General features: G+C 32.3%; 2 protein-coding genes across 4 annotated transcripts in view; both read left to right on the forward strand.

The window, feature by feature from the left end:
- Positions 1-10,372: 10,372 nt before the first annotated feature.
- Positions 10,373-53,789, forward strand: MS3_00008474 (uncharacterized protein; the record flags this gene model as incomplete). 2 transcript variants are annotated; one of them, XM_035729990.2, is made up of 10 exons in its annotated part: positions 10,373-10,467; positions 25,105-25,126; positions 26,135-26,240; positions 33,719-34,853; positions 38,919-40,536; positions 43,708-45,012; positions 46,490-46,767; positions 47,287-48,136; positions 50,067-50,935; positions 52,781-53,789. In XM_035729990.2, 10 exons carry the CDS (start codon positions 10,373-10,375, stop codon positions 52,887-52,889), a joined length of 6,387 nt encoding a protein of 2,128 aa, XP_035589320.1. In that variant the 3' UTR covers positions 52,890-53,789. The 2 variants fall into 2 exon arrangements, with proteins under 2 accessions (XP_035589320.1, XP_051065428.1); XM_051216813.1 differs by lacking the exons at positions 10,373-10,467; positions 25,105-25,126; positions 26,135-26,240 and having other exon boundaries at positions 31,126-34,853; positions 47,287-50,935.
- Positions 53,790-57,994: 4,205 nt separating this feature from the next.
- The window catches only part of SLC7A5_6 (Large neutral amino acids transporter small subunit 1), a 39,411-nt gene continuing 25,316 nt past the window's right edge, over positions 57,995-72,089 (forward strand). The window contains exons 1-6 of one of the 2 annotated variants that reach the window (XM_051216814.1): positions 57,995-58,221; positions 61,696-62,014; positions 63,389-63,524; positions 66,345-66,715; positions 66,810-66,935; positions 69,649-72,089. The exon at positions 69,649-72,089 is cut by the window's right edge and continues 1,848 nt beyond it. In XM_051216814.1, the coding sequence (XP_051065429.1) occupies positions 58,211-58,221; positions 61,696-62,014; positions 63,389-63,524; positions 66,345-66,358 (480 nt within the window). In that variant the 5' untranslated portion in view covers positions 57,995-58,210 and the 3' untranslated portion in view covers positions 66,359-66,715; positions 66,810-66,935; positions 69,649-72,089. The remainder of the gene's footprint in view (positions 58,222-61,695; positions 62,015-63,388; positions 63,525-66,344; positions 66,716-66,809; positions 66,936-69,648) is intronic. The other variant, XM_051216815.1, reaches the window with a different exon arrangement.

Consider the following 72,089-nt stretch of genomic DNA (forward strand, 5'->3'; position numbering starts at 1 on the left):
TGATAACTTGAGTTATTCAGTATCCTCTGTCTTTCTATATGACGTAATTAATTAAACAGTAATCAAGAGAAAGAGAGAGGGAGATGGAGAAAGAAAGAAACAAAGAAAGAAAGAAAGAAAGAGGGAGAACGCATACAAGTAATATTAAGAAGTATAATCTAGAAATTTCAATATCAACTAAACATATGGAATGTTTATCGTAATCATGAATTGAATTATGCAATTTCACGTGTAAATGTGAATCCTATATGTCAATGGGTAAATTTAACGGTAATAGTATAAAATGATAAGCTATTGAATAGTGACTTCACATGTATAAGATAGCACGTGAAGTGTAAATAGAATAAATTACTTATTATTTTTTAAACAAACAAGAGAACAAACAAACAAACGAACGAAGGAACCAAAAAAGAAACATTGACAAGTTTCGTCTTATGTATGATTGATTGATAAAAGCAGAAAAAAACAATCTAAGAAAAGGAAAAGAAAAAAACTCTAATCTTATCTAGTTTGAGTTAGTCATTATTAGTTATGATAATGAAGACAGTAAGTTTCATGAATTAGTCAAGATGTTGTAAAAATATGATACTTTAGATTTCAATTCTACGAATGTTGTCCCAGAGAATTTTATGTCATACATTATTTGCCGATTTTGGGACTGGTTGGAAAAAGTGGAGAGGTGGTCAATGTATAACATGATTGTTGTGGTATGAAAAAAAAACTGTGCAGGTCTGGCTTCCGTTGGTCTATCACAACTTTCTAGTTGAAGTCCTGGAGATGGTGCAACACAGTGGCTAGAGATGTTATCAGATATGGCTCAGAATAGAAGTCAATGGGGATCCTGATGGAACTATATTTTAATTCCTAAAAAAGTAGATGTAACTTATCTAACTGAAAGAATTCGTTTTGGTTGTACTTTTACTAATTCATCTGCTTCTCACATTATTATTACTATTTCACCATCATACGCTAATTTCTGTTCGTTATTGTTATCCCTTTTTTTATACACACTTTACGTACTATATCTCTTCATATTCTCATTCGAATATATATCTGGTGCCCCTTTTTACCAATATTCATGTGGTCAAATAAATAAAAATAAATAATATCAACTTAGATGAAGAAAGGAGATTTTTAGAGTAGTTTTTGTTTTTAAAAAAATATTGGAATCGTTCAAGTTTTACTCAGAAACGAGAATCTATGATACGGTTACAGTTAGAAAATGTATGGTAGTTTTCATTGATAACTAAACTAGATCATCATTCTGTTTAAATATGTGTACTTAGGTCTTAAGAAAAAAGTAACGCGATTAGTATATGACTGACTTGATTCAGTTGCCAATCAACTAATTTGAAGGACTGATGTTGTTAAAGAATCTATCAATTGTTTATAATAAACGAAATCGATTTTTTCTTATCGAAATAAGACATTGTTTTATGTAACTTCAATAGTTGAGATCATGAGTCAATTGAAGGTAGACCACCATAGAAAACCTGAAATCAGTGGTTTTCCATGATGGTCTAGCTTCATTTAACTAGTGATCTCAACTATTGAAATTACTATAATATCCACAAAACCCCTACTGATACTGTTTTGTGTAAAAATTGAAATTAATCGATAGAAATTCTAATTCAAAAATACCTTCTTCAATATTATGCAATCACATCTTATCCAGTACAATATTAATACAATTTCAGGATGTTTTATCCACTTCAAGAATATTCATAATCATTACTCGTTCTAATTTTAGTCAACAGTTCGAACTAATAACAATGCTTAAATTATTTCAAATTTGACTGAATGAAGTTATCCACAAAGTTCTATTTTTTCTATCTCCTTCATCGTTGTCAAAGCCTGCCTGTTGATCAATCTATAATGGGATATGGTCATCTTGTAAGAACTGCCTTGATGTTGTCATTCAATTATAAATTCCTCGTAAAATTAGGCTGTAGCTAGCAGTAGAGTATAAACGCATGCATTTTTCATCACATTTAGCGCTCCTGTATTGCTGAGTTAGTATTAAGATAATGAACACTTTGTTTAAATTTCAGTGTGAATATGAACAGTGAATAAAAGTTATATGTAGGTTGGCAGATTCAAAATAGGATGAATTGCATGTCGAATATTTTTCATCCCACACTTGTTATTGCTAACTGCTATCATAGTTATTTTCATTATCATAAGTAAATGTACTATACGTGTATACAGTAAGTCGATATCTCATAGCTCTTCTCGTTCTTCTGTTTTTTCTCTTTACATGTTATCCTTCACTGTTGCCACCTCACAAACATACAAAGTACTTTCGCTCTAGATGTAAACTGTTACAACCTCTAATAATCCAGCATTTCATATTATATACAATATGTCACGTCACTTCAACTGGTAGTCCTACTGAAAATTGATTGACAAAGTTCAGTCAACATTAATCGACCTGATAATAAGCAATTTCATCACTACTCACTGAAAAGTTTCATTTCTCATAATGATATTTATTAAATGGGAAAACTTCCACGATACCTTAATATTTTATTAGAATGGGCGTTGTGGAGATTGTAGTGATTTTAATAGTTGAATTCTTGAGCTAGACCACCACTGAAAACCTGAAAATACTGTACAGCCGTTTCGTCTTAGTATGGGGCTCTTCAGTAGTGTGCATCCACGATCTCTCACCAGAGAGTCGAATGCAGGACAATTGGTCTCACTCGCGAACGCTTAAACGTTAGACCACTGAGCCGGCATCCAACGGTGTTAATATCTAACTTCAATCAACCCACGATATTAGGACGAAACGGCCGTCCTGTGCTTCCAGGTTTTCAATGGTAGTCTAGCTTATATCGATTCATGAATTCAATTAGTAAAAACCTTAATATTTGTTCTTTTTCTGCATAAAGGTTCTAAAGAAATGGTGGAATTTCATAATTTACATTATGAATCGAATTTACTTCAATTATCCACTGAGAATCAAAAAGCACTAGACAACTATTTCATCATAGTATGATACTTCTCATGAATGTCCAACTATCCATTTTGGATGTTCAGAACATGACTTTGGGTTCGATCCCCAGTGAAGTTATACATATATATCTAAGTATTTAAATAAAGTTGAAGTTATATACACCATGATAACAATAATCACCGTGACTAAATTAGTAAACAATAATTAAAATTTTGCTTCGAATTATTATTTTTTTTCAATTAAAATTAATCTTTATATTTGAAAATTCACATTAACATTGTAATGTAAACATTGATGAATGTATACATGAAATTTAATGTTTTGTGTTGATAAGAATTAAATAAACAAAATCGAATGAACTATGTATATATAGATAGATAGTTTCTATCTTAATTAGTTCATGAAATAAATGTACTCTTTGTTCCTTCCTTCTTGTTGGCACCGTTGTTGTTATGCTGATGGTATTCATGTTGATGATAACTTTAATGGAGCAGTGATTTTGACAGTCGTTAATATAGTGATTGTTCAATGTTATAATTAGTGTTGTCTTCTTTTTATCACCACCTCTTCCAGGACTTTATAGTTGTCACTGATTAATGTTTATTATAATTTGTGTGCTTATATGATTGACTCTCTATCACCGACACACACACACTCTGTATGTATGTCGGTTTGTGTGTTTACACTATCATTTAAACTTCACCTGTTTTTCTATTTTCACTATACACCTAAGCCAAGCTTGTTTACAAGATCGACAGTGAATGAAATATTTCATCTCGGTGGTATGAATAATAATAATAATAATAGTAATAATAATGACAATCACTGTATATAAAGCACCTGCCTACATTATAACATTCAAGAATCTTACATATATGTATTTATGTATATATTATACATGTATATAAACATACAGTTTTGCTGTTACCACTAGTACTAATACTACTATCAATACTATTATGACTATTACGATTATTACTATAAACTATTTGTATACAATTTAATTTTGTTATAATTGTACAATGATAAAAGAGTTATATCCGGTTCATTAGCGGATGTCTATACGTTCACATGCATGCATTCACACACACACACACAAGTACACGAACAAGAAAACAAATACATTCGACACAGAGACATTGGTAAAATTGATGAAATATACAGATATATATCTATATACATGAAGAAATTCTACTAATAATGAATGATATATTTGTTTACAATAATTAGCAATATCTTCATTAAAACTAGAATTTGCAAAAACTGATACAAATTAGTTAAATGTTTGATAGAGAGAATTATGGTAATATTTAAATATTGAATGATGATAAGATGTTAAGGTATACTACTACTACTACTACTACTACTACTACTACTACTACTACTACTACTACTACTACTTCACTTGGTATTGCTTTGCTTGTATCTTCCCATTGAGGTTTAAGACTGCAATTGATCAGTTTGTTATTGGCATATATGCATACTGTGTGTATGCCTCGATATTGCCATAATTCACAAGCTTTTATAAGCAAAGATGGATGGCGGCTAGCAGTTTCTTTTTTTGTTGTTGAGTGTTTTGAAAATTTTGAAATCTTAGTATGTATAGAACAAGAGTCTGTTTTACTTGGTCTTACACTTTGTCTTTGTCAATATCAGATGATTAACTTTAATGTAAAAAAAGGAAAAGATTGAAATGTACTGTAGAAAAATTGAAGAACTATTGTTCTTATCAATGTTTACTGAAATTCCAGGTAGCATCAGTTATTCTAGCTAGTTAACGAAGAAGGACAACTCACTTGGTCATTACTATAAAATAAGCCAGACTATGTATTAACTGGAAAGTGTAATTTTGTTGTAAGATGAAAGATCACACTATACCCGTTCAACATTAGTAGACTTGCCATCATCCACATAGCCTTCCTACATTAGTGATTCACAAAACGACTCATATATTTCAGGAGCTTACATTAGTAATAATTGGCAATGGTTCTGTTTCAGTTTTATCGCTAGAAAAGTTATATTGTTTGAAAATCAGTGGATTTTTTACACAACATTTTTATGGACAAACAAGAACACAAAACAAAGTTATTATTATTTGTGGGTAGTATTGATCACAAACTAATTTTATTTGAAAACCAAAGTTAGCTATTTCAACCTAGTATGGGACTCCTCTGGAGTGAACACGCATGATATCTCTACGGATTAAATCCATACTGTTCAAGTATCTCGGTGTACGTTTACCTATTAAAACCAATAAGTAGTTGTGCAATGGTACAGTCTTAAGTTCAGTCAGTTTGCTATAGAGTGAAATGACTATTCGAAGACAACAGTGACGAAAATTTCATTCATGACATGCCTAAATTCCACCAAACACAATTTATCATGAGAAATCGGGAGCATGTTGTAATAATTCATTAACAACGTTACCTTTATAGTTTTAATTAGACGGGGGGCGTACCGATTTGTCCGATTTGTAGGTTGAATTCATTGCAGAACAATTCCATCTAGGATATTATTATTATTATAAAATTTAATTAATGATTCTTCTCCATATCATAGTCATTATACGTGGAAAAATTGTTAATTATCCGTAAATGGGATTTACCTATTTAGACATTCAAACAAGAGATTAATTCAGTGAATGGTTCTGATTTATTGTTAGGATATTTTTTGAAATGAAAGAAAACAATTAAAGTCGATATGTGCCATAACTTGGTAAAAATTTAGTGAGGTTTCTAAATTTGTGACACGATTTTGTAAAGCAAAAACACACCATGATTGATAAGAATTCTGAGATAATTAAAGTGGTTACTTCGCTTAGCTGCCTCATTTTCTGTTGTCAGTCTAGATGATGATATATATCAGTCCTGAAGAAATATTCTGGATTTAAAGAGAAAGAAATACCATTGAAATATGTTGATAATGTTACTCAAGGTGTTTGTAGAACTATAATCTCATCATTTTATTTCCCTAATGGGACTATATCATTTGCCTACTTCTCATCAGTGAGTGAGTTTATAGAAAGTAGATTAGTCTCAGAATACTAATATTCAGATAATGTGATTTGTAGGAAGACATCTATAGAGAAAATAAGTACGGGTAGGTATAGTTAACCGCCCTTAATGGTACTGTTTGTAGATAAGAACACCGATGACTCTTCATCATAAGCAGCAATCATAAATATATTTCACATGGTTTGTGTACTTCTTCGATATGCCTTTCGATGAAAAGCCCTGGCAAAAAACCTTTTGGTCGACAGAGTCCACTGGTGCCTTCAAATCAACAAATATAACTATAGTCAGACATCTGTATGTATGTCTATATTCTAGAACCTGATGAAGAGAGAACATTTGATTAATATGTCCACGTTTAGGTCTAACTTAAAACTGGCTCTGATATTTCCCATGTACCAGATAAGGGTCGGTTGAGTAAAGACACTATATTGGTCAAATTAATTCCCCTGTGGTTATCACAAGAGGATATCTGCCCTTTTTCTTAATTGGAGCGATCAACAATCGAGACTAGTCGCACGGGATTAAGCGTGTTTGCCTAAATCTAGCTGGTATCCCAGACAAATTGACTATTAAGATTAATCTACCAACTTTAAAGGTTTTCAGAGTTAACGCATCAAATCATATTGTCCTCCCTCCCATCAAGTTACACACAGCCTTCTAAACATTAATAAGAGTTGAAAGGAATATTTAGGTTTTCTGCTGCTTGTTTAGAAATAACGGGCAACTGATGATGAGTTAAATTGTTTCCTAAAAGATTCTGTCCAACAATCTAATCTTCTGAATTAAAAATGGATCACAGTTCAGTCTTTTGTTGCTCTAACAGCTAACATTTTGTTTAAAGTTCTTGATATTTGCTTAGTGCTACTTATCAGCACTTCATCTTACATATTTTTAAATTTGTTTTCCACACGTGCTTACGATATTTAAGCAAATGCTTTGACTCTATGCTTGAATAGTTATTGCTCTCCTTGATCCTTCGAACGTTCCAGAATGAGCTCCTGTGGATCAATCAGTTCACTGGAGATTCCTAAATCCACTAATTTTGCACAACATTTTGGTTTACGTTGCTAACAGACGTTATTGATACAGTTGTAGTTATTTGAAAATCAACTCAAGCTTCGTCGTGGTAAGATTTTAGTTTATGATCTGTTAAGCATCTAACTGTAACGAACCTCTTCGACAAATCCAGAAGGTGCGAAACTTTTCCAATAATTTTCGAGGGTGGTGTAGTCTATTTAGTTCATTCGTTATATTGGTCATTAAACTAGACAGTATCTCTTTTTACATCTAGAGCATAACAAAAAGAGATAACTATTGATAACTTTAATCTGAATTAGGATGTCTAGGAACCTTTCTTTCTTAAGGAGGTTAGAAAGCTCATTGTAAAACCTACCTTTTAATCGACCCTAGCTGCCCTCAATGGTAGACGTATGCGGAAAAATAAGAGGCGACGGTTTTCTTGTTCGCCTTACTGAGTCCTTCACCATATCGTTTACTTGAAATGATCATAGGCGATCGTCTACAGGAATCCTTTCAAGTGCTTGCTCTACGTTTAGAAATAACCAATTACCTACGCCAGCAAGTCAGAGATCTTTGTTTCCTGACTTAGGATAGGGTTCAAATAATAAAACCTCCGACGTGAATTCATCAATTCTGTTTAAATAAATCTGAAATGACATTTCATGAAATCATATTGTTAACACAGGTGACACACGTGGAAATAGTTGATATAAGAGGACAGGGATTGAGAATAAAAACAGAAGATATATTTAGAAATAAAGCAAAAATATGGAATATACGAATGATGAGTCCGAGTTCTGTCAGAGGTATGTTTAAATTTGTGACATTTTGGTTGTTTACAAATTGGAAAGATATTACTTAGTACGGTTCATGAAAGGAAAATTCTTTTAGTAGTATTTTCAGTGTCTTGAGAGTGTTACCACAACTGCTTCAGACCGGTCAAATACTGCTTTTTATGAACAGCTTTTGACATGTTGACTGTACATTTTAGGCCTCATAGCAAGGGACAATAAGTGCAGTGTGGTCTTTTTATAGTTGACTATTTTTAATTTACACATTTGTTTAGAAAGAAACATAAATGCGGATACTGGTTGCCTGAGGAAAACAACGTACTGTTGTTACGTCTCAGTACAGTTTGTGGCGCCCACAAATGCCATGGTACGGCCGAGGGTGGGGATAATCGACTCTCCCTCTCGAAATGTTCTCACATGGCCACGTGTATACAGCCACTACTAGGGAAGCCCTACTCACTGCCTTCTCGCACCAAGGGTGTTGTTTACGAAAATCGAATGTCTGGCGCTTTAACCGGTTTGGTGGATATGGAAGATCCACCTAGGGTAGTTGGAAAAACATGAATCCAAATCAGTGGTGCACATGGGCTCCAGTATCCTAAGGGAACAAGTGGAGTATGAACCAGTTTTTGGTCACCGGCTACCATGTGACTGTCTTGTAGGTCAAATGCTCCGAGTGTGGTCCCTAAGAATTGTCAGTTCTACACATTTTTCTGAAGATTATCATCGTTCTTGTAACAAATACTTCGTCCATTTTAATTTATTTTTGTAATCATTGTGTCGAATCTTCCCGTTAATGTTCAAGACTGCAATTGATGTGTGAATCCTGCACGAACTGACTCAATATTGTCAGTAATTACTAAACCGAACAAAACGCGCATCCTGGGTCTCGCTGATAGCTACCGTTCATCTCTGTTTATAATGCTTGTGAGTTACTAGAAATATCGAGACTGTTCAATTGCAGTCCTAAACGTCAATAGGAAAATTCAAACGGTCAATGCAAAAATGAATTAATATTCTCCCAACCGCATGAACTAGTGGCTAATTGGATAACATAGACATTTGAAGCATATGGTACTGGGTACGAATACTGGAGTGAACATGAGCTCTGAAATGATGGTACATCCAGCTGACAGGTCTAAATCTGGGATTGTATGCCCGTCCTGAATTCCATAGCTAGTCACCATTCATCTCTGCCTAACATACTTCACCTATATATGTCGATACGTTCATCGTTTTTGCTTAACGATAATACTTTTAGTAATCCAATTGACAAATTCACAGTTTTTTCTGATTACTTTTCATTATCATTATCATCATCATCACCACCATTTAACAGGATTAAACTTCACTATAGAATCATACTGAATGTAAAATATCATAATTTTATCGATTTTCTTTCTATACTACTATGATTATGAAATTAACCATATTCTATCCATACATTCTAATATTGTGTCACATTAATAAGATAACAACATAAGATTTTCATTTCATTAGAAATGTAAAATTTTCTCACTTTCTCCCTTCTTTTTTAAATACAATTCAATGATTGGTTAAAAAAAAGAAGTATGAAATAACATTTCCTCTCATTAATCTATTAACAATAAAAACCCCTTCGTAAGTAAAAATTAATGATAAAGCTTCTTTTTGATTTGGTAACTAATATTAATGGTAATAAATTGAAATGAAATATTAAGTGTGTATGTATGTGTTGTATATGAGATGATATGATCCTAGGGTATTCAAATTAGTTCCATTATGTATATTTCCTTGATTTGAAATATATATACACACACACACGCACATACATGCATGCTATACACAGAAGCACACATGAATAGTAAATAGATGAATACACATATATAATTCAGACTCGTTATCTAAGAGACAAACAGACGATCATAAATTGGATAAAATATATATTGCCTGTACAATCCAGTTCATATATATTTATAAAAAGTTGTTATTTGTTGTTAGCACATTTTAAGCACAATTATCTTAAAAATCAGAAAAACCAATCCAACTTGAGAATTTTAAAACTATATTATATTCAATCCTACTAACCGCCCCCATAAGCAAATTCAAATATACATATATGGATAGATAGATAGATAGATAGATAGATACACAAACCAAAATAATAACTAACGCACAAAAGTAACATAGATGTTTATAGGCAACAAATAATCATAATAATCATTCCATTTATTTCTTAAGATCAAATGGTGTATGTATGTTAGTATGTTGTGTGTGTGTGTGTAATTGTTTGTGTATTTATCTATCAATAAAACTGCTTTAGATAGAAATTTTCGTTTCATTAAAAGCTAACCAACCAGACATTGTATTCATTTATTCATTGTAATATATGTATATATATAAACATTTCTGATCAAAAGAGTTCTGGTTTCAATCATACCACATTTGAATTAACATTCAATAAAATCTCTTCTACATCTTGTTTATTAATGTATTAATTCTGTGTGTGTGGATCTCAACAGAACAAACATTATTATCATAATCATTATTACGTATAATAATCTTGTTGATACTATAAGTAATTGACTTATTACACTATTACACTTGTTTTAATGACTGATAAAAGACGTGATTGTATCATGGAGACAATAACTTGTGGACATGATTACACAACAACTTCAATACATCATCATGGAACAAATATCAAGTGAGTTAGTGTATTTTATGTATTTTTTAAAAAGTAATTGTCATTTTTTTCTTTTAAAACATATAACTGTTAAGTTCGGTTGAATAGTGTAGTTCTTATGATGAAAAGGCTGTTGAAGCTATAGTAAGAGAATTTGAGTGACTGAAATTGTGATTGTACATAGTTGAAGAATGTCAAACTACCCAAGAATAATGGTTTTTGGTTTATTATACTACTCCAGTTGGTGACAGTCTATAATGCAAAAAAACAGCTCATAAATCATTCATATAGTTAAATTGAACATAGTAGGTACATCGAAAAAGCCAATTTCATGTTATTTGGGACTCGTGAAATGGATATAATTGTATCCTAGTATATAGTTGTTCACAATACATGATGTCCAACATTGTCATTACTTGTTGAACTGAATTATCTAGGTTGGTGTAAACTAGACGATCTGGATTAGACTATTTATCGTAATCAATTGCTAGAGATGTTAGATGAGTTGGGTCACAATCGATTACAACAGCCCAAATACAATCATACCTTTGTCTTTCCTTAGACTTTAATTTTTAAAATCATTTTAGACGTTTTATTCCATGAATTCCTCTTTCAACTTATTATCATGTTTGATACTATGCCTGTTATTACTTTTATCACTCTGGTATTTGTCTCCATAATTTCATAATGCCATTATGATGTCATGTGAAAATAATAACCATGGTACAAATATATAATAGATACTACATTCTCCCACAACTCATTAACTATAGAACGTTTTTACATTATTTCTTGTACAATACAGTTTTATGTAAATGATTCCAAACTATGGACTTTGATAATAATAATAATAATAATAATATTAACTGTGTTCACATTTCCTCACGGAATTAGTACTTTTACAAAAACAAAATTTTCATATATATACGATTGTACAGCTTGATAATAAATTCGTTGAAAAGAGATCCCTTCGCTGAAATTCGTGTTTTAATAATTAGAATCACTACCTAGTATAATTGATAATATAAATCTAATTGCTAACCACTATCCATCATTGCTTACAAATACCTTGTGAATTAAGGTAATATCGAGGCATACGCACAGTATGCACATACGCCATTAACAGACTGATCAATTGCAGTCTTAAACCTCAATGGGAAGATACAAGCCAAACAATACCAAGTGAATACTAATTGATCATGGTTGTAAACCTTAGCTACTATTTCAAATATTGAACCTATGAATACTGAATAAATATGTTATATATTCTTTGAAGAAAAAAACAAAGTTCATTAAGCTAATTTGATTTCAATTAAGGTTCTATAGTTTAAAATCATTTTATATAATTGATTTGAATAATATATTATTTTTCAATTGGGATCAATCAGAATACCTCAGTTATTCATAAGTTGAACCTTATAATTATGAGAAACTGTAAAAATATAAACATCATTATTATTTTATCATTATTACTATTAGTGGCTTTATTCAATATTCTATTTTTGGTACAATATAGCAAATCGACCTTTGCGATAAATATTGAGTGGTCGCCAGTTAAATGTTAGCTGTTCAGGAATAGACATCTGATTAATGTGTATGCCTTTTCGATGTCAACTGTCAGCAACCACGATGTCTCTGATTGGGCTCTTTTGTAACTTGTACAGCGAAAGGTCGTAAACTTTTCACACCTGAATAGGTTATGCGATTAATAGGCATAATGATCTGTTAAAACAAACAAGAAAACAGATAACATGATGTAATATCTAAATGGCAGAAACAGGTAGCTCAGATATTCAAGCAGGCCGCCTTGTATAGTACACTGTTAGATTTGTCAACTGTCTGAGATAGCTAATACCATACTGGAAACGTCCGTCTAATAATAACGTGTATATAATTTGTAGTACAAACTCTAAATACCTAGAAGTATACGATGCCTCATATAATCAAGAAATCTACAAGTATTTTTTAAAAAAATTTATAACTAGTGCATTACAAAGAGATAGCAAAAATTGACTGATGAAACTGAACTCGTTCGACTTATATCCAACAATCATTTAAATGGGAGTACATCGCACCCTCCCCCTAAAAAATCCTATTAGCACCTGAACTAAAATTCTATATCAATGACAATTAGTCTCAGCTTTGTTCACTTTTCCGTAGTTCTGAGGTAGAACGAAATAAAAGTTAGAACATAAGGCCTATTAGTTGAATGTAAAACTTTTTAGCAATTTAATAGTTACTGCCTTATTAAATTTCAATAATATTTTTTAATGTCCCCTATTGGCAATATTGTATCCTTCGATAAATGATTAGAGTTTAGTTGAATATAAGTTTGAGTTAAACTAATATTGAACATATTCATAGTAAACCATTATGAATATAATTTTGATTTTGATTATTACCCTGAAGAAGTCCAGACAAGTTAGCTGGACGAAACGTTGGAATGAGTTAAATTTCAATCGTTGAGAATATTTCAAATATAATTTTCACATACAATGAATATATTCAGTAGCCTAAATAAATCAAAAGAGAAAGAAATGACTGAAATAAACTTTAAAGGGAAAATGTTGAACATATTGATCATGATTATTCTCCAAGAAACAAAAAAACTACACACACACACACACTCTCTCTCTCACACACGCTCACTGATAATTAAATATTTACTCATTTCTTTTACCAAAACTACTCATACTAATATACATTAGATTTAACAGATCAGCATGTTATAACAAGTTTAATTGTTTACTTCAGAATTTATATGGAAAAAAGTTTTTTTTCACCAAGATTTTTTATTCTAATGACTATACATTGATTCATTGATTAAAAGATTGAATAGATGGTACTGGGAATTATACCAACAACAACCAAACCACTGTGATACATGAAGAAATTATAAAATTCCTGTTTATGTATTCATTCAATTAGTCAATAGAATGATGATTTCTCTTGTTCTCACTTGTGCATAAGACAGAGTGATCTTTTATATTTAACTGACTCATGATCTTAACTATTGAAATTACTACAATCTCCACAAAAACCCATCTGATATTAATCAAAAATATGCTCACTAGTGACTGGCTTCACGAGGTATATCCTGGAGTTCTAGTGAGAAGTAGTGACCAGTGGAGTTCAACCAGGTCTGTTGTGAGATAGTAACTCACTGAAGACAATGGTGAATGTGTCGCTCAATTTCGTGGATTAGTTGAAGTTAGACATTAACACCGTTGGATAACGGCCATCTCAGTGGTCTAGTGGTTAAGTGCCCGGGCGCGAAACCAGTAGGTCCTGGGTTCGAATCTCGCAGGGGGCGAGGTCGTGGATGCGCACTGCTGAGGAGTCCCACAATAGGATGAAACGGCCGTCCAGTGCTTCCAGGTTTTCCGTGGTGATCTAGCTTCAACTGACTCATGATCTTAACCATTGAAATTACAAAATTAAGTATTGTTTTTTTTATATCCCTTATTCATTACTAAAAATACATGGAATATGTTATTGGCATTTTTATTAGCAAAAATAACTTGCCTCATAATGAAAAAATATTAAGTCAGTTTTATTCTATCGGTACAATCAGTGATTTATTATTTAAACAAATATTGGCACAAGGAGGCATCAAATAGATATGCGCCACATAGATCATCCGATTTGTGTGAGGGCTGGGATACTGTTCGAGTGTTTAAACCGAAGCAGGTGAATTTCTTAGGAGGCCATACCACGAGCCTTCGGTCTAAAGGTCCATCTACAATGTAGTGGAGCGACGTCAGGAGATGTAGTCACATGGTAGCAGGTGACCAATGATAGGTTCATACGCCATTTGTTCCTTCAGGATCATGGATCTCATGTGCACCATTGGCTTGAAATCAGGGCTTTCCAACTCCCTTAGGTGGACTCTCCATGTCCATCAAGTTAGTTAAAGTGCCGGACATTCAGTTTTCGTCCTCTCAATTTCGTAAACAACATCACTGGTGCGCGAGGGCATTGAGTAGGACTTCCCTGTTAGTGGTTTTATGCACGTGACTATGTGAGAGCATTTGGTGGGGGAGAGCGGACTTTATCCACTCTCGGCTGTATATGGGGGCTATCAGTGACTTAATAAAAGCGGTATTCACATGGACGTGATCATAGTTATTATACAACCATCGAAACCTAAACTATACTGAATGGTTTATTTACTTCAAGTCGCTGTTTGTTATACCAATGAATATAAATGAAAGACTGAAAAATAGTAGAAACGAATGTTTCTTATCATTAATGGTTACTTTTTTGTGAAATAGTTTACATACGATTTGTAACTTGATTAGTCCATGAGTAGATCAAAAAATATTTATGGATTTTTTCGGTTTTTCAAACGTTGTTCAATTGAATGGTTAGTATGTGATGAGCGTTACTTAGGAATGAATCTATTCATTATATAGAAATTGAAATTAGTACATGTTTATCTATTGCTACAGGTAATCAGTCTAACCGTTCAATGAGTTGATTTTTGCCAGGAGATTTGCTTTCAAGTTCAAAATACGTAGATATATTCCTATTTAATGGGGATGCTTACTCAGTGCTGAGTATTTCGATCGTTTTGCGCGACAATTCTAGAGTGTTTGAATTGTGCATCTTCCTGTTAATGTATATCCCACCACTCTTAGTACCTTTGTTTGCAAAGAAATCATGACATGAATTCAGAAAGCTCAGTTAGCTTTTCCACCTAACGTCACTTGCAGCGTGACATATCCGTCTTTAAAAAAAAGGCGTTTATATGATTCAACAGTTCTCCCTGCATTACTTTATCGTTGTCTTTGAGAGAAGAAAGGCATGTGATGGTAATAGATCTTTGATTAAAAGTGTCTTCGGAGCATCTATTGAAGATAAAGCAGTGGATCAAAGATGGGGTCTCAGTTTTATAAATTATTAAATGTTAGTCTCTGTTGTGTACACAGATTCAGGCTACCCGGTTACGATCAAGGAAATATTTGGGATTTAACGGTTGCGGACTTTAAGTGACATAACTCATAAATAGTTACATATGGCCCTGATTCATTCTCTCTAAAATCTCCCTTCGAATTAGATTTCATTATTCCCTCATACATATTTTACAAACTGTCTTAAAGGATATTACTAATGTTTATTCTTATTGCTATCGCTACTAACTCATTTCAATCTTTTTTGTTATTCACCATGTCAACTTCATCTTGTATTATTTTGGTATGACAACATACACCCATATCAGCCTCTACCTCGATGATTTTTGACTGATATATGTAACACGACACTAAATCGTTAAACCTGGTAATCATTTAATGATCAATCAGAGAAAAAATAACTAATCTATCATTCTACAAACAGTGAAATTCAGCTAGTAGATAAATGATAGTCAACAAATACTATGAAATTGTCTTGTTTCAACATTCATTTATATAATCACATCCATACAGATGTAACCAGTAGACTCCACTAGATTTCACGTTGAGAGTATGATTTAAAGAAAAGTAAATAAATAATGCTTTTAGTAAGAACTCTCTAGATATCGATCCCATAAAAAGATATATCTAGATTTGTATATATAGATATTAACTAACCAAAACTCTCTGTTAGCTAATCTCATTAATATTCGACTTTTGTTTTTATCTTAGTTAATTTATTCAGTAGGTCAGATATATTATCGATACATTTTTTACTTCTGCAAAAGTTTTTTTAAGCGACTTATTTCTTTTAGCATAAGTATCATACATTTTATACATCTGATGAATTGACTGTAAATATGATAAATTTGTCGATAAACAAGGGTTTCAATATTGACAAATTAGTATAATTTATCAATTAACATATTAGCATTGGTACAAAATTACGGATTAATATTCTCTGAGATGTAGGTGCATCCAGCTGACGAGTTCCATATAAGACGAAACGCGCGTTCTGGATTCCATTCTTTGCCACTAACCATATTTGCTTATAATGCTTGTGAATTAAAGTAATATCGAGGCAATATGCACAGTATGTAATCATCCTAATAAGAGACTGATCAACTACAGTCCTAAATAACAATGGAAAGATTCAACTAAACAATACCAAGTGAATTTAATATCCATATTGGTTGCTAGAAATTCCTAAATTCTTAGTTGATTATGATGATAATGAGAAATCAAATGTAACTCATTTTGTTAGATGTAGTTGAATTTGTGTCACACTGGTTTATTTGTAAGAACCAAAGTTACTGTCCCAGTGGCTTCGAACCAACGATGTACTTGTAAAAAGTTAATTGCTTTTAATCAGTAAGCTATTACTATATCAATACGCAACATCTCAGTATATGTTTCTGCAGAAATATATATATCATTGGAATCTATTCTTCATTTATTCAATACATTTCCAATTGATGGTAATATTCGTCACAAATTTATCTTAGGGTAGCGTTTGAGGTCAAGGTCTACTAGATATCCGTTTCGTCCGAAGTAAAGGACTCTTCAGCAACGCTCGCTAGTTAGTCGTGACTGATCTAATTTAGATCTGTTATAAATGAAACAGTAGTTAGCAATTATATTAAAACATCTTAGATCTGTATCGTAAATGAACTGAGTTTAAAAATATTCACTGTTGGTTGTCAAAGCAGTAGACTAATGGTTAACCTCATACTGTGAGATTTAACAAGCCTGAAACTAGTCATTGGTCAAGTAATGAATGAACATCACTAAGGTGTCTCATAATTGAACGAAAAAGTTGCCGAATGCCTCTTTTCAATACCATGTGTGATCAAAATTTTTGTTAAATAAAAGTGATCTCTATAAATAACCCTTACAATCATCCTTTTCAGTGTGTTTCTAACACAATAATCGTTGTGTTTTTTTATGTAAAGAAAGATCTGTTGAGTCATATTATTTCACACAATACTTATCATATTAATAACGTACTAGCGGAAGTGTTGACATTAGACTACTAATCCATAATTTTGAATGGATGTATTACTTGAATGCTTGAACAAGGGTGTAAACGAATGTTTCATAATCTAATAGGAGGAAATGATTGATGGTAGTAATTACCTATAAACAATATGAAGATATCTATCTACTTGACATTAATGATTATTTCACACTAAAGGTAAGGTTTTCACATAAAATAACAAATTATGACAAGTAAACTGTTGTATGAACATATTAGATTTGTGTCTCCTAACCGTAAACTACTAATCTTTAGTGAAATATCAATGTTAAATGAAAAGTAAAGAAAAAAATTGGAAACTCATGTTATGAATCATTTTTGTATTGGTTGTTTGAATATTCCCAGTGATGTTTAGGACTACAATTGATCAATCACTTATTGACATATGTGCATCCTGTGCGGGTTGCCTCGATATTAGCCTAAACCACAAGCATTCTAAACAGAGATGGGTGGTGGATAGCAGTGGAATTCAGGACGCGATTTTCGCCATATTTCGAATTCGTTAGCTGGATATACTTGCATCCCAGAGTTGATGTACCTTCTGCGACTCGAACATATTACCCTTCGTTCTGAATGTTATCGTATTATCTACTTAGCTACTGAATTCCATAGTGGACATCGACTTTGGGATGAAGGTACATCCAGCTGACGAGTCCCAAATAGGACGAAACGTACGTCCTGGATTTCACTGCTAGACACCATCCATCTCTGCTTATAACTTATGAATAATAAGAAATAATAATTTGAATCATCCCACTCTTGATATTCAAGATTTTGTAATCAATCATTGTTGTCATACATGCACCCTATGTAGATTGACGAGATATTACAAATTTTAACATATTTGTAATGCTATTATCAGTGGGACTTCAACAAGAATGTTTCCTATTGAATCATCTCATTACTTCAGTTTAAGGAGTGTGCAACTTTTCAACAGTGTACATTCCTGACCTTACCAGAGATCAGACCAAAAACGTTGAGATATCCCATTCTTTAAATCACTGAGCAAGGTATCCAGTATTCGTGTTTATTCGTTAAACATTAGAATTTGATTGGTTGATTATTAGATTTTACTATAATAATGTAGGATTAGTTCAACAACTAAATAATTGGTTAAGCCATGAATCAACTATCCAGTACAAAAATTTTTAACGAATACCAGATACATTTTATAATATTGTACTTCACCTATGTATTACATTACTGAACTTATTTACAGACAAACGTTGAAACTAGTAAAACTGGAAAATTGACACATCTCATTATTGTTGAATGTCCATATATACGTAAGTTAAAATAACAAACAAAAAATGGCTTCATCATAAAACTTGTCACATTTGACTTCGATAATATATACATTTATGATCTTGTGATTAAAGACACAGAGAGAGAAAGAGAAACGAAACAGTTACTGTTTTTATGTTTCTTAATTGTGCTTTGTTGTGTTGCATATTTTCAAGTTGAATTGACCTTATTATTTACTAATAATAATACACCTATTCAGTAAATAATTATGTAGAAAGTAGTATAGCTTATACTAATTCATGATGAAGACTAACTTCAAAATCCTTAATACATCCTAGGATGTATTTTTGGTGAATTAAGGTTCGAAATGTTATCACTGAGCCATTCAAATTGAATGTTCTAGTTCTCTCAAGATTGGAGATAAACCTTGATGACGAATCATACTTACCATGAAAACTAGATTGAGCTAGGTGATTTCCTATCGATTACTTCCAAACAACCAAACATGTAAACTTAATCCAGATATACTATTCAATCATTTAAACCAATAATCAGATTGTAACTCTTTCGATTATCACTGAACCACTGGATTAGTGGATGTACTCACTGTATTGATAAAGATAGGCAATTTATTAACAGATTACCATAATTATCATTTTTATCTTAAAACAGAAAATGATTCATTTACTAAGGAAGATTTATCACACACACACTTTCATTCATGAAAACATGATATAAAAAATATTCACATGTATTACATCATCATATAAATAATCAACTCTGAAATATCGATAAAATAACTTTCTGGTTGTTTTGCTTTTTTATGTTGTCTCCAGAAACGAGTTCAGATCCATGCATATATATATATACCCTCGAACTCACACAAACACGCTTTTCTGTTTCCATTGTACATTTTCATGATTACACACGTGTTCTTATTGTTTTATCTTTTTTCCATTGCACATAAACACCCCTTACCCCCGAAAAAAAAACACGATCTTGATCTCTTCCTTCTGATTTTTCCCCACCTTTTCTTTTATGATCATTTGTTCATTTTGTTATGTGATCTTTTTAAATAGTTCTTCTCATATTCAATTTAGACATCATTAGGGTAGATAAATTTTTCTTCTAAAAAAAGGCTCTTTTAATGATTTTTAGGTATAATGTGCACTTCTGTACATGCGTATATTTGTATGTATGTATTTGGGTGTATTTTGGTTTAAACAAGATTCTATTGTGTGCGAATTGATATCTTCAATTAGTAAAACAGTACATTTTTATATGTGTATGAGTAATACATTGATCAGTTCTTAATTGGATAGTATCTATTTAAATATATTATGATTGTAACTTTGATCTGAGATGTAAGCTTTCAACAGGACCGTTAATTTTTTTTTCTAACAGTGGGGTGGGGTTGCCGACCCTTATGTCCAACTCTCCTACTTTACCGACAGTAACTCTAGAACAGCTACAAGTAGAGTTATTAGCGACGTAGACATTAAAAATCAATGTGGCTGGGCCATGTGTTGCGTATGCCTGAACACCGATCACCACGACGCTCAGTACTGACTAGTGTTGAGGATGGTTAGTAGAAAGTTAGGGGCGGCCAAACCAAAACGTGACATCAGTGCTTGAATTCACTAATTTCTAGTCTGAGCCATGTTGGTAGATGTAGACTACTTGGTTGGGGTCCACGTGACTGTCGTAACCAATGGTTGGAGACTGTGTGACATGGCTCAGAATCGATAACAGTGGGGTCGGTATACACATTCGCTGTCTTCCCTTAAACCATGAGATTAAAATTACTCTATACCTTTCTAATTCTTTCTTCCTATACTATGCAATCTTTCTTTTACATATTACCACCATTGAACTAACTACTTCTATGAATCCGGTGTTCATCTTGTTGTGCTAATGAGGTATAGCAACTTGGACCGATACATATATGTGCTTAGTCGTACATATTGATATTAGTTATATTCCAACCTAGGAAGTTTACATCTATGCACACATCTTTGTTCAACAAACAATTATATCATGAATTAATGACATAATAAAACAATGAATTTATCAAATCTAATTTGAGTGATATTATTGTTAAAAGGATTATAATATTAAATATCTTATATCTAGATTAAGCATATGCATTTTATTGAAATACTGAATCTGCTGAATTATTTCAGATATTCACACTCACTTAGTTGTTTACTATTCACACTACTACTACTAGTAGTAGTAGTAGTAGTGGTAGTAGTAGTAGTACTATTACCACCACCACGACCATCACTACTACTACTATTATTACTATATATTGTTCCTCTCTTTCTGAACTGATTATCAAGTGAAATTTTTCGAAAAAACATCAAAAAAATTCATATACATGAAATTAGAATATATCAAACAATCTTAATCCAGTTAATTCAGTTTACCACAGCAAAACATGTTACTTTGCCCTTCAGTAGAATAGAATTTAAAACACTTTTTTTCTGTGATTGATCAAAAATATCTCTCATTATCAGTTATTATACCAGAAAAAAAATATTTTTTTGGTTAAGTCCCAAATGTTTGTTGCTTAACAATTATTGACATAACACCATTGAAACATTGAACTGTGCAATTAGTTTACATTTTTTTTTAAAAAATCATGCTTTTTTCATCGACCCCCCATTAAATCAGCTATTTTTTTTAAAACAAAAAGTATATATTTTGGAAACATTTCTCATAGTGTTACACAATTGTTTCATTGAATTTTGTATGAAACAATTCTTCTGTAGCGTTTCTATAATTACAGTCCTTATTTCATAGAGAAAAATATAAAACGCGTTCATTAAAATTGAATATAACTGATATGTTTTCTTTGTAAAAATGTTTAAAATAGTTGATTTTACAGTTATTTCTAAAAAAAATTTTTTTTAAAAATATCTTAACAGTAAGGCATAACTTCATGTGCATTACCAAAATGTATGTGTCTGTTCGTGTGTGTGTGTGTGTGTGAGAGAGAGGGAGTGTGTGCAGGAGAGAGAGAGAGAGAGGGAGAGAGAGAGAAAGAGATAAAGGGGAAGGAGACAATTTTATAAAAATAAATTTTATGCAGTTCATAGTCCATAAGATATTATTAGTAATATTATTGTTACTATGATTCAAAATCTTTTACTCGCAGTTTCTGTGTCTTTCTCTCTATCTTTACAGGTATAACTGTGTGTGTATGTTTAAGTCGATGAACACATTTTGTTCGCTTTTGTGATACATAATAAGAGAGATATCATTAGAAAACAATTCATATATCGATTTACAATGAATATAAAGTTATAATACACTTATTACAACAGTTCTCTTTAATTAGAATCAGGGATATGTAGTTTCTCACTGGAACAGTTTTTGAATACTTCTAAAATTCAAACATAATATAAACACAATAATAAATTATTTTACATACACACACACACATACACCCTTTGATTTGAATGATTTTATCGAAATCAATAATGTAATTCAAGTGTTTTCTCTTAACTAAAAGTCAACAATGTAGTTGCGAATATTTGTGTTCAAAGTCGTCATATCAACTAGCAAATAATAGAAATACGAATCGCTTATTTCTAGTTAAATAGTTTACAAAATATAACCTAACACTGACCCTAATAATCCAAGATGAGAATTTCTATATAAAGATGACTTCCTAGTTGATATAAGTTAATCTATGACATAACCTGTGTTAGATATCTAATATTCCCAATATGATTCTAGTTATTTATTCGTATTGTTGTTTTTGTAAATAGAAACTATATTTCTTTATTGTAATTGAAATACCAATATAAGACAATTCATATCTTCTTTTCATATCGGTTCATTGGAACTTTATCTATCAGTTGGTTACAATTTTATACAGTTTCTCCTCGTTAGTTGTTATATCATATTTAATCTTTCTGTTGTGTGATATACATTTTAATGACTAAAATAAAACTATTTCAAAAGCATTGTAAACATTATTGTCGCCATCGGTTTCGTTTCCATCACAAATTTAATGTTCAGGAAAAAAAATGGGTAGCACAATTTTTGAAATTGTCATCTTGTTGTGGACATTCATGGGTATATAAGTAAATTTTTACTAGTATTATTGACATTTGTATACCCTCAATCACTCACTCACTCACTTACTCTCAAACACATATATATATATATATATACATGTAAATATTTAGTGTTTGTGTGCGTGTGTGTGTACACAAATGATGATAATGCATATAACATTGAAATTTGTTAATATAAACTAAGTTAGTTCAATTATTAACGAGAAAATCTTTTTTTTGTTGTTGTTTAAAAATGAACATAAATAAATTTATGTTCATTTTCTCATCATACTTCTATGAATGTCATCTAATTTCACTGAAATACATGTATACAGTTACAAAAATATACAGTACAATGTAGTACAATACAGTACAGTACAGTATAGTGCAGTACAGTACATTTTATAATAAATTAAAATTTCTGATTACATAAGTAATAATTATGAAGTATATTATTGTAAATTACATTTTCAATGTACACACACCTTTCGAGGACAAAGAAAAGATTATGAATTATCTGAGTATACTAAACTTGTTTACATATATATGAATATATCTACATAGAGAGAATAAGAGAGAGAGAGAGAGAAAGAGGGGGGAGAGTAAATAAAAGTCAAATGAAATCATATTTAAATATCCTGTATTGTTGATAACTATAATTATTAACTGTTTATTGAAAATTGACAGTTTTAATGGATATAAAACTAAGTAACAGTATTGTACATGAACTAACGTTATAAAACTGAGTATTTTTTGTTTTACAAAATTTATATTTAACTGAGTAATTCTGGTAAATTTTAATAATTTATCCATGAATTGTATAAATATATGAATAGGTTCATGTTTATTAGTTACTGTGCGTGTGCGTGTATGCGCCTCTTTTTTTTTTGTGTGTGTGTGTTTGTGAAGACGAAACACATGAACTTGTGTACTGTATATACATAGATAATTTAGTTCCTTTTATAATAGTAAAGTTGTCAATTAGATAGATATATATATATATATCAATCAAATAGTTTTTCATTAGGTCAAGATGAAGCAATTCTGAATGACAGTAACAATAAATAAATAAATAAAACAAATTTTATATTTAAAATAATGAAAAGTGGATTACATTTAACAATTTAACATTCCATAGAATTGGTTTATATAAGGAAATGATAAAATGCTCAATTTCCCAATATTCTTGTGCTTCTTAATACATCACTTTAGCATAAACAAATAGCTTTGAATAAATATGACCGAACCAAGTCAGTGGTATTTTATATTTATTTATTTATTTATTTTAACGCATAAATATTGGTACAAAGAGGCACCGAATACAAATGCACCACAAAAGTGACTTGATTTTTGTGTGGGCTGTCATATTGCCCAGGTGCCTAGACTGAAGTAGCTGGTTCTCTTAGGGTCCTACACCCGGAGCCTTCGACCTAAAGATCTGATCCAAAAGACAGTGGAGATGTAGGCACATGGTGGCCGATGATCAACAATTGGTTCATACACAATTTGTTTGCTCAGGATCCTGAACCCCATGTTCACCATTGGTTGGAAACCTGGTTTTTCAACTACACTAGTTGGATCCTCCATATGCACCAACCCGGTTAAATTGTCGGACATTCAGTTTTCATCCTTGATCTCGTTAACAATACCCCTGCCACAAGAACGCAGTGAGTAGAACTTTCCTGTTTGTGGTTGTATACGGGTGGCCATGTTCTGTTGTTATGGAATTTGATTTTGTTAGTGTTTATATTTGTGTTTGAGCACAATAACACTTAAAAATCCTGGTTAATATTCGGTCTCTGTGACAGGAGACGTGTGCTGAATCTTGAATTTCAAAATTATTTTGTCTCGTCTTTTTGAATTGTATTCTATATTTTATAGTTTGCATCATGAATCGAACTCCAGTTAAACACCCATTAAAAACCAGGAGGAACTGAATATCTTTCCCATCCTAGTGTAGAACTCCTCAGTAGTGTTCACTCATGAACCGAAGGACTTCAGGTTTCCTAGCGGGCTCTTAGTCCTTAGATCTTTAATTTTAATTGTTTGATTTATTGTATCAATATTATTGTTGTTACAGTTGTTATTTGGGTGCCTTGGATTTTCATCTTTTGAAAAGCGTGATAAACTTTAATTGTTGCAAAATTATTCGACATTCTACAATGTTTATTACTAACTGGCTTGACAGACATTTTAACTACAATAGTGTTATCACTCCATATTTGCTTATATCTCTTTGAAAGAGTAAAAAGGAAGGGGGTAGTTGAAAAAGTACTTTAATAGGCTAACTAAGTCCACTAGTTCACATGTGACAGAGCGGCACTATAATATTTATCTTGTCATATTTCTCTAAGTAGAGGTTTTTAAAAATGTTTATTACCAAAAGTATTACGGTTACTTTGTTTTTCTTTTCTTTCAGTTTGGAAAATAATCCTATGCAAGTAAGTTACATGATAAACATTTACTTTGTGTCGATATATTAGTATGTGATGGCTTTGTGGAGAATATTACTTGACTGTAGTTGTGATCAATCATGATCCAAGAGAGAGTCAGACTCAAGGACCCAAAGTCGCATTAGTTACTAACCTCAAGATTTTCAACCGATCTAGTCAGAAGCCATGACTAATGGAATTGAAATATGTAGGATATGAAACAATGATTGGCCACAGGGAATGAGAGATAGTTGTGAAAGAGCGAATTTATTCATGTATTAGGCATTATTCTACTCTCTACATATTGTGATTTAGTTAGTTGAACGGTATCGTGCTATCTCTTACATCTATAGAGTTAATTCAAGGGTTCTGTAAACTAAATAACTTTCTTTGGAAGTTATTCATTTTTGTTATTCAAAACGAAATTTATTTACAGAGTATGCATTCATAATGTTCAGTAAGGTAATGAAAACCTTATGAGTGAAGTTATTCAGCTTAGAATATTGAACAACGCCACTAAAAACATTCATTGGAAATATAAATTCTCATTTAAATTATTATTTTTGTATTCGTTCAATTTAACCATTATATTCGTCAAGGAACGGCCTCACTTGTGAGTACACATCATTGACGAGTCATATACTAGAATGAAATAAATATTCAATGGCTTATGTTTTTCAGTGATATATAAATTGGGACCAGTCTTTAAGTCTATGATAATTAGATGTATTTGAATTATTGTACAAAATAGGACTTCCCGAAATAACGTAAATCAAACCATAAAGAACTAGGTGAGGCGTATTGTATTTAGAATTGCAGATCAGGCAGTCCTCAAATATAAAAAAATCATTATTTCATACAACCACCACATAATCTCAACTATATAGCCTGTTTTTTTTAATCAATTTCGTTCAGATCAACAGTTATTAACTTCATAGATCGATGCCACTTTGTAAATACAAACCAAGATTATGTATCAATTATTTCCCAATTTTCTTCTCTCTTCCTAATAAACAGACTTTCGAAAATACTACTTCACCTTATTTTATTAATTCAAAGCCAATAGATCGATTGATGGTCAACACATCCGGTATATATGTGAATAAGAGTCATTATAATGAAAGTAAGTCCTCCTTTGAATGATTCTTCTTTGAAATGATTTCGAAGTATATTCATAGTTTGACTAAGATCAGTTGAGTTGTGTACAGTTTAATTGACGTATTTTTAATGTTCGATAAATGTACTGTATCTAACATTTTCAGTCATTGTTCATCTCGAAATGATCTCACATGGCCACACGCATACAACCACTAACAAGGAAGTCCTACCCAATACCCTCGCGTACCACGGGTGTTGTTTACGAAATTGAGAGGACGAAAACCAGCGCTTTAACCGGTTTGGTGGACACGGAGAGTCCTGACATTGCTCCACTGCCATGTGGATAGACCTTTAGGTTGAAGGCTCCCTGGCGTGGCCTCTTAAGAAGGTCAACTGCTTCGATCTCGACACTCGGACAGTATCACTGCTCCCACACAAATGAAGTGACTTGTGTGGTGCATATGTATTCGATGTTACTTCGTACCAATATTTATGTGTTAAAATAAATAATAAAGACATTTTTCTATTCATTCAATGATGAACTGTTGTATATTCGAGTGTAATTTCAAGAGAATAACGTTATTTGCAATTGTCTGTTATGAACAGGTTGTTACTTGAAATATTCCATGAAAACTGAACTCTAATACACAATATTCATTTGTGTAAAGAAAACACAAAAAAATCACCGAAATTGTTAAGTACGACAATGTAATTTGAAAACATTTTAGATAACCTTGATCAGTTTACAAATCAATAAGATTCAAACGCTGTCATTGTTAAACTTCGGTCTATTTATGATTGTAATGTCATTACAATCACAATCGAAAGTGATCTATGGAGATTGTCGACGTACTCGTGTCGATCGTAACTGGTGTGACCCACTAGCTTATGTTTAAGTCAAACATCACATGTTAATACCTAACCTGGCTTATCCCATCTTGATCACAAGATTATTCAATTTCGTTTATCTCCTCGTTACTATATGGTTTACTGAGTATTCATCAATTTGTTAAGTACAGCTTTCTTAAATGCAGCTAAGTTATTTAGACGTCTTTTTTCAAATTAAAAAAAGCAACATTGTTATTAAATCTCTATCGTCTAGATGTGTAACTTGTGTATTAGAATGATTCACTGAACTGAACTGATCATTACCATTTTTATTATATCGATAAAACTGAATACCACACAAAATAATAGGATAACAATGAGGGAAAACAGACAATGATAGACAGAGTATAATCAGACAGAAAAAAATTACGTAGTAGGAGACACTGTTCAGTTAGCAATACAACCAACAGAAATTTCTTTTTGTTAAGAGAGCTCCATTGATTTGAGTGAAGTCACAGTTTATTTATTTATTTGAACACATAAATATTGGTACAAAGGGGCATTAAAAACATATTCGCCACACAAGTCATTTGATTTGTGTGTGGGCTGTGATACTACCCGGGTGCCCAGATAGAAGCATGTGGTTCTTTTAGGAGGCCACACCCGGAGCTTTCGACTTCAAGGTTTGATCCAAAAGGCAGTGGAACAATGTTAAGAGATGCAGCCACATGGTAGCAGGTGACCAATAATTGGTTCATACGCCATTTGTTCCTTTAAGATCCTGGAGCCCATGTGCACCACTGATTTTGAATCACGGGTCTTTAACCCCTCTAGGTGGACTCTCCGTGTCCACCAAGCCAGTTAAAGTGTCTGACATTCAGTTCTCGTTCTCTCAACTACGTAAACAACACCCCTGGTGCGCGAGGTCATTGAGTAGGAGTTCCATAACAGTTGTTGTATGCTGGTGGCAATATGAGAGCATTTGGAGAGGGAGAGTTGACTCTCCACACCCTCGGCGGTACTAGGGATTTTGTCGCATGCTACGGAGTTTCATTATCTTTAAAATCCTAATTAATGAATGGTTATTGACTGGTAGACATTAGTCTTTTAATGTATTCTTTCAGATCAGAATAAAATGTCACATTATTTCAACTTAACAAACATTGTCTATAAATATTGTCAAATAATTGAATTTTTCCATACAACTGATTTTATAATGAAATAATCATGTTATTTACAATAACAACAAAAATAACTCGCCCCCCCCAAAACAATCTAGTCTTCTTTGATTTGATTTCTCCCACTCATGTCTTAATTTTGTTATCTCTTATAATATATGTTTATTTATTCCGTTCCTTTCTTTCTTTCTTTCTTTCTTTTTATCTTTCTTTCTTTTTATCTTTCTTTCATGTTATTGGAACACAAAAACACATTTGATTTAGGCGCCTCTATTGATAATAGTACATAAAATACAATTGTCTGACCATTACTCATTAATCCTTTATGTTGTACAGTTATAATATATTTGTATTCATACCTATATATATCGTGAATTATAATGCTTATCACAATATATGGATGAAAATGAATTCAATCTAATATCATTTTCCTGCTTTTTCGGTCAGAACAGAGTAGAACAATACAAACATACACACACATATATATATATATATCTATATATACAGATATATAATGAATGAACCAGACAAATCTTTCACAAAATATATATTTATCCAGTATTGCAGAAACGGAAGCAAACTTTTACATTTCAGATCACTTAAGTTTTTTTTTTTTTTTTTCATGAACCCTTTTAAGCATATAAGCAAAAATATATTAGTACACATAAAGAATCTATTAGAGACAATGAAAACAATGAATCATTCTTTCTTTGCTATATGGTATACAGTGTTCATTTTAAACCTTTCCCTTATTATCTTTACAGAACAGGAAAATATCTATAGTCACGTGTCTAAGAGAATAATATTTATCCCTATTTTTTGTTTTGTTTTACAATTGTGTTTATATCTTATCCATGTCCTATGTATGATCTGACAATACCGAGTTCAATTTATCAACCTTTTATTGTGATTTAGTTTATTCTACTGCTTATTGTGTCTCCACCCTACACCTTTTTTTGTTGTCTTCTTTCATTTCATCAATTTCATTTCCATTTGACTGGAATCTTTAAAGAATTATACACATTAGGGGAACTTTCTATTTTGATAAGATTAGATTTAAAGTTCAATAATAATAATAATAATAATATGATCGGTCTTATTTTTCTGTATAAACATACATGATTTGATAAACATTTGATAAGATAGAAAGGAAAAATAACTAGTCTACCATTAAAAATTTCTTTAAATTATGCCAAATATGTCAAATTATATTGAAAATTCGATGGTATTCAAACTATAGATCGTATTTAAACCAAATAATAAATCCTTACTAAATCGATTTAAATGACAATAAGATAGTTCTATAGAACAAAGAATCTATTACATTAGTTCCTCAAGATGGTGGAGAAGATTTGTAGCTCAGGTGGAGCAAACTATCCAGCTCAGAGAACAAACTCCACCAAAAACATTAGTTCCTTTTTGGCATCATACAAATTATAATAAATTATGCTACTATTATGATAAATCTACTGGTTCTCTTATTCAGATATATTAAAAGATTGAAGCTGTTTCATTAAATCCAAGATAGTATCTAAGTTTTCCTAAATCACTTTCATACAACTGAAATCAATATTCTTTTCGATAGATAAATAGAAAATATCAGAAGGAGTTTTGTAGATATTATAGTAATTTTAATAGATGAGATAATGAGTTAATTGAAGCTAGATCATCATGGAAAACCTGAAAGAATTGAATGGCCATTTCATCCTATTATGAGACTCCTCAACAGTGCGTATACGGTATCCCATACTAAAGGAATTAGAACCTATAATTTTTTGTCTGGTGCGCGAACACACCTCTAGACCACTGAGGTGACCGGAATCCAATGATGTTAATGTCTAACTTCAACTAATCCACAATCATGATCTCATCTATTAAAATTACAAAATAGAAAAGGAAAATGAAAGAACTCAAATTCATTTCACTATTTACTATTCGAATTATTTTTTTAAAAAAACATTAATTTTCCCCTTGAATTAAAAGTACTTGCACACATGCATACAAAGAAAAAAAGAGAACTGATAAACTTTGTAAATAGAACAAAAATCAAAAGAGAAAGGAAGAAAAAAATACGAAAAAAAAATTATCAGAAGGGGTTTTGTGGAGATTATAGTAATTTCAATGGTTGAAATCATAAGTCAATTGAAGCTAGACCACCAGTGCGCATCCACGATCCCACCCCTTGAGGGATTCCAATCCAGGACCTATCAGTCACGCGCACGAGCACATAACCTGTAGACCACTGAACTGGCCGGCATTCAACGATGTTAATGTCTAACTTCAATCAATCCATGAAATTGAGCCACCATCGTCCATTGTCTTCAGTGAGCTGATATCTTACAACAGACCTGGTTGAACTCCACTGGTAACGGCTTCTAGATATCAGCTCACTGAAGACAATGTTGTACGGTGGCGCCATTTCGTGGATTGGTTGAAGTTTGATAATAACACAGTTGAATCCCGGCTCAGTGGTTCGATGGTTACGCACTCGCGCGCGAGACTGATAGGTCCTGGGTTCAAAAAGTGAAATTGATATAAAATAAAAAGGAAAACACGTACACATTATTAATGTTTCACACTTGTATATAAATGACCTTCATTTGTATGGCATGTTAAAATTTATGATAATAATTCTATTCTTATTCTAGTGAAAGGGAGAAAATAACTTTTTTGTTTGTTTTGTTTTGTTTTATTGTTGTTGTAATATCAATTCAATCAGTCTAAATTATTTTGACCTTATATTATTCATAACAAAGAAAGATTTATAGAAAGAATAATATAAAAAAAGAAAGAAAATTGTGATCGTTTAATTAAATAGGTTTTATCAAGTTATATCTTGTTTTCTGATTTTCTATAGAATACTTCAGATCAAATTAAACTGAATTGTTGTTTTTTTTGCGGGGGGGCAGAGTAGGGGTGGAGGATGAAATTTTTGTTATAAGTTTACATGGTTAGTTTTATTTTGTGCGTGTTAGAAAGTGAATACATTTTGTTGAATGTCGGCTCAGTGATCTAGAGGTTAAGTATTCGCGTGTGCGAGACTGATAGATCGTGGATTGGAATCTCGTAAGACGAAATCGTGGATACGGACTGGTGAGAAGTCCTGTACTAGGACAAAACAATCGTCTAGTGTTTCCAGGTTTTCTATGATGGTCTAGTTTTAATTGACTCATTAATTCAACTATTAAATTACATTTTGTTTCATTTATAAAATTGTTTCTACTTTCTCTTTGACTTAATTTCTAACTAAAAGAGAGATTGCCAGTGAATGGCCTATGAAACTTTTCTATTATAAATGTAGTCAATTCAAGCTAATTACATTTGATCGTAATAATAATAAGGCAGATGTTGATTATTCACATAGAAATGAAGCAGAAATTAAGTACGAGTACAATTGACTAGGTTAATTTGTATGTAAATAACCTGGTATAAGTCAGTAATTTTAATTGATTAATAAATATTTAATTATTTCATATTGATGTAACTTATTTACTCGTAGTATGTCCACGCATTTGAACTGACGAATGAAAGGATTTACAGATCACTAAATTAGTAAACATTTCTAAATTTAGTCTAATGTTGATAATTTCACAGGTTGAAATCATGAGTCAATTGAAGCTAGACCACCGGAAAACCTGGAAGCCCTGGACGGCCGTTTCGTCCTAGTATGGGACTCCTCAGCGGTGCGCATCCACGATCCATTCTGATAATGTTGATAATGACATGACCATTTATTGATTTTTGTCTATACACGTATCTTAGCAAAGTTTATCCACCTAGTTTAGATCAAATGATTACATTTCACAGATTAATAAATCGTATTAGCAAAGTATATTTATTTACCTGGAAGACTTACTTCTCCACCATCTCAAAGACTTACTTACTTACGCCGCTTCCTCCTCGTGGAGGAACATAGGCCGCCCACCAGCACTCTACATCCAACCTCGTCCTGGGTAATCCTTTCCAGTTCTTCCCAGTTTTATTCATCCTTTTCATATCTGCTACTACTTCCGATGTAATATGTTCTTTTGCCTTCCTCTTTTCCGCTTACCTTCGGGATTCCGAGTCAGGGCTTGTCCGTAGCTCTTTTGGAGTTACTGCCGGTCCCAAGCCCGGGTAAATGAGGAGGATTGGCATGATGTCAGCAACCCCATTCCGTAGAACAAATCTTGCTAAAAAAAACGCCAACCAGGTTAAACAAATTAAACCATTTAAACTCTGCCCTGGGAGTTGAAGGAAGAATTATCATGCCTCAAGATGAAAGCCGAAATTCTTCGGAAATCACGAGGCCGATGCCCCTTCTAACAATCAGAAAGACTAGAATAACTTAAGTACTTTTATTATCATTAACATCATCTTTAGGAGTAACATCTTGTCTTTAATTCATATTAATTTAAGTTTTAATATACAATTATATGCCTTCAAAATTATTTGTCAAAGTTGAAACAATCCAAATGTTTTGTACTTTAAATTTGTCTCTTATCTGTTTTCGTTAATGTTATTGTTTTTATTTTGCATGTTACTCTGCAATTTACGTCTACATGCAAACTATGCATTAATTGAAGAAATCTTGTATTTTGTTGTTGAGACTAGTTCCATCAATATTATACGTGCACACACACACACACACTTATGTACACAGACACACACAGACAGACACAAAAGACTCGCACATTTATATGATTATATATAAGAACAAATATCAACATTGTTCTTTGGATTCAAGTACACTAGTACGTAAATTCATTTCATAAATGTCTATTTCTTTCTTTCCATTAGTTTAAGAAATTTCATAATCACCAATCTCTTATCAAATCAATTCAGACATACAATTTGTATGAAGTGTGTGTATGTGTGTGCACACGATGGATATTCGTTTAGATTTGTTTATCAGTCAGTCATTGATTATTTCTGCTGCTCGCGTAGAGTATTTAACTCCGTCTAATTCATCGAACTGGACTATTTACTCTTTTTTTTAAAATCAGTGTCTTGTTTTGTTTATTCATTATCAATTTCTTTTTCGAGTTTAATGTAGATCCAATTACAAACATACGCATATTTGTGCGTATCTAAGTTCGTGTCTATTCGAATGCTTTTTTGCTTGTGTTAACATGACTGAGTGAGCGAACGAACGAATCATTCAATCAGTATATGGTATGTATATCAGAAAATGTCATGTATAAGCAAAATGGCACATGAATAACAAGCAAATAAATGTGTGCTTACGTGTCAATGTATGTTTTCGCTTGTATGTATTGATATTGAACAAACAAGATATAAGTGTAAAGGAAGGAGCATTCTCAGTTTGCTTCAAGGCTAATAGTAAAACACTGATGAATATATACATATGTACGTGTAAATGGATAGATATCTATGGATTCATGTTCTTATCTACCTAACTGATTAATATTATCGTTAACCCTAACGGTAAAATCATTTGATGATATAATATTAATAATAATAACACTATTTCATATGGATTATGATTTAATTCCAGATACATCAGGTGTTTTGATGAATGTGGAAAATTCCCAACATACAGACAGTGCAATACATACTTTAGTTAGTAATAGTAATAATACTACTATTGCTATTACTGGTGTGAATACTACAAATGCTGGAAATGACGATGCAGATGTAACAATGTGTATATGTCCAGTTTGTGGTTTCTCTGCATCATCTCCACGTAGACAAGATGAACATATGGAACTAGTACATGGTGATGTAACAGTATCTAATATTTTAACAACCAGTAATTTAACATCAATCACACCACCAACATCAACTATGATAACAATGAATCAAGAGAATTCTGACAGTCCTAAATCATCTATAAAATCTATGAAATTAGATTGGCCCTTAGAAATGAATAATTCAACATCTTTTGATTTTTTTCAATCACATCAACCAACAATGAATTTACAACAACAAAATTATCACTCATATAATTCGTTTGCATTACAAGCATCATCTACACCACAACGTGTAAAATTTTGGTCAGCCGAGCCGGAACAAATCAATTCATCATTAACAACAACAAGTGAACAAATGCTTAAAAATCAAAAGTTAGATACTGTATATAGTAAAAATCATAGTAACTGTTGCCTTACTACTACTACTACCACTACTACTAATACTAACACGAATAGTGTGGGAGGGACTATTGATAAATTTAAGATAATTTCCACGAATACTGGTATTAATCCTGGTACTACAAGTACAACTTATACTATTGCGACGATAACAACGACTTGCTCAAACAACTCATCATCATCAACATCACCATCTACAACAGAGTTTCATTCAAAATTCAAAAGTTCAAAAATGACAAACAATAATAATAATGAGATTAAAAAATCTGAGAAATCTCGATCATATTCATCATCATTGAAAAATGGTAAATCTAAGGAGAAACAAAAATGTTTCTCACTATCATCATCATCGACATTATCCTTATCAACATCCTCATCACCATCTTCATTGTTATCCGTAACAACATCTCCATCGTCTATTACAACAATTACAACCACAACAGGAACGGGAACAGCGACTAAAGTAATCACAGTTGGAGATGATGATGACGATCGTCATCATCCAGTTGTGAAGAAAGTCGATTCAAGAAGACGTTATCGGTATGTTATAAAAAGTTCTTTAACCTATATATTTTCGACTAATTCTACTGGATATATGTGCGTTTTGTTGTTTGTATGAGTTATTTCACTTTGTTCAGTCTAAATTTCCTCTTGAACAACAACAGATGCTATCATATTCGTTGTTATTACTAAATAATGTCTAGGACTGAATGATAACACAATGTCCTATTATTTAAACTTGTTAATTGATCACTTCGGTCTCGCGCGCGAACGCTTAACCTCTACACCACTAAGGTGGCCTGAATCCAACGGTCTAACCTCAACCAATCCACGGAACTGAGCCACCATCGACCATTATCTTCAGTGAGTTACTATCTCACATCAGACCCAGTTGAACTCTACTGTTCACGGCTTCTCACTAGAACTCTAGGAAATACCTATTGAATCCGGTCACTTGTGAGCGCATGATGATTATTATCAGAAGAGGGTTTTACGGAGATTTGAGTAACTTAATAACTGAATTCATAAGTCAGTTGGAGCTAGATCATCATGGAAAACCTGGAAAAAGCGGTTCATAGTTAACATCACGAACTAAGATTAGTTAGACAGCTATTCAGAAGCTGTATTAAAATTCTTTACAGTGCGCATCGACAATCGTATTGAAGTTTCTTATCCTTGAAATTCAGGTTTCGTTCCTGAATTGTCTCATACTTACTTTAACTGATTGTAAAACTTAGGTCAATCCACAATACAAACATGATTTAATAGTTATAAATGTTATCTATTTTGTTCAATTCAATGTTGTACTATTATAAACTATGCAAAATAAGTGATTACATAAGCTTGTTTACATTAATTACTCTGTAATTATCAATAAATATTACTGATAATTCACTGTAATTTTAATGAATCATCTACTTTAAAAAAAAGTAATTTAGAATTTTCTTAACATGAATATTGTTATCAGTCAAATGTTAAACAAATTTATTTTTTATCTAAAGTAAAGTATCAAATGTGAAAAGTAGTCAGTTGGTTGCTTTTTAATAGTTAAATTCATGGGTCGATTGAAGCTAGACCACTATGGAAAACCTGAAAGCACTGAATGGCTGTTTCGTCCTAGTATGAGATTCCTCAGAAGTGCGTATTCGGGACTCTGCATTAAAGAAACTCGAATTCAGAACTTTCGGTCTGGTTCGCGAACGCTTAACCTCTACACCACTGAGGTGGCCTGAATCCAACGGTGTTAATGTCTAACTTCAACCAATCCATGAAATTGAGCCGCCATCGACCATTGTCTTCAGTGAGTTACTATCTCACATCAGAACCATTTGAACTCCACTGTCCACAGCTTCTCACTAGAACTCTAGGAAATATCTTATGAAGACGGTTTGATTTTTATAATTAAGCGGTTTGCTTAAATTGCATTTTGGAGAATATATAAACTTATAAAATTTGAAATGATTTAGTCTAATTAAGGCAATATACTTATCATTGGTGCAAAAAATCAGTAGATAAACTAGGTTTTGCAAATTTTTCAAATCACTTGTATTGTGAACGTATAACATATAGAGATCTATTTGGTAATTATTAGCCTTTTAGTTGGTCATCCATAAGCAAGGTAATGTATAAAACATATACACTAATTTGAGTTACCACACTGAAGCAATGTAATGAGATGAAATTACCAATGTAGATGCCAGATTAATATATTTAAGTAACTGTATTGATGATAGTGGAGGAGTTCAAGCACAAATAATATGATTAGTGAAGAATGAAAAAAATTCCTGGAATAAAGACTCAAGATCTATAAACAGACAAAAAATGAAGCCATCAGCACCATTCTGAATTATTATAAGTCATGACATTCAACATCTCCAACCTCTGATCATGATGATTATGATGACTGTAATGTGAGAGTCGATAACCACCAATACAACTCAACTCAAAAGATAATGTCTTCATGGATATTTTGATTTGACCTCTCTTAGCTTTCTTGCAACAGATTCATACAAAAGCAAATATCATGGATTTAGGTACTCAGTGGTTGTTCATACATAATATATGTCCCGACCACTTCAGTCACTGGAAATACACTACCTCATCAACCGATATCCTATTCCTATCAAGCATCCTGTGCTTAGTTCAAACACTGTTGATTCTATATCTTTTAAGTAATTATTTCTTTATTATTTATTTATATGAACACATAACTATTGGTACATAGGGGCACCGAATAGATATGCGTCACACAAGTCACATCGTTTGTGTACGGGCTGTAATACTACCCGGATGCCCAAACCGAACCATGTGGTTTTCTTAGGGGGCCACTCCCCGAGTCTAATCCACAAGGCAGTGGAACAACGTCAGGAGATACAGTCCCATGGTAACCGATGATCAACGACTGGTTCATATGCCATTTGTTTCTTCAGGATACTGGAGCCAGCCCATGTGCACCATTGGTTTAGAATGAGGGTTTTCCAACTCCTCTAGGTGGATCCTCCATATCCACCAACCCAGTTAAAACGCCAGATATTCGGTTTCTGAACGCAATCAATAAGATCGCCCTGTCAGTGGTTGTATACGCATGGTTATGAGAGAGCTCACTCTCCCCACCCTCGGCCGTACCAGGGTATCTGGAATCTTGATTTCATTGTTAAAACATTTGATTTCAAACATAAGAATATGAATTCAATGTCTGTTACACTTATTTTAGCTTAAGTATCCAATAAGATAATGTACAACATACTTTTTTTCATCCAAACTTCAATATACTAATCATTCATGAATGTTATAATTATTGATCTGTTATGATGAAAGAACTACTTTTGAAAATGTTTGTTTACTCTATTTACCTTTGTAAACAAATTGAGTTCATATTTTGAAATAATCTCAGAGAGAAAAAATACATATTCATAAATAATGTTTATTCAGAATAAAGTTCATATATAAATTTGACCTTTGTTGGCAATATATTTACAAAAATCATTTCTATTGTTAAGCTACACCACTATGGAAAATCTGGAAACATTGGAACCACTGCTGAAGAGTCCTACAATAGGACGAAACAACTGTCCAGTACATCCAGGTTTTCCATGGTGATCTAGTTTCAATGGATTCATGATTTCAACAATTGAAATTACTAAAATCTCCTCAAAACCCCTTCTGATAAAAATCATTTCTATTAGAAATCTCATAATGAATAGAAACAAACAAACACATGAGTAGTTTCAATCTTTAACATTGGTTGTAAGTGTATAACACTTTTGTTAAAGTGACAGTTTCATACTACAAGTGTCTATTAATTACTAGTAATTTTTGTAATTTATTTGAATAAAATACAGTTTCGTAGATGTACACAATCCTCAATGTTTGTTGATTCATCAATAAATCTATATTTCATAAAATTTCTAACTATCGAATTACAATTATCTTACAAACATCATTTCTTTTTCATCGATTAATATGGAATTTTCTAGAAGTGCACATCCACGATGTTGTACCTTTGGATAGAATCTAGGACATTCAGTCTCACACCCGATGTGGTTTAACTCCTCAAGCAGTGGAAAATGGTCACATAATGTCATGAATCGACTGAAGTTAGATAATGTACAGTGTTGCATTCCTGTGTTAAACGTTCGAGACTGAAGTTCGTGAGTCCGCTTCCCGGTTGAAGGAACGTGTATGTTCACTTTTAGAGTGTACAGCACTCGGATGAAACAGCTATTCAGTGAATACAAGCCTGTAGTAGTGGGGTATTTAAAGTTAGCTAGTGATTTAAACTATGAAAAATGTAGAGTTGAGCTCAGTTGAATAGTTTCAATGTAAGTAAATAAACTGAATGAGCCTCGAGTGATGCTATGCAATCTTTTTTGAATATCAACAGAATTTTGTGGAATATTATAAAGTGATTGTCTATGGAGTAACGAGGTGAGTTGAACTAATGACCTTTTAAGCTTAACGGTGTTAAACCAAGGTTCTTCTTAAACTCCATTTATTTACTAGGGATTTTCTTATATCTATAATAGCTAAGTTGTTGTGTATCAGATGTTAAATTAAACTTGTATTCTCTTTTTTGCTTGTCTTCTCATCCCACTCTACAATTAGATGTAACATTTGTCCAACAACATTTCCATGGCATGGTGATCTAACAGAACACTTACGCTCTGTGCATGGAATGCAAAAATCACGTGAAAATGCACGTAATGGTAAAGCTGGAAGTTTTTGTTGTAGTCATTGCAAATATGTTGCAAAATATCAAAGTGAATTAAATCGTCATATGCGATTACATTGGGGTGTTAAACCATTCATATGTGTTTTTTGTCCATATCGTAGTGCATGGAAAGGTGATTTAAAACGTCATATGGAATCACATCATAGAGAACGTTTTACATGTGAAACAGAATTAATTAAAATTATGTCACAATTTAAAAATAACGCTGGTACAAGAACATCAGCAGCAGCAGCATCATCATCAATGACTAGTGGTTATGGACATACTTCCACATTGCCTATTTCACAATTTGATATAACAACAGAAAGTAGTGAAGGTGATAATACAAGTGATCGATACAATTGTTTACATATTGATGATGAAGAAGAAAATATTATAATTACTACTACTAGTACTACTACTACCACTACCACTACTACTACTACTACTCATGATAATAATAATAGTAGTAATAATAGTCTTAGTATTGATGTTGAAAATTCAGATGACAGTTCCAATGAAAGTGATGATAAAATGAACTCAATTGTTAAATCATACTCACGTAAACATTCATTAAAAACTAATTACTCACTATTACATAATGAATCAAACAGTATGGATACTATCAATAATATCAATGGTAATACTAATAGTAGTATTAATAGTACTGTAAACCTTACTAATACTATGATAAATAATTATCTACCTCAAATGACAATAGCTGAAAATAGTTTAATCTGTCATATTTGTTCATATCATGCACAAAATCAAAGTAAATTCAAAAATCATATGGCTAGTCATATAAATTTAAAACAATTTAAATGTCCAATCTGTGGACAACGAAGTAATTATAAATGGGATATTACAAAACATTTAAAAAAACAACATCCAAATAGTAATCAATTACCAATTACAATAATCAATAATAATATAGAAACAATTGATGAACAATATATGAATACATCAATTGGATCAATACCAATCTCTTTAACAATGTATTCAACAACAACAACATCATCATCATCATCATTGCCTATGACTTCATTGATCAATTCACAATCTTGTACTTCACAAATACAATCATGTATATTACCAAGTCAATCATCAATTGTTTCATTGATTCCAATAACACAACCATTAACAGTATTCTCTCGACCACAGATCACATCCACAACACAATCATCATTAACATCATCAACAACATCACATTTATCATGTTTATCTGGAATTTCACCAAAATCCAATGAAATGATTTCATTAGATATTGAATGTAAAAATTATTCAAAAATTTCAGATCATCAAATGACATCAAATGATCCTTTGAATTTAATTGCATATTCATCTATAAAACAATTATCATTAACAACATCATCATCTTCATCAATAGCAGCATCACCATCTAAGAATTCTTCATTAATACAAAATGATGAAGATGATGATATATTATCAGTGAATGATTCATTACCAATTGATCTATCAATTGGATATCCTCATAAACATGATGATATTAAGGTAAAATTAACTGTTCTATCATAATAATATTTTTATAGTTTTAGGTTGAATTGATCTTGTTTGTAGGATTAATAAGAAGAAGATAATATATGACTATCTATTTCAGCATGGTATGGAACTTCTCAGTAGTGTGCTTCCACAACCAGCGATTATTCAGTAGAACTAATGCTTCGGTATCAAATGTTTCAATCCTATTTTCAACCAGTTGTTGAAAATTGAACAATCTGATGGTTCTGATTATTGGATATTTGCTAAGATACCTGAAGTTCTTAGGGAAAGGTGTGCACCTATAAGGCCTCTCATAATAAGACAAAACAACTGTCCTACACTCCTTGGTTTTTACTGGTTTTTCGACTGAAATGAATCTGTGACAAGTACAATTTAGTTCGTTTTAGGTATCTAAGAAGTATCATAAGCTTTAACACAAGAGGTGTTGCTCTCAGCCAAGTAATTAAATGGCATGCTTGGTGTATGCGTTAATTAACATTCAATGTATGTAAATTTCATTCTTTGAACACAATGAATCTCGTTAGGTGGTGAACAGATGGTAATATTTACTTTATATTCTAATATTGGTCAATGCAAATCATTAAGGTACTTTTAAGGTAACCAGAAAACAAGTATCTCAGGTCTCACAAAATGAAAATATCAATATAAACTCTAAGTGAATATTGAGACAATAATAATGTACGCGATTAGTAATTATTTTACTGAAAAGTAGTCTAACATGTGAACATTAGATGTGATTAACGCAACATCACGGAAATATTATGAATTGGTTGAAGCTAGACTTGGAAACTACCGGATCCCAGCTCTACAGTCTTGGGATAAGGCATTCGCTCCTACGGCCGAGTGTCGTGGATACACACCGTAAAAGAGTTCCATACTAATGTGAACGGCCGACCTAATGTTTCCAATGATTACTCAAATTAGGTAGATTTGTGATCTCAATAAAATTCAACTATCTTTACAAACATATATTGAAAAGTAAGAAAAATTGAATATTCCACAAACTTATTTAATAAATACAAACACGAATTGTCAATATAAATCTAACCCTACGGAATGAAACAAAAAGAATAACTATGTATGTTTAAGAGATAAAAAACACTTTGGAGTAATAGTTAGTTCTTTCAACTGAACGATTTTAAATTTGAAAACCTCACATCAATGACATCAATTTAAGTGTTCTGGCCTTCATAATAATAAAGAACCGTATAGTTGAAATGTTCGGATACGGCCGACGGTGGGGTGAGTCAGCTCTCCCTCTCCAAATGCTCTCACATAGCCACGCGTATACAGCCACTGACACGGAAGTCCTACTCAGTGCCTTCTAAAACCTGGGGTGTTGTTTACGAAATTGGGAGGAGGGAAACCGAATGTCCGACACTTTAACCGAGTTAATGGATACGGAGGATCCACCTAGGGGAGTTGGAAAGCCTTGGTTCCAACCGATGGTACACATGGGCTCTATGATCCTGAGATAACAAATGGTCACTGGTTATCATGTGACTGTATCTCCTTATGTTGCTCCACTGCCTTATGGATCAAATCTTCAGGTCGAAGGCTACAGGTGTGGCCTCCTAAGAAAACCACCTGGTTCGGTCTGGGCAGTATGACAGCCCACACACAAATCAAGTGACTTGTGTGGCGCATATATATTCAATGTCCCATTGTACTAATATTTGTGTGTAAATGAATAAATCAATAAATACTTGAGTAAAACACGAAATTACATTCCATTTCAATTTCAACCTTAAATCAACACATGGATACTGTATGAAATTAATCGGAAATGACATTTAAATTTAAATTCCCCTGTTCCTGAACATGTTACCCAATAGTCACAATAAAACTTCCATAAATAGCTAGTAGTAATGTTGTTTGATGATGAAAAAAAAATTATTTGTTTATTCATTGTAAATGTTTATTTCAACTTTCAGGAGCTAATTATAATTATCAGAACAAGTCAGTCATAGTTTATTATTTATTGTTTATTTTATGATGTGTATTTCATCGTTAACTATTGAAATACTAATTCTAATACTAATGATAACCATAATAACGTTATATATTTACATGCGAAAAAGGCGTCAATAACATTAATACTACTGTGTGTGTGTGTCATGAGTACGAGCGTGATACTTATTTGAATGTTGTCTATTTTCATTTCTTGTTGTCATATATTTTACAGTTTCATTGTAATGACAAAAACACTATACCTTTATTTTATTTATCCTCGCACGAATATATATTGTGTTGTTTTGTTAATAACTTTATAGTTATTTTGTATAGTATACGTTTTCATGTGAATATTAACTCAGTAATTGTAACACACACACACACACATGAAGACACTAAATCTCCAGAACTTTCAAGTGATTTTACGTTTGTTTACAAAGTCGATGCATACCGCTTTTTTGAATTCTGATCTGAACTATATTTTCCAATGAATGTCAGTCAGCTACAACGTAGGACCAGGCACATATATGCATCGGTCCAGGTTGCCATACCTCATTAGCACAGCAAGATGAACACCGGATTCATAGGAGTGGTTAGGTCAATGAATGTGTTTATAGTAGATTCATGATCCAATGTTAAAAAGCAATTCATATCATCCATAAGAAGTAGGAAAGATTTGAAATAAGTTGGAAGTTAGTAAGAAACTTCTAATGAACATCCTAAACTCTTTCTAACTCCTCATTTAATATTCTCTATAATATTTCAACAATGCCTCGTACCGTTTTCTTAATATTCCTACATTAACTACTAACAAATAACAAGTAGTTTACTTTTTTCATTAGATATTTTATAGACACGTTTGGGTTTTTCACGAGTACGGGTTTATATGTGATACTCGTAATGATATCCGATGACTGAAAAAATCATTTATCTAATGTTTAGATAGCTTAGATGGTTGTGTACGCAATATACACTCATATCTTATAGTTGCAAAAGTTATTTGACATGCATGTAATGCTTTATTGAATAAGTAGTAGTATGAAAAACTCACTGACTTAAGCATGAGTATAAACATTTTTTCTTACATAAATGCATGGTATTACATCATATTGATTTTGTTAGTGAACTAATCATGTTTTTCTTTTTATTTCCTTCCTCTTTTCTTTCATTTATATCATCCACCTTCTATACAATCGATGAATATAATAGAACCCTATACTACTTACAAATACACGTCCATCATCATCGGAATTAATGTCAAAAATTTCATTCGGAAACAATCATCATTATGCTTATCCGAATTTTTCTGCAGAGTCAAATAATAGTATTTATTCAGGAACGAAATGTTTTACCACGACGACAACAACAACCATAGCATCTCCTAGTATAATTACTTCTAATTCTACTATTACGTCTGACAATACATTATCGGATACAAGATTTCATTATCCTATTTTATCTAATTCACAACAGAATATTACGTATAATATTACTAATACTACTACCAGTAATACTAATAATACTTCAGTATCACCGTATATAATTGGTTCATTAATTTCTGACCCATTAAAAAATAATGCATCATCAAATCCAACGATTAATTTGCTATTCAATATTCAACAACAGGTTTTAATGACTGGTCTCTTACAAACATGGCAACAACAACAACACAGTCAAAGGTATCACGAATTAAAGCAACAACAACAGTCAGAACAATACAAGAATTTAACTATGCATTATGATACACATGGAGGAGTAACAACGTATTCTGACAATATTATTAGTATGACATCACCTACTACATCCACAATACCGACAAACCTTTCGCCTAGTAGTAGTAATAATAATAATAATGTAACACAAATTACTAGGACAGTAACTGCTTCGAATACAACATTTAGTGGTACTGCTACGACTAATACTGTCACTAGTACTACAATGGCTACGTCTAATATACCATATCATACAATATTTAGATCAATTGCAAATCATCAATTATCCGGATTATTACCATCATCGATTACAACAACAATTCAATCACAAATGAATGAAAATTTAAATATTGATTTTACTAAACATAATAAATTAAAAAATAATCAATTATCAATGAATTGGGAAAATATAAAATCCACATCAGATTGGTCTATACCATCAAATATTGATTCATTAGAATTATCGAATAATTTACAAAATCAAAATCAATCAAAAAATCAATTACATGTTAATCGATTTTTTACACCAGGTAGAAGAAAAGAATCTCATCGTTTATTAACTAGAAATAATACAGGACGTAAATCTGCACCAGTTACTAGTTTATTTAATTGTCACTTAGATGAGAATAATCCTATTTGTACTGTCACTAATATAAGTAACAACAATAATAATAATAATAACAATAGTACTACTACTAATAATAGTAATAATAATAACAAGGAAGAACAATGGAAACGATTTCAATGTTCAGGTTGTGGTCATCGATCCAATTGGAAATGGGACATAAATAAACATATTAAAGTAAGTCTATACATTCATGTGAATAAAGTGATTGATTAAAGTTTCAATGGAGAGGAAAAGAGCGAATTTGTTAGTCATACGATAACTATATAGAAACAGTTAGAATTAGATAGATAAACATATAAGAGTGAGTACAATCAGTGTATTCGGAAGAAATTACATAATGAGCTTAGAATTATATATGTATGATGATGGTTTATAAATATTAGTTCGATTTCTGAATAGTATTAACTAAATTCTCTTCAATACTTCTGATCAGACGATTGAATGAGATCTACTTCAAATACTATGGTTTTTGAGAATATAAGTAATTCATGAGAATTCTGATCCTAATACAATATCCGAGTACAACAAATGTTTCTTGCAATGGTAATGTGAGAATCTCTTTTGCAAAATACATGCTGAGCTATACAACAGCATTTAAGTGTGCTAAAAAAAACACATCGATCAAAAAACGTAGAACCAAGAGGATAAAAGTGAGTAATACAAGGATTGAAAGTAATAGTTAAAATGTTCAAATGATCGAATGTGACAAGTACATGTTAAGGCTTAGAAACACAATTTATATTCAAAAATGATAGAAATTAAAATGTGTTACTTTAAATTAATAAGTAGTATAACCAATATAACTAAATCAGATTAGGAGGAACTGAAATGCTGCATAGAATTAAAAGGGATTTGTAATGAATTTTTATAAGTTGTAATTAACACACTCGTTTAACCGTCATAGAAAGTGATTCTTAAGCAACTCCAACTCATGACCGGCAAAGTTCAGCCATACTATAAATGATTTATTATTTATTGTTTATTTATTTGAACATAAATATTGGTAAAAAGGGGCACCCAATAGAGATGCGGCACATAAATCGTTCGATTTGTGTAAGGGCTGAGGTACTTCTTGAGTGCCCAAACAGAAACAGGTGGTTTTATTAGGAAGCAACGCCATGAGTCTCTCATTTCAAGGTCCAGTCCACAAGGCAGTGGAACAACGTCAGGAGATATAGTCACATGGTAGTCAATGACCAACAATTGGTTCATACGCAATTTTTCCTTCAGGATCCTGGAGCCCATGAGCACGATTGGTTTGGAATAAGGGTTTTCCAACTTTCATGTGTTGATTCTCCATATATACTAACCCGGTTAAAGCGTTAGTTTTCGTCCTCTCAATTTCGTAAACAACACCCCTGGTTTGAGAAGGCAGTGAATAGTACTTCCCTGACAGTGGCTGTATACACGTGACCATGTGAGATTATTTGTAGAGGAAGAGCTGACTCTCTTCACTTTTGGCCGTAACAGGGCATTTAGGGGCAAGAGTCATCATTGTTTACGATGAATGGTCGTTGTGCGTCAAATCAGTACTATTCCCAACGTAACTTGGTATCCCGGTAGATGATATTGAGTGACATGTGCTCGTGGTTAATAACATCCAAGATATAATCACTTTATTTTATATTCATTTTTATTCTCTTTTTGACAGGTTGCACATCCAGAACGTACAAACATTATAACAATTACATTAGATTTAGAAGATGCTAAAAGCACGTATAATGAATATATGAATCGAATGAAATTATCACGTAATCGATATTTAACTGAAACACATTCAGATATATCAACAAATTCCAATCCATGGATAACTTGTGTTGGATTGACTGGAACTACAAGTATTAGTACTACTACTGCTACTACCACGATTACAACAACTACAGGTGAAGGTTATTACAGACCATTTAAATGTTCTGTTTGTGGTCATAGGTGAGATAATTTTCTTTTGATTTTTTTCAAAAACCAATGATTTAATTGATTTATTTATTCATTTAGTATACACACTAACTAATCTTTACCAAAGAGTTGTCTGTATAACTTGACAACAACTCAACTGATAGTTATATATGAAGACATAGTGAATTGAAGAGATTAGTTATTCAGAAATATAATTCAAGGGATTCAATGGAAACTAAAAGGGTGATATAAGACCGCCTATCAACTGTTTATGTTGATAAAATTATCGAATGTGTACAGCGTTATTTATTTTTTATTGATCACCTATTCCACGTTCAATGATTACTGATAAATTGAATTTGAGAAAATTGTGTATGTAGTCATGAAACATCCAAGTAGTTTCTGGAATATTTTGAGCAAATCAAAAGTAGTCTGTAAGAAGGGTGGGGAGGGTAAAGGCTGATTTATCACAAAATTTGAAAATTAAAGATCTAAAAGTTTCAATTTGTTTATGTAACATGTTTTTTCCCCTGTTTATTATTATTTATACAGAAGTAATTGGAAATGGGATGTCGGTAAACATATAAAACAAATTCACAATGGAAATGGAGAAGTACAGACATTGAGTTTAGAAGAAGCTAGACGAACTATACATCAATATAAAAATCGAAGACGTCAGCATCATCATCATCATCATCAAAATCGTCTTAGTGATTTAACAATTAAATGTGAACCAAGCTTTTGTAGTTCATCTGAATCAAATATTAATCTATCACCTATATCCTTATCCGTTGGTGAAGGTATTGTCGATTTGCCTGTTTCATCAACCTCTTCCTCTTCTTCCTCCTTCTCGTCATCCTCATCATCTTCTTCAACATCGAAACAAATTTTGCATAAAAATGATGAAGAAGTAAAAATTGATTATACCATTAATAATAATAATCATCATCATCAAGATAATAAATTTCCTTTATCTTTTGAATGTAGTCCACTTAATTTAACTACTAATAATTCAAACCCAATAAAAATGACAAAATCATTAAAATGTCATAGGAATAAATCAAAATCATCTATTCTTCATAGAAACAATCGACTATTCATTAAATTTGGATGTAAATTTTGTTCAATTAAATTAAATTCATGGAAATCTATCATATTTCATGTTTATATGAAACATTGTCAACAATTAACGGTTCCGTTGACAACTTGTATTAATAATAACAATAATAATAGTAATGAGTACCCCTTAAAATATTTCCCTGTAAGATTACGATTTATCAATGAATCTACAAATCATAATCAAATTGATTTAAAACCTTTAAAAATTTTAAAACATCATTTTAATAATTTAAATCAACAAATGAATTTTATAAATAAAAATAAATTAAAATATTCAAATGAGGTAAGATGATTTTAGTGTAATATCATATAATTATTATGTAATTATTAGTAATATGATATGTACTACTGATATCAATAGATATAAGTAGTATGTATCATTAATCGAATGTGAAATGTCTGATGGTAAAAGGTTAAGAAGACTAAGGGAATAAGAACGACAATAGAGATTGATTGGTATGGAAATAAAGGAATAGTCAAATGTTAAACAATTGATTGATATTTTGTAAATCAATTATTTACTGGTACGGCGGAGAGTGGGGAGAGTCCGCCCTCCCTCTCGAAATGCTCTCACATGGCCACGCGTATATAGCCTCTGCCATGGAAATCCTACTCACTGCCTTCTCGTGGCGGGGAGGACGAAAAGCGAATGTCCGGTGCTTTAACCGGATTCCAAACCAATGGTGAACATGAGCTCCAGTGTCCTGAAGGAACAAATGGCGTATGAACCAATCGTTGGTCACCCGCTTCCATAGGACTGGATTTCCTTACGATGCTCCACTGCCGTGTGGTTCACATCTTCGGTTTGGGCACCCGGCTCCCACACATATCGAATGAGATTTATGTGTCGCGTATGTATTTGGTGCCTCCTTGTACCAATATCTATGTTAAAATAAATAAATAAAAACTGTATGATTCACTTGGTATTATTTTACTTGGATCTTCCCATTGTTATTTAGGATTACAATTGATCAATCTCTTGGCATATATGTGCATACTGTGAGTACTGTCTCGATATTGTCTTAATTTACAAGTATTATAAGCATAGATGGATAATGGATAGCGGTGAAATCCAAGTACTGGATTCGAGTTTTAGGTATATCCAGCTGACGAGTCCCAAATAGGACGAAACACGCGTCCTGGATTCCACTGCTTGCCCAATATCCATCTTTATTTACTGTATGGTTCTCAGATTTTATTAAGATGTTTTGAATTTTTTGTTCAAATATGTTAGGTTGTCCCTACTGGTGTACTCATTCACTACAGTAATACTATTATGACCAATAATAATGTTAAATCTCAAAATAACAGAGATTTATAGTTTAGTTGGTGTCTTTTAGTGTTGTTCAGTTCTTTGAGCTGTATAGGGTCTAATTCCACTGAGCTTTTATTGATGTCTATTAAAATTTGTACAACAGAAATGCCTACTGGTCGGTTAATATATCATGTGATAAGCTAACCAATCAGAATATGATTTATACAATGACGTATTGACCGTTAATGAGCAGCTTAGCATACTTAATAACCTTTTTTACCCTCCTAGCACTGGCTGTTGAGTCCAGAACGTCAATAATAGTTCCCACTATGCGAATCATATATTTCAAACATACTTGGTTTATATACAAACAAAATCAGACGACATCACGCCATAAAATAAAAAATAAAAATTATACCATATCAAACCAAAAAGTGGCTGTGAACGTGGGAGACTGTAATCAACAAACTGGACATAACTTAAGAACAGTAAATCATATAATAATGATCTATATGTAAAAATGAAGCTTATAATTAGAGGAATGTAAATATACATAATCTAGCTATTGAACAGTCACACAATAGGAATATATGTATTATATTAGTCCATAAATAATTCCTAACGGTTACCAGTCATTTTTTATCGTCCGAATGTAACATGTACGACCCTAAGAAAGAACATAACAGATTTTTTACCCTCTAATAGACTAGACGACGAGTTTAATAAAAAGTATACCCATTTATATCTTAAAGCAATTGAGCAGTATATTATATTTAACCGAAATAGAGGAAATACCTTCAAAAGTTACCCATAATTTAATAATCTTCACAAAGACATAACATCTACATTACATACTAGTAAGTGTATTTTTGTTGTCTTTGTTGTTGTTGCTAAGTCATTCACATTAATTTCCAAAATACTTTTTTTCTAAAAAAAAACATCATTTTAATTATTTTAGACAATATCTTGTGTTGAATTAGATCAATACAATAATCAATATTCAACAGAAACAAATAATCAATATATAAATCATATAAAAATCAATTCATCATTTCCTATAAATAAATCAATAAAATCGAAATCAATCCCAAATTTTATTGATTATAATTCATTAAAATATAAGAAAATTTTAAGAAAATATCAATATTTTATTGAACGACAATATAAATATCAAATAAATAATAATTCTGATCCATTATCAAATATAACACAATTAAAATCGAATTCTTCTGATTTATTATCAATCATTAAAAATACTAATCATCCTCAGCAACATCAGCAACAACATCATCACCAAGAACATCAGCAACAACATCAACATCATCATCGACCATTTCGTAATTTAATTAGTTCAAATCAACAAATTAATAATACAAATAAAATTATTATACAAAATAATTCATTAATTAATCAATATATTACTGATAATTATCAATCTATCAATAAATCAAATAATAATGGAACAATTTTACAATTAGCTCATTTATTAGATGAAGTATTAAATTTATTTAAAACACAATTAAACATAGAAACAACAAAACATGATGTTGCTGAGAAAGAGGAGAAGGAGAAGGAGAAGGAGGAGGAGGTTAGTGATAGGGGGATTAATAAAAATAATATTGGGAAAATGTTAATAAATCAAGAAAATGAAAAAAATAAACATAATTGGAATAATCATAATGTTATTAATCATTTAACCGATATGATACATGAAACAGTGGAGAAAAATGAAAATTTTACTTATACTAATGAATTAATTAATTCTAGTACAAGTTCTAATGAAGAAAATCATGAATTAATAAATAATAACAATAATAATAATGATAAGTAAGTTTATAATGAATAATTTAATTAATCTTAATTAGATAATTATTAGATGACTATTATGTCATAACATGAAACTTCCTAAAATAGAGCATATCTAATGCCCTAGTACGATTGAGAGTAGGAAGAGTCAGTAATCCTTCTCCAAATAATCTCACATGATCACGTGTATACAGCCACTGTCAGGGAAGTACTATTCACTGCCTTCTCAAACCAGGGGTGTTGTTTACGAAATTGAGAGGACGAAAACTAACGCTTTAACCGGGTTAGTATATATGGAGGATCAACATAGGGAAGTTGGAAAACCCTTATTCCAAATCAATCGTGCTCATGGGCTCCAGGATCCTGAAGGAAAAATTGCGTATGAACCAATTGTTGGTCATCGACTACCATGTGACTATATCTCCTGACGTTGTTCCATTGCCTTGTGGATGGACCTTTAGACCGAAGGCTCGAGGTGTGGCCCCCTAAGAAATCCACCTGCTTCGGTTTAGGCACCGGAACAGTATCCCAGCCTTCTACACAAATCGAATGATTTATGTGGCGCAAATCTATTTGGTGCCTCCTTGTACTAATGTTTGTGGGTTTAAATAAATAAATAAGAATACATACAATCTTGGGTTTAGGAGTCTAATCCATAACCTTCGGTTTCATCATCGAATCCCCATACCCTTTTATCAAAGGTCTATTGATGTGGAAGTTTAGCTTTAATCTTTGTATTTTAAGCTATTCTTTGATTATCTATATCTTATTTCAAGCTATGGCAATTCAAATTGTAATGACTAATATGTACTTTTAAAAGAAAATAATAATCATAGATGATACTGAAAAGTGAGAAATCAGTGTCTTAGAAATTTTTTTTTAATTCACAGAAAGCATAGATATAATAGAACAAGTTTTAAATAGTAACAAATATAACATTTAGACATCGAAAATGAAAATTTTGCTTATTCTATTTAGTCTTTTTTGGAAGCTTTATTTCACTTAACTGGTTTCTAAATGAAAACAAGACTTGAACAGAATATTAATATAATCTTGTCAAAATAACATTTTCAATCCAGATAACAAATTGTCAGTGTATATATTAGGTCTAAAGGTCTTAACCATAAGGCAATGCAAAAACGTCAAGAGATGCAGTCTCATGGTAGTCGGTGACCAACAATCGGTTCATACGCTGGACATCCAGTTTTCATCCTCTCAATATCGTAAACAACACCACTGATGCGAGATGTCAGTGAGTAGGACTTCCCTGGTAATGATGGTATGCTCATGACCATGTGAGAGCATTTCGAGAGGGACAACTGACTCTCTCCACTCTCAGCTGTACCACGGCGTTTAAAGGCCTTATCGACATTATCATTGTTGCCTTCTATTTAAATTATACACTTAATACACCTATATTTCAACTTATAGTCTTAATGTCTATATTTGAATCGTTGAATTATTGATTAGTAGTCGGTGTTGTTCCTTAAATTCACCGTGTTACTATTTAGTCTTGTTCTCGTGAAAATATGTGATCATCTGTCGAAAAATCAAGTAAGAGATTTATTACCTTGTATGATTATGGTTACATACTATTACTAAGGAGTTTCAAATTAAGATAAAACAAAATCTAAGTTAGTAAAAATTTGTTTGTTGTAATCCGTTTTCAGTTCAACATAAATAAAGTTTCTGAAGAAGCAGCAGTTTATATCGAGTTACGAAACATTAGAAGTACAATTTTTTCTACTCATTAGAAATATCACAAGTAGTATATTAATTGTTAACTTCCTACCTATTGCTTAATGAATTTGTCATTCATACTTTCATCTGTTACTTATCTCTTTTTTTCTTCGTTCTCTCTTTTAGATCAACATATTACAATTCAATAAATAAAATTTTAAAACATCCAGAAATTGAAAAACGATTTCTTCATTTAGCAAATTTGCTACATCAAGTATCACATGGAACTCAATGAGATTGTGTATACCATGACGAATGAAAAATAGGTTCAATATAAGTATCCAATTTGAGTGAATACATCAGAAAACAATATCTAGTTAATTTTGTAAATAAATGAAAAACAACATTGAGAAATCTGTTATTATTTTTTCTTTCTTTTATTCATCATATTTCATCATTGTCACCATGATCATTAAGAGAGCTGATTATTGGACATTCTATTTGATCAAAGATTTGTTTTATATTATATTGTTGTCTAGACAGTTAAATATATCCACACAAACACACACACATATATATATATATACATGCATACACATACAAGCTTGAATCAAGTTTTCCGAATTAAAAGAAAACAATAGAATAAAGACAGCAAATATTGTGATTTCTTTCCTAGACAAAATGATCTAATCACGAGGGTATTTATATGTTCAATCCCTCTCCTTTTTTTTCCTTGTTAATCTTCATTATTCACATGGTTTACATGAATTGCCTAAAAATACACATGTGTGCATGTGTGTTGTTAATGCTATAAGACATGTTATAAGACAGTTGAATACTCATCCCTCCTCCATCTCCTATGAAAACTAATGATAAAACCGAATAGTTGTAAACATTCTCTTTTCTTTTTTTTCTCCCCAACTTGTATCCTACACTAATTTTACAATCTATTGATTATTGTTAATCTGATTATCATTATTCTGACTTTTGGCTTGTTTTCGTTTCGTTTTGTTTTGTTTTGTTTTAACTCCAAGTAAATTTTTATTTTGTGTTTTATTACGGAAGAATCAAAATTACTCATTCAGTTACATAATCTTCATTTTGTTTCGTTTAATATTTTCTACTGGTGTTTTTAGTACGATTCAATAAGTGACATACTTTTTTCTCATACTCAAACAGAATAAATGAAATGGTAAAAAAATATATACATTTGTCTTGTTTTATTGTTTATCGAGAAAATATTGATTCGAACGTTGGTTACTTATAAGTAGTATGAAATATTGAACAAAATTATAGTGGATTTTCATAAAGTGTTTCATTTAATATGTATGAATATTAACGTTTCCATAGATTGTAGTGGTGCTTTGATTGTAGTGAACAGAACACGGGTTGGGAAAACCGGATGAATTTAGCACAAACTTACAGAGTTACTTGGTAAAATAGAAAAACCATATAGCAAATCGTTAATTTACAAAATATCAATCCATCATAACAACCTGGACTGTTCCTGTTGTTAACATCAATCCATTGTCTCACATTTCATTGTCCATGCATTTTCTTACAAATTACATTGTGTTCCCGCTCTTCCTTTCTTGATCTTCCCCCATCTGCTGCCAGACATTACGTCATATACTACTTACATCAATATAAGTAGCACGCACCACATGACTAATTCAAATTAATTTGATAGACTAATTAGAATAATAGCAAGTGTCAATCAGTTTTATAGATTATATCTTAGTAACAGCTTTCAATTAGCGATTTCGTAGAATATGTAATTACAGAGTAGTTACAAGTTTTGGGCTTGAATCAAGTAGTGAATGTGCTTGTTTGTTTTGATATAAACTGTTTGAGTAACATGAACCAATTATAAATCGTTTACTTTTTGTCTTTAGTAGTCCACTTAATTCTGACAACTTCCGTAGTGCGCCAGTGTTTTGAAAGGTTTGGATAAAGAAAAACTGTGGTCATCAGATGGTTATCTAATCTAAATTAATTGGTCCACTGATAAGTCTGTATCGTGAAAACATGGTGAGAGTTACGTGGAATCGTTTGGAAACTTTTAATCATTCCATTTACCTTGGAAGTTTCATACATCCTGGTGGATTGTTGTCTGATGAAGTCTTTCTACAGGCTTGAAAAAGTTTTTTGGCTCTTATCAACTGTCTTCACTTTAATATAGACGAGTCGTTTATCTTCCAAGAAAATATTGAGTATACTGAGCCACAGTGAGTTATTTTCGACTTTATTTTTGTTAAACAAAAGTGAAGGATAACCGCTGATTACTGATATCTGATAATAGATGTGTTCGAAGTATTTCTCACGTACATTTGGACCATTAAGTGAACGATGCTTATGTTATGAGAAGCATAGTGGATAAATATAACAAGGTGGTCGATGAGATAGTGAGCTTTCATCATCTGAAGTGGTTGTGGCACGTTTTACATATGGCCAACCAGCGCTCACCTTGACAAGGAATGCTTGTTAGTGTAGGAACGGATCTAAAGAGAACTAAGAGTAGTCAGATCGAAATTCAACATCATTCTGTAAATTCATTGATTGTTGGACCAGGACATGTCAGGAGCACTGGCTTGTTGGAATATTCTTGAGTGTCATAATTATTAGTTGGAGGCATTGCCTGTAAGTGAATAGGAGTATTTGCTCAAACTATCAGTGGATTGGTATTAGTATTAGCATCAACCCTTGCAATTTATTCCACTTTTTCATTATTTCTCGTATCGTATCGTTTATCAACGCTTATAGTGTTACTAATTCTGATATTTTGGGATTTGCCATGACAACTGAATCTCGCTGTGCTGTTATAATGTGGCGACTTCATCCGATACAGATAAATACCAGGGCCTACATTTCACATGACTCATTGACAAGCTGGAAAATTATAGATGGACGAATAGTCGAAGCACATGTTAGAGCTTTTGTATCACGAAAAGACCTGGTTGTTAGAGTTGAAAAACGATATAACTGTTACATGATAACCTATGTTTGGTTACTGAGCAATAAAAATCGCTATTTCTTTTTATATTTTAACAGATTCGTTTGAAATTTCTAATCTTAGTTAAATACATTTAGAATGATTGTACTTTGAATCAGTAAATTGTTCTAGCTCCATAATATGCTTATCAGTCATTGGTCGCAAATATGTGTCTGTGCATAACGTAATCTAGGTTGGTGATCTGATTAACTTGTATTTAGTTTTATAGCCTAGTTTACCCAGTCATTTTATCCACTCGTTTATTTTGTACATCGATCAGATCTACAACATAGTCCAATGTATCAAATCCTTTATTATTTTCTACCGTTATCATATTGACAATGCTGGAATGAAAATTGATCCATGCAATCATCCTACATTGTTGTCGCATATCATATTATCAGTCAAAATAAGCATTTGGAAATGGTTAGTAGGTCATTTTGTGTAAATGTAATTGCAATTTATTAGTCTTTTGAAGAAAAATGTTTCCAGTGGTGGGAATTCTGAGCAATGAATAAATATTCTTACATTAGATTCCGCTCATTCTAATAATCCAACTTTGCCTATTATAAAGTTGAATAAATGTAAGGAAAATGTTTCAGATAAGTTAAATTCTCACCACATTTCTTATGACATCAAAAACAAATGTTGTATTTAACAATAACTAGTTCATGTATGTCGAGCAGAATCCATATGTGATGCTATGATGAATTTGGCATGAGGTAGTTTTTCAATATTGAATCTAGAAGATAGTTCTGATAAGTCTTGTTAATTTGAACGCTTTATTCGATTCTTAAGATATTCTGGTAACCCGCAAGCTAGAACTACACGGCGACCTGAACTCGAGAGAAAGGGCGCAAAATAAGCGAAAAAGACTTTACTCCAAAGGTTCATTTTTGTACAGAAAAACACGGGTATTTATAGATGTTAACATTTGTTAAATCAACATCATATTTTGGCCAATCCGCTAAAAGACGTATTATACTACTGACCAATAGTAGCACGCCACGTTGATATCCTAGAAGCTCCATCATGCTCTGATTGACAAGGACTCTTCGGCTCCTTTAGGGCCTCTGGAGGCTCCGTTCTCGGAAAGCCAACTCAACAAGTTCTACAATATACGAAAATTTATTCAGTTTAAAGATGTGAACAATTTAATGAGGGGTCAGTGGTCGAGAAGTCAAACATTTGACAATGAATTTGAAGGTTCAAAATTTGATCTTCAATAAGAGTGTAAATGTAAATTGTTGAAATGTCTTATAGCGTAATGAAACATTTATTCACCATTTTATTTATTTATTTTAACGCACATATATTGGTACAAGGAGGCACCAAATGTGTATGCGTCACGAATATCTCATTTTATATGTGTGAGGGCTGTGATACTACCCGGGTGCCCAAACAGAAACAGGTGGTTTTCTTAGGGGACCACACCCGGAGCCTCTGACCTAAAAGTCTGATCCACAAGGCAGTGGAGCATCGTAAGGAGATGCATTCCCATGGTAGCCGGTGACCAACAATTGGTTCATACTTCATTTGTTCCCTCAGGATATTGGAGCCCATATACACCATTGGTTTGGAATCAGGGTTTTCCAACTCCCCTATGTGGACTCTCCATGTCTACCAACCCGGTTAAAGCGCCGGACATTTGCTTTTCGTCCTCTCAATTTCGTAAACAATACCCCCGCCACGAGAAGGCAGTGAGTAGGACTTCCCTGGCAGAGACTATATATACATGGCCATGTAATACGTCAAATAAGTGATATCGATTGTTAATTGTTTCAATGATTCTAAATAAATATTTCTATATCAGATGGGTTTGTGTAGAGATTGTAGTAATTTCAATGGTTAAGATCATGAGTCAGTTGAAGCTAGACCACCATGGAAAACCTGGAGGCACTGGACGGCCGTTTCGTCCTATTGTGGGACTCCTCAGCAGTGCTCATCCACGACCCCCCCCTGCGAGATCCGAACCCAGGACCTATTGGTTTCGCGCCCGAGCACTTAACCACTAGACCACTGAGATGGCCGTCATCCAACGGTGTTAATGTCTAACTTCAACTAATCCACGAAATTGAGCGACACATTCACCATTGTCTTCAGTGAGTTACTATCTCACAACAGACCTGGTTGAACTCCACTGGTCACTACTTCTCACTAGAACTCCAGGATATACCTCGTGAAGCCAGTCACTAGTGAGCATATGTTGATTTATATCAGATGGGTTTTTGTGGAGATTGTGCTCTAGCTTCAACTGACTCATGATCTTAACCATTGAAATATTTCTATACTAAAAAAAAAGACTACTGAACATGTCATGATATCAAGAAACGTTTATTCAATATAATTTAGCTACTAGCAAGTAGTTAAATTTAAATTCTGATAATGAATTGATTATAACACTGAAAGTTTTAACCAATCAGGTTAAATAGATTGAAAACATGAATAGGGGAAATTATAAGACAGACATCCAATGAATATTTCCTACATAACAAATCACTTGTCTTTGTTTGTCATACAATAAGGCCGAAAGTTCTAGATGCTTACTGCCTACTTGTTCTTCACATGTATATATATGTGAAGAAAAGATAATCCAATTTGTGGATAAAGTTTAAAAAGAACAAATGAACAAACGGTAAGTTTACTTTTATTTATCTTAATTATTGATGATTCATATAATAATAATATTACTAAGATATTCAGTCCTTATAGGATAGATAATAAGACAAAATCATAGTGTTATACTAAGATGATCTTAGATCATTATGATCATTATGATCTTAGATGATCTCAAAGAAATCAATATTAAATTATACAAGACACTAGTCATTATTTACTGGGGATTATTTTTAAATACTGACAGAGATTAAAGAATATCTACAAGATCATAAGAATTATGCCTATCATAATTAGAAAGATCCTCATAATTAAGATAAATGGAATGATTCAAAATAAATATTAGAATGAACTATGATAATGATGCCTTGTGTATTTTGCACGAAATTTAAAGTGCAGTGATAGATAAGTTGTATGTTATTATTAATGAAGTGAAAGTTGACAAGAATTGATTCTTACAATGCTTGCAATCAACTCCGCCTGGAGTCCCTCTGGGGGCTACTGCCGGTCCTAAGCCCGGATAAAGGAGGAGGGTTGGGTATGGGGTTAGCGACCCAATCCCGTAGAAAACTAACTCGCTAAAAAAACGCTAACCAGAAAAAATTATTCAAAAAATGCTTTTAATCAATCAGAACATCTATTATGCAATCAAAATGTGAATTTTAGACGTTTAAGCTAAATTATAAATTATGATTGTTTCTAAGATAGAGTATATTTGAAAGTCATTGATATGATTCAATGTGTAGTCAAGAGTGTTTGGAAAAAAGATTAGATAGTATTCTCTCACTCTGTATCTCAATCCTAACTTCTTTATATTTGTAAACAGAAGAGTAGGAATTCATTGTATTATAGATGATATTAGTTCAGGATGAAAGCCCTAACCCAGTCTAGGTGGCTCGACACTGTGTGCACTATATATTGAGATTAGATGGTGGTTGGAGGTAGTCGATAGAAAACCCTGGATCCGGGTTTCGTGCTACTTGGCACTCGTCAGAAAGGTGTACGTGTAATCTTGAGGGGACTGGTGCTCCCTGGCGGATTCGATTCCGTGTCACCCAGCTTCACAGTCAGAGACGTTATCATTGAGCTATTTGGGCCGCAGAAATTAATTTTTAAATGTGTATAAATACAATTTAATCCTGGATATTATGTCTAGATAGAAATACACTCGATATAAATGTCACCAAGTCTCTGAGTGGCAGTTGATATCATACTGTAATCCTCAATAATGATTAAAATTTGACGAATAAAAGTCAAAATGACTTACTCGCCCCCCCCAAAAAAAACATCACCTACAAATTCTACATATAGAGCTTTCTATATGATTTAACTTCTCTAGATGAAAAAGTATAGAACATCTGAGTATTAATGTCAAAAACAGTTTGACAGATTTGACCTTATATGATGATTTATTAAATAAGATTATTACATCATTTCTATAGTTTGTCATTTTATGTATACGAAGAACTGTACATCCACTATATAGATCTCTTTTCCCCATAAAGTTTATCGAATAATTTAAATGATGATGATTTCAAGATTCACTTTCGACCTGTTTTCTCCATGTGTAGATAGTACTGACTGATTATTTGGATATATCCTAGATTCATTTAAATGTGATACATAAGATTTCTAGACTAGACGACTTTAATGGTAGTTTTTCAATTGTATAAGAGGATTGTTAGTTAGAGAGAAAGAGAGAGTGAGACTATAATTTATGGACGACCTTCAAGCAATGCCAAAGTGACCTTGAGAGTGTCTACCTACTTAATAGAGCTAACTGAAGGTTATAAAGCAATTTGAAGAATAAAGACAATGATCTACAATTGATGGTAAGGGTTAAGATTTAGATTTATGGTTTTCACCACGAACTGACATAAGCTAAAATGTCAAAACACTATTTAGCCAAAATCCAAGACCTGTTATCCTAAATCTGATTGGTCCTTCCATAAATTATAGTTTCGCTAAAGAAAGCATCGACTATTATTGTAGTAATTTTTACACTCGACACTTGGCACCATATTTTCTAAACTTGAATGAATGTGAAAATCATGCCATATTTGTGTTAATGATACTAGATTAAAAAATTAATTAGATAAATCCCGCCCTATACACGGTAAGGTTTTTAGTGTAACAGTCAGGATTCAATATTAAGTTATATCCGTTACCAAGTAAAATTTTTTGTTATACCATGCGGTTCCATTCAGTTATTGTCAAGTACCTTACAATTGTTAAACCAGGTATGCAGCAAAAGAAGACTAATATTGTATGGGAAGCTTTGTAACGAAAACTAGAGAGGTAATCTCCTTAGACCATATAGGTTCACAGAGTGTTAGAAGCAAGGAGATGATGACCTCGGTTGAATGAATGGTCATAATAGTCCTCTCACATTTGTTTCTCGCCTGAATTTTGGCCGTGAGATAAAATATCATCTGTTAGAATTTTTCTTGTACATCATAAGATAATTCCATCTTCTGTCTGAAACTGATGTCTTTTTCAGAACGAATCATTTCTATATCTGCAAAACGTCGAACAAAATAGTTATACATTCTAAGTCTTATTAAACATATTCACTTGATATAAATATGATTGAACTATTGAATAACAAACGATCTAACTTCTTATTACTGACGAATAAGATCACTTAATCGAATATGACAATTCAGAAAATGCTTCCACTTGAAATCTAAATGCTGTGTACTCAAACAACTGACTTTGAATCTTGGACATTTAGTGAAATGTAACTACTTTCTGATGTCATATGATTCACTGTCTACATTTAATTTACGTGCTCAAGTAACATAAATTATTAATGATTAATAAAATGTTAGCTCATGTACAAAATCAATCTTTACAGGGATTATTGATTTTTAGAATAGGTTAGTAATAATAAAGATAAAACTTTCATATAATATGAAGAATAGTTTCAGTCAACCAGCCAGTCAGTCATAATGAACCTGGAGCTTGTCGTAAATGTTCATTAGTTAACTTTCCCTATACGTATATACACGTTGAGATGGAATTAATAATAGTTGTAGCAATGTTTATGGAAAAAACTACACATTGAAAATATGCTTCAAGGAGACACAACGAAGAAGTATGTAATAAAATTCTTGATAAGGCATCATTGATGAGATTTAGTACATATCAAACTACCTTACCAACTTACTTTTATACTCATACAATACTGAGGGTGATGTTTTCTATTTGCAAGAGTTTGAGTCTCCCAATATCTGATGTTTGAAACTGAAACCGATCAGTCTTTATTGACACATGTTCAACCTGAGGGGACATCCTCTTTATTGTTGTTTAGTTACATGTTTCTGAATTGAGTCTAGTAACCGACAAGTTCTAAGTAAGAAGAAACGCTCATCAAAGATTTCAGATTTTAGCTATCATCCAGATATAATTAAAAAAAGTCTTTCTATTATTATTCTTATTCATTATTGGCTTTCTCACTTGATGTAAATTTTGATCGCTTTTTGTCACTCAGTAAATCAAGTCACGAAGTCTTCAACCGTAGTATCAATGATAAAATAGAATTAAAACGTGAATTGGGTTTATGGAGTGGTGTTTCTATTACCATTGGTACAATCATTGGATCCGGTGTATTTGTTGCACCAAAAGGTGTATTAGAGAATAGTGGCCAAAGTCCTGGTATCTCTATCATAATATGGATTTTATGTGGTATCATCTCATTATTGGGTTCATTATGTTATGCTGAACTTGGTACGACGATAACTCATAGCGGTGGTGATTATATGTACATTAAAAAGGCATTTGGTAATTTACCGGCATTTCTACAATTATGGGTAAGACTATATATATATATATATATATATATATATATATATATATATATATATATATATATATATATATATATATATATACTTTGTTGAACAGTAGGAATGTTAACTGATTTTGATATATCAGAGAGAAGATTGAAAGAATGTTAACTTCCAGGACTAATTCACGGATTATTATCATCATATATGTTCTTACGATATAACTATTAAGTAATTAGTTACTTCATCCGTATATTCCGTTTATCATAAGCTTTCGGTTAATCTATAAACTGCTATTATAGATATAGCAGAGGCTGGTTGCTGACTCTTGAACTCAAGGGTAAGGCAGTGAGAAAAGCTAGGGAGTTATGGACCAACAGGAATTTATCTGTTGACTCAAGGTTAACAGTTCTATTTGGCCATGTAATTGGCCAAATCAGAGACACTAAGTCATAGAGTAAATAGTGGACGCAAAATAGACCAAGGTAATGTCAGGGTTGTTGGCTTGTCACCTGACATTGGGTAACGATTACAAGATATAATTAATTTCCTTTTTTTTTGACAAGTACTCAGCAATATGCAGATATAAGGATTTATGTATGATGAACTCAATCGGAGAATTCATTGTATTTCAAGACTCTTAGTTAATTTAGAGTCACATACATCTGTTGAACAGTTTACAGATATCTAAAACAGATTATTATTATCATAAACTCGTCTGTTTTTATTTTCAATGGAAACTTGGATGACAACATAGCTGTGTGATGATGCCAAGTTATCTAACTTTGGTAACTGTTAATATAGAATACGTAGTTTACGAATTGTTCGAAATGGGAATAAAATTGTTTATTAATGGTTAATTGAGGTTATCTTCATTATTTTCATTGTTCACTGCGCTGAACTCAACTATTTTGGGACAGTTTTCTGTTTACTTAGTGGGTGACTATTGCCTGTTAGGATGTGCAGTTTTCACCAAAGATTTCACTTCAAACCCTAACTTTATATATATATATATATATATATATATATATATATATATTATCGGGGACGTTGAGTTTAGCTACACTGAATATATCTATAACAAACAGTCAAGGCTGAGAGCCTTTAAGCAATGCTACATTAACCTTGCGAAGTCTACATACTTACGGGAGTTAGATGAGGGCTATATACTAGTGTAAGGAATCAGGATTAGGATTAACAGCTGGAAATTATGGTTAGAGAGTTAGATTTAGGGTTTCTATCACGAACTGTCATCAGCCATAATGCCAAAATGCTGTTTAGCCATATGGATGAATGAATTTCGCGCCAAAATTCAAGAGCCGCTATCTTAAATCTGATTGGTTCATCCATAAATTATAGTCTTGCCAAATGTTATATATATATCTGTTTATTGAACAGGTGAATCTTGTGGTAATTCGACCAACATCCACTGCAATTTGTGCTTTCAGTTTTGCATATTACGCTCTCTATCCAATTTATTCAAACTGTGATCCACCACATCTACTTATTCTTATTTTTTCAATTTTATCTATAAGTAAGTTAAAAGTAATATATATGTCTTAAGATTATGCCTGAATACATTTGTTATGCGTTATTTTACAACAGGACGAAACTTTAGAAGAGTCAGAACATTTAGAACTATTTTTCGGATTATCATTGCTTGTATTTCTCTTGTATAATTGTCGTATTTTTGTATTCCCGTTATTGTAAGCTTCTAATGGACTTACTGTCAGTCATTATATGTTTTGTTATACTGTAGTTACTGCTTATTAATTAAATACTATTTGCTCCACCCTTTACCACTTTCGGAACGATCGTGTTTAAAACATAACTTCCTATTTGGAATGCTGTGTGATCATGCATTTCAAATCTATTTTTGTATGAGTTTTGAGTCGTGACTGAATTGAGTACAATATAGAACTGGCTTACTTCCCATCATCGTCTTCTGTTTAGCTATTGGACTAGAAGGAGCTTGAGAACCATTAAGCGTTAAGGTTTCATTGGTGTTCATTGATCAGTGTGTCGCTTGATAAATAGGTCACCGATATTACTGGGGATGTAAGTAAACTAATCATCGATAATCAGACATTTTACTGGGAAATGTAGGAAGTGATATCAGTTAGAATCTTTAGCTGTAATAAATCAGCGTTCTCAAGATGCAACGCACTGTTTATTTGCTCATGATTATTCATAGTGTAGAGATTAATGTGGTTTTAAAAAATGACTTCACCATGTAATGACACCGAACGAGAAAATATTACAAACCAGTGAGGATTGAATGTTAGTTTGGGACTCTTCATTTGTGTGTATCTACTCTGAATACAGGACCTTTAGACCAGAAAGGTTATAATATTCGTTTTGACTACTGGTTACATTGAGGTTAACAGTTTTTACCTTCAAGAGTTAGACAAACATCCACTGAGGAGATAATAAGCAACAAATAGGTTAAAATTCAAGAAATATTTGCGAAAAACAGTCATCATCTCAGGTTTCTTTGAGAGATTCCTGGAATCAAATAACAAAATAGATTAATCCCCACAACACTAAAAAGACTTCTTGTGCAGTTGTTGTGTTTGAAGGAGATAGTTCTACAGAGACACTGAAACCCGGCTTCTGAGTCCTCTGAGAAAGATCTGTTTAATTGAGCTTAGAATGTACCAAGAGTAAACTACCATTCTAAGACACGTCACTACGTATCTCTCAGTTTGCGTTTTCTCATGTATCACGTCGTATCGGTCGTACAAAGCGTGCTCAATCGAAGTGCATCAAATGACAGTGTCCTGTCTTTCTATCAAATGAACAAAAATAAATGAATCAACAGATGAAGTTTGAAGTATTCATCAGCTCTGGTCAAGAATAGCTCTACCAGAAGTATCCTATGAAATTTTCTAAAATCTTATACGAAACTGACAAAAATGAAGATGGATTGGGATTTTGTGGATAGTTGGGACTTTTACCAGTCACCAATTCAAGTCTGAACTTTATATTAAAAGTTACATGTCCAATCCTTTGTTCTACTACGATCTTAATCCACCTCTTATTAGTAATTATTTGTTTATTGTAACATCTTATTAATACTATGATCGAGCAGAGAATCTGATAAGTCTTGCTAATTGGACGCTATATTCGGTTCCTAAGCTCTTCTAGTAACCCCCAAGCTAGAACTACACAGCGACTTGAACACGAGAGAAAAAGAGCAAAATATGTAAGAAACACATTACTCCAAAGGTTCATCTATGTACAGGAAATATAAGGTCTTTATAGTATTTTAGATTTCTTTGGGTTTTCCCGGAAATTCTAGAATGCTACCAAACATAGTAGCAATGTAGTAATCATCCATTCAGAAACTTGATATGTGACTTTCCAACTTCTAGATGTTTCTGGCAAAACTTCCGGTGAACGCTGATTGGACAAGGTGCTTCTCAGTGTCTTCAGAGCCTTTGTTGGCTTTTTTCAAGGAGTTTTCCGGATCTGCCCAATACCTCCTCCTTTTCAGAAAATAAGATCTTTTCTTTGGGTCTACTTGCATCTTGGTAACTGGTTTTCCGCGGCGTCCGGACTTTCTTGGTATCCAGTGCCTAGGAGTGTCTGTTGGGGTTCCTGTCATTGGAGTATCTATAATGATCTCTAGCGGAAGCCTCACTCGACTATCTAGAGAGTCCTTTTTTCTTTGTGTATTTGACTGATGTGTCTAATCCACGTTCCGAAAGTCCCACGCACTTTGTATAAAACATTTCCCATTCTCTTTTCAATGACTCCCAGTTCCCAACGATTTTTCCCAATCTATGACTTGACGAGCACTTTGTCACCGACGTTAAAACCTAGGATATTCTGATTTTGTGAACTCATACACAACTTGTATTTGATACTTGAGATTATCGCAATAAGTTTCTCTGTTATGCAACACTTGTTCATTTTATTACAGAATACTATATGTTAAATAGTAAACTATAGTAAACTATATTTTTCAAAGAAAGATATTCTATTTTTGGTATGATGGAATTTATGGAGGTTGCAGGATAAAAATGCCATTGAAAAGTTAGAAGTACTGGATGATGATTTCATCCTAGTTTGGTGTTCCTCAATGATGCTCATCCGCAACCCCACATCCGGGAATTAAGCCAGAGATATTTGGTTTACGCGCGAACGGCTAACTCCCAAACTACTAATCCAGTATTTAATAGTTTGTGTGCTTCCACGTTTTCAATGGTAGTCTAGCTAAGATCACATCGTGATTTAAAAAATGAAATTTTATATTGTTCAATGATATAAAGAAAATAAATAACATGAAGGTTTCTTGACTAAAATCTGATCGATGTAGTTCTAACAATAATTTATTTTGTGTTATATCCAGCTAATCGATCATAATCGATGTAGAGACTGGGATAGATATCTCTTATGTCAAATTGTCATTGTCAGAACAGCACGATGAGATGGAGTTAAAAAGGTAAATAGCACATGAATTGAAATAGTGTCGTAGAAATGATGATAAGAAAGACTTAATATTCAGAATGGTCTTCGAAAAGACAGAATGAAGAATGCTTAATCACAAGATCTAGAGAACGATAAAGATCACATGTATGTAATGAATTATAATCATTGCCATCCAACATCTACACAAACATTAATCAGAGTTATCACACTGACGACGATTAATGTGTCATGATTTGGTTTGGTCATTCCCATCTAATTTTCTTTCTACACTAATAAACAATATGCATCAAGGTAGGTGATGATTCAATTAAGTAACTAATAAACGTTTTATTTCATTTTGTATTTCTATAGTTATTTGTCTACTTATCTTGTTTCTAAATTCCAGCATTCCTGACATGGATAAATATCATGAAAGTTCGTTGGGCTACAAGAATTCAGAATTTATTTACAGCAGCTAAATTATTAGCATTAACTGTCATTATTCTATCTGGTTTATATGTTGTATGTCAAGGTGAGTTATGGGTTGGATCAATATAAGTCGTTTGATAAAACGTACTGTTTGTTGAGTTAGTTTGAAAAATATAAAAAGTAACATGTAGATAAATTCTATGGTTTACATGATAAACTAAGTTTTAGTTAAAATACTATTGACGGTTGTTTTGTTCTATTATAGAACTTTTCAGTGACAGTGCTTAACCTTAACCACATCAGCTGTTAAACCAAGGACTTCTAAGTCTAGCAGTTCATACTTCTTCGATTACGATAGTCATCTAATTAAGATTATCTCGTAATGTAAATCACAAAATTCAGCAACTTCCATAAGCCTCTTACATTAACTGTAAATAAATTGCTTAGGTATTTTTGAATAGAAGGACATGATAGTTTGTTATACTGACTCAGTGATTTAAAGGTAAGATGATTGTCCACTAAAATATGAAAGTTATGAGTTCCATCATCTGTAGATTATGAATTTGTATTGTTAGGTAGTTCGAGCATACTATTGTGCTTACCTATTTATTGGTATTTAAAAAAGCTTTCATATTTTAGGGTGGAAATCAGAATGAGTAAATTTTATTAATGGTAGGTTTTATCGTTGCTTTCGACCTACTGTATTACTCATTACATTTTAAGTCTATAAAATTCAATTGAGTTAATCAAGGCTTCTTATTGTGAGTTGTTGCTCTTTATTCAAGGTTTTTCTTCAACCACGCTTTACAGTACTGACTGTTACGTCTATTTTTGAGAGTAGAACTATTTCAAGTATCTGTGTGCGTGACCAAAGGTCCTGGGTTCGAGTGCCGCGTGCGGGAACTTGAATGTACACTGCTGAGCAGTCCCACACTAGGACGAAACGGCCGTCCAGTGCCTCGAGGCTTCCAGTGATGGTCTAACATTGATCAGTTTATGGTCTCAATTTAAAAAAACTCATCAATCTCCACAATCCTATGCTGATAAATGGAGAGTAGTTGAATCAAAGTTAAAACATTTTTAATATTTTGTAACGGAGTAGTAATACTATTGATTACTAGCGAGATTGTTGTCTAAGACATTTCATAAAAGCTGTGTTACTTTTCATCCGAGATATATAGTTGAGAAGAGGAAGTTTCCTCAAGATGAATTAAAATGGTTAATTCAACCATACAGGCAACCTTCAGTGATACTTAAACTAACCTTGAAAGAGTGGAAAATCAATTTTTAGTCAGTCAGAATACAAATGATATAAATCGTTGACTAGAAAAAACCAAACGAGGTTAGTTTTAGAATTTAGAGTTGAGATAAGGTTCTATATTTGGGATCTTAGGGTTGGATTTAGGTTTTGGGTTAGGAATTACTAGTGATTATTAAGAATGACATGGATGAATACCTTGTAACAATATAGAGTCATACTTGTCCAGTTAGTTCCTTGATTCCAACTACAAAAAACTTTTAAGTTACGTTTAGAAATATATAAATCTTGTTATGGTATTACAAATATGTTAATTCTATTTGCTTTTTATTATTTTCCCTAAGAAACAGTAATCACTTTCTCGTTTTTACTTCATGGGTAATCTAGTTCATCCTTATTCCTTAGTCGTTTCATGTTTATCAAGTTTAAGCATATTATTAGTAAAATTTCGATCGATTTTACTTGTTCCCTACTTAATCTTAAATGAAATACAAGCTTATGGAATAATATACTTATCCGTCAATGTTTAGCAGATCCGATTTCAATGTTTAATGTATGTCTAATATCCAAGCATTTTGCTATTCATTCGATAACTGAATACTGCATATAAGAGAATACTTTCCACTGAAGATCTCATATGAAGCTTTGAATTACCATTTTTCTGCTGTTTTCATCCGAAAAGTTAGGACACGCTACAGTGGTGTTTCCACAGAAGATATGTGTTGATAACTTCATCTAATTAAAATGAAATCCTCAGTGGACATCATACTCTTATTTGCAGTACTGACCATTACGACTTTTGTATTAGGACTAAATTTTAAAATTGACAAAACCAAATAGCGCAATATACGTTAGCAATGTGAGCAGTTAAACAATGTTCACAATGCATATTTTTTTAAAAAAATTGGTCAATTTTCTTCTAAGTGTTTTAAAAGTCATTTAAATAAACTGAATAAACAAAGGATTACATTTTCGACTGAGATCATGAATTGATCAATGTTCGATCACCATTGAAAACCTGGAAGCACTGGACGACCGTCTCGCCCCAGGATGGGACTCCTCAGCAGTCTACATCCATGATCGCACACTAAGGATTCAAACCCAGGACCATCGGCCTTGCGCGCGAACACTTAACCTCTGGACCACTGAGCTGGTATTCAACGGTGTTAATGTCTAACTTTCAACCAACCCACGATATTGCGCAACCATCTTCCATTGTCTTCGGTAGGTAACTGCCTTACACCCGACATGGATTAGCTCCACTAGTCACGGCTTCTCACTAGAACTCGGAGAATCCCCTCACGAAGCTAGTCGCTAGTGAGCACATGATAATTATCAGTATAAGGTTAATGAGCTTTTGATTGAGATCATGATCATGATTACATTTTCTATGTATTTATCAAATTTATTAGATATTAAATGGATAAACATTCTTTATTACATCCTCATTAAGTATAGTAAAACAAAATTTATTAAAACATTAGTATTTACTTTTTGAATCAGTAAAATATTTGTCTAAATGTATACCTGTGTGTGTATGTGTTGTATACTTTTGTAGGTAGGCTAGAAAACTTTGAAGAATTTTGGCAACCTACTCGACCGATTAATCCATCACGTATTGCTCTAGCTTTTTATTCTGGTTTATTTGCTTATGCTGGCTGGTAAGTGCATTGAAATTTCTTGTAAAAGTAGTACAATAATAATAAAGGAAGTCATTGGTAAATTAAAGCCTCTTCGCATAATATCCGTATGAATATATACAACGTCCAGCCTTTGTAGGTTTTGTTCTGGCCTGAAGTTACCTTGTTTGCAGCGGGGTGTGTGAGGAGTAGCGTCGGTCAGACAGAGAATATAGAAGAGAAAAAAACAAGAGGAAAAGTGAGCCGACGACTCAATAGGCACATAGAATGCACTTATATTACAATTATAGAAGCAATCGATAACAATCATAAATAACACAAGCATAAGATTAAGACAACCTGAGAATCAAAACAAGGAGTTGGTAGCGAATAGTTTTGAATGCGCCATATATATTCATATGTAGGGGATGTGGGTGGAGTGGACATTCCATGTTTACAATGTGATCAATATCGCTGGATAGTATCATTATATAATAATCACAAAGTGTATTGCACTAGACTCAATGAGGTCAACAGTTGTATTCTACAGTCTCATTCAGTTACGATATAAACTTCACATAACTGACCAAATTTATTATGCACAGCATAAAATTGAGATTTGTAGGAAGGTTTAATTGTCATATACTCAAATCATGAGTATATGTACATAGATTTTTTCTTCTGACTCAGACAAGGACATATAGACTGAGATGTTGTTTAAGTGTATCATCAACTTCTTCTGATATCATGCATGATTCATAATTCCTCACATACTCTTTGACTTTAAGAGGTCATGTAAGCCGTCTGGCTCTTAGAAAAGAAAATATCTGGACTTTTGCAGCTTATAATTAACAGTATGAGCGAATGAATTATAATTCAGTATTTTGAAGGTAACATATTCTCTACGAGTACTGAATATTCTTGGACTAAAAAGTCTTTTTTACTTCATTTACTTTGTTGAAAGGAGTGCTAGCTTGAAATGTGTAAGAATAACTATTCGTTTTTCTAAAATAGTGTTTGATTTTGTTTGAACACTGGTGGGAAGCTAGTATACTTGAGACGAACAATGAACGATTTTACTGTATATATGATTGACCCACTCTATACAAAGTACACAGTCAGTAAATAATTTAGTACACTTCAGCTCGATTGAAATCAAGAACATGACGTTCAGCTAACTAGGACTCATGTTAATCAATAAATAAGTAGATACAAAGAGTAAGAAAATATATATGACGTGTCAGTTATCTATCTGACTATCTTTTAGCTTGTCTGTAATCAATAATCAAATACTGTTTACTGTTGCCTACAACACTTCCCCAGCGAAGTTTGTTCGTAAGACTTGTTTACTGTTCATCCTTGGGTTCATTTGAAAAATTCTCGTTTTTTTTCGTTTCCTCATTAGCCTTCAACTAGCTCCCAACTGTAATTCATTTCTTTCCATTACAAATGATGATAAACCATCCAATATTTCACATAATTACCTCTGTCGAAAAAGGTTTAACTTTGGATGACTCCCTACTACATTTTCTATCCCATTATTGATTTAAATGTCTGATAATAAGAGCATTTTTTAACTATCAATTCACACAATACTTTTCTATAACTCCCGTTTATTAAGCCCAACCATTTTGTCCTTCCCGGCTGGAAATCATATACATATACCAAATTGCCCACATTAAAATCACGGATTTTTAGAAAAATTTTTCCCGTATTTTCTAGTAGTTCATTAGTTTTATTCTTAATTGGTTGAACCATCTTCATATTAGATGGTGCCGGTATATTTATAACAGTGTGTACTTTTTCTGGGTCAAGTCCACGTCCATGAGAATAGATATTAGCCCCCCAAATATTGATTACTCAACAAAATGTGAACACTTTGCTCCCTTAATACGAAAACCATACCCTCTAATGCGAGCAAAAACTTTATGTAATTGGTTGTAGTGTCCTTTTCTATTTCTACTGGCAGTAATAATATCATCCATATGTGCCACGTTAAATGGTACATCGCTTGACATAGTTTAATTTGTTTATTTCGGTTGGTGTTTTTCAGCAAAGTTGTTTTCTGTGGGATGGAGATGCTGACCCCATACCCAACCATCCTCTTTTACTTGGGTTTCGGACGGGTAGTAACCGTAGAAGAGTTATAGATGGAGTTATCGCTCAACATGATAAAAATAAATTGCTGATAAATTGCTTCAGTAAACTTACATCAAAAGGTAGCCTATTGTATTGAAACAATCCTCGATGTGTATTTACAATTACACTCCCCTTAGATCACTACCCGAAGATATGCATCCGAAAATATAGTACAACTAATCAGATTACTGAAAATCCTCTGGTATATTGATGATCCTATGATGTATACCTTGTATACCAT

This window comes from Schistosoma haematobium, chromosome 6, assembly GCF_000699445.3.
Source record: "Schistosoma haematobium chromosome 6, whole genome shotgun sequence".
NCBI classification, from domain to species: Eukaryota; Metazoa; Platyhelminthes; class Trematoda; order Strigeidida; family Schistosomatidae; genus Schistosoma; species Schistosoma haematobium.